This window comes from Haemaphysalis longicornis, unplaced genomic scaffold (assembly GCF_048455015.1).
Source record: "Haemaphysalis longicornis isolate Haplotype H1 unplaced genomic scaffold, Haemaphysalis longicornis Haplotype H1 scaffold_43, whole genome shotgun sequence".
NCBI lineage: Eukaryota > Metazoa > Arthropoda > Arachnida > Ixodida > Ixodidae > Haemaphysalis > Haemaphysalis longicornis.
Genome location: NW_027526371.1, coordinates 1062480 through 1134568, shown reverse-complemented (window position 1 = coordinate 1134568; position 72089 = coordinate 1062480). Strand labels below are relative to the sequence as shown.

At 47.2% G+C, this 72089-nt stretch overlaps 1 protein-coding gene across 1 annotated transcript; it reads left to right on the top strand.

The window, feature by feature from the left end:
• The first annotated feature begins 35285 nt into the window (after positions 1-35285).
• Positions 35286-42677, top strand: LOC144137627 (uncharacterized). The gene is made up of 4 exons (XM_077669569.1): positions 35286-35469; positions 35557-35631; positions 36059-36870; positions 42561-42677. Exons 1-4 carry the CDS (start codon positions 35286-35288, stop codon positions 42675-42677), a joined length of 1188 nt encoding a protein of 395 aa, XP_077525695.1.
• Positions 42678-72089: the final 29412 nt, after the last annotated feature.

Here is a 72089-nt window from a genome sequence, read left to right as displayed (position 1 = left end):
AATCCCGAACAATTCCCGGTGACGTGGTGGTCCTGCAACCCAAGTGACCCTTCGAATGACCTCACAGCGACAGACACTTTCACGACAACGCACCCGCCCTCGCGCGCACTAATGCGGTATTACCTGTGACAATATACGGTGGTTTGACAAGGTACCTGCATCGCCACTCATACTTAGAAACCTTTCCTCAGCAGGGAACAATTCTATCGGCCAGGCGCGCATCCTGGCCTCCGCATACAAACGATGAAAGGTGAACAGATTTCTCACGGCTTCGCTATTCAGCCGTCAACGCCGCGTAAACTCAACAGGCATAAAAGCAATCACAAGCAACAGCCCACTGCATTGTTATTAACGCGATAGCATTATTAGGCTCGTTTTGCTATTTCCCCTGGCTGCAGCCGTCCGCTATAGGGACCGGGCGGCCGTTGTATGGCACCACCGTCGCTTCAGCGAACAGCGCCACCCGTGGCGAACCGCTCGTCAGTGGAATGCCGGTGGCGGTCAGCGCAGCGTAACTGTGCATGGCTTTTTGTCGTTTTTCTTCGGTGCGGCTTGCAAAGCGTACGTAACCCCACGTGAATTTTGCAGATCGGTAAATCTTGAGCGTGGATGTGACGTTTACGAGGTATGCCATGTGTGTGATTTACGCCCATACTCAGTATTTACAAATAGCAAACGACGCTCAATGCGACAAGATGGAAGTCAAGCTGGAAGTGAAAGTTCGTTGCTTCATGCAATTTTTTGATGCCTGCATGCAGTTTCGCGTATCGAGGAGTATACTGCAGCTAAATGCTCCCACAAAGCTCGGGTGTGCAAACCAATCTAGGAATGCTGCGGTACTGGCCTTGGGCAGTAAATGACGAGACGGCGTCGACGTCGTGCACAAGCGAAAGACAAAGTTGGGGGGGGGGGGGGGGTGTCTTCTAAGATTTACCTCAAAACAGAAATTGTGATGGACGACGCTTCCGTAGCTTCATTACCAACGGCTGAAACGTGCTTAATTTCACAGAAATGATCTTACTACAGTCATCGGCAATCGTTGATAGAATAAATGCCGCATGATAGTAGAACCTTATTGCTTGTCGTGGAGAAGCATTGCTTTAAACGAATTCAATGGTTACTGGCTAGTTGGTAAATTGTTTTTAAAAAACAAATTCCTGCGTCGCTGAAGGACGCAAGACAGGAGGGTGCCCGAAATCTCTACTCAGCTTCACAACTGGATGCTGCGGTCAGTTTACAAGCTGCCACCTACGCTTGAAAAATCATGTACACCTTCGTCTAACGACGATGAGGGTTTATCGCAAAGCTCTATCGTATGGGTTTCCTTGGTTGCCTTCTGGATTTAAACTTCGACTAGTTGAGCGTCGAATTTGACCAGCACGCAGTTAGGTCTTTTGATCGCAGCGTTATTGACTTTGACCATTTTCCATTCGATTTCGCAGGAAGAAAGCTTTACGTTCAACCATCATAATCATTAGACGGAGGGCTAGATGATTTTGCTGTTTAATTTTGAACTTACATGTCCCCTCTCCAAATCTAAACTTTGTCCAGCGTGTCGGACATGTGTCTGTGCTAGAAAACTCGGGCTGATGCACCCATATTTGAGGCAACTAATAGCGCGTTTTTGGTGTCTTCACCAGCTATTACACGATTTTTTAGGTACTCTGTAAAGAATACATCAGCATTAAAAACACCGGCTGACGTTAACGCTTCCACATTTTTTAACTATCGATGCGAGCCTTTACTCTACGCAGGTGGTAAGACAGGAGGTGCGGGAGGGATGGTGGATGGTTTGTATAGCTTGGGCTGTTGAGTTGGTGAATAACTTTGGCTCTTGATGAAATGACCACCACAAATGTGGGATTTCCGCTTCGGCTTTCAGGCTCCCATGCTGTCACAGTATCGCTCACCAAAACCTAAGGCACAAAGCTCATGGTTAGAGAAAGTGTAAACTACCGCAACATTTCTACGGCTACACTGTAATCCATCTCGTATGCAGGTGCCTTTCTATTTAAAGCACACGTATCGAGGTATCCCAGCGCTAAGGCTGGCGTGGAAACCGTAGTCATTGAAACAAGTGAAGATAATTTAAAGTGGTAGAAAAAAATGATAATATTGCTAATAGTTTTATTTCTTCTTAGATCACGCGGAGCCAGTCGCAGAGCGCTGCAAAAAGCGCTCGTGTCAATGTCGCCCATTCCCAACCTTACAAGCATCCAATAAGTTTGCGTAGCCGTTAGTGCATTTAAGAAGAAAATATTACTACTAATAGTACTTTTATTCGTACTCAGAATGGTGCAGCCAAGCGCAGATCGCCGCAAAAAGCGCTCATATGCCATCGCAGCCGATACCCAACTTTAGAAGCGTCCGACAAGTTTATGTAGTCATTACTGCATCAAAGAACACAACACATCTGTCTAGACTTTGTTTCACCGCCCATATACGTTCCCAACACCACCAAAACACTCAAAGCACCGAAGCAAACACGACAAAAACAACGGGAGGCTGTGTAGTCCAATGCACCGGCTCGTTCCACTGACGAGGGGAGCGCCGAGTGGTGGCGCCACCCGTCCAGCTGCCCGGTCCCTATAGGCCGTGCTCATCAAGCGTCCACGGAAATACGTCCCCGCTTGAATCCGGAAGCTAGGACTGAGGCAGCAAGATTCGGGGGCTGGCCAGAATCTGTAATAGAGCGCAAGCTCAACTGAAGTGTGTAAAGAAGGACAAATATACTACGGTGGAGCAGAAAGAAAGGACACGCATTTACAGCAGGTGCCACGCCTGCTCAGTGAATTTCGTCCACCGCTTAGCCGGTGATAGCGTACTCGGCAGAGATGTCCCGCAGCTGTGCCCGCAACTGGCGCCATTACACGAAGTGTCTTTCAACCTGAAGATGAAAAATACAAATTTCCGGTAATGCGTGCGCCGAAGCTACACATGGGCTATGAGGCGCGGCGCAGTGGAAGGCTGCAGAATAATTTAGACTACCTGAAGATGATTAAGGTGCGACGAAATCTCGACACACCGGCGTTTAAGTTTTCAGCGTTCATCAGGAAAACGGCCGCCGCTGGCGGGAATTGAACGCTCGTCTTTGGGCACAGTAGCGCAATGCCTTAACCACTAAGCCACCCCGGCGTGTTTCCTGCCGTACTGAGGCCGGCACCAACATTGGGTCTCCCAACTAAAACAGGAGCAAAGGAAAAACTCCAGTCTCTTACAAATCAAGGAAGTTGATGATCACGACCAGAAACAAAGTAACTGAGAATAGGTGGACCCCGAGGGGAACAAAATGGACAACCAGAGATGGATCTAGAACAAGCGGAAGCCCATTAACCATTAACTCAATAGAGTGATGAAATACCAACATTCGGAGACTAAGAATTGACTCGGGCAGTGCAGCACAAGAGCGGTGAAGGTCAATCGGAAAAGCCTTCGTCTTGCTGTCGACCAAAATAGGACTTTGGTGATGGGTAGGACCTTAAACTGTGTCTTCAATACGCGCTTGAAGAAATGAGAGAAACCACCCTCCGAGTACCAAGAGAGGGGCTGGGAAAACAAAATCTGGGTGGGCCATCGTAAGGAAGGCAGGCTACCCCTCTCAATAGAAACGACTTCGTGCCATTACAGACATGTCACCGATTCAGGGACTCTATATAATAACTCTCCTGTATCAAAAACCCGGATTCAGATCTACACAAGAACAGGTTATAGGACAGGACTAGGTTCATTTGAGGAAAGTTAAAAAATTATGAGACCACAATAGACACCGACTCCGGCATCTACGAAAGTACTACGAGGCAAAAATTGTCGTTGTTGACTCCTTAGGCCTTTTATGGACATTGCCCTTCTACGTACAGGAACAAAGAAAAGGAAGTTGGAAACATCTTCGAAATGATGCGACAAGAGGAAGTATTGAATAGAAGCCTAAACATCCTTGTAGGCTGTCAAAGGGCATTAGTGTGTTTTCTGCATGCAGAATATACTTAAACGCTCCTGTGCGATACTCCCTTCCACAATTCAGAAAGTTAACGTCTCCTGGAAACCCAGAAACAAGGGAATGGAAGAGAACGACGCACCGGCCAACAGGCACGCGAACCCGCCTACCGTGCTCCTTGCATCCACAACCATCGCACTCTCCTCCAAGAAAAACGCCAAGAACGTATCCTCCTCCTACGGCTATGAACACGACTTTTCCCCTCGCTTTAAGGGGGTGTCGATTCCCAAGAATCGTAAACTCTGCGGAGGATAAACCAACATAGGTATCTACAAATCTATGTGGGAGAAGATTTTCGGTAGGAACATCACGCATTGCTAAAATCGGAGAAACATCCACCGTCTTCCACGCAACCTTTCCATGCAGAAGGGTGTACTCAAGGGACAACCACACAAACATCCCATATTCCACATCCATCAAGACTTGAAGACCGATTTTACCAGCTCGGTACCTGAAAATCAGCGCGAACTGATGAGAGGGCAAGGGAAGGAGCTGCTGCATACGGCCCCCTAGACTTCAGGCTCCACCATTGAGCTCCCTACCATAGCTTTACCCCCTTGTCCTTAACGCCAACTGTTTGTTCTGTAGCAGAGATCTTCTCTACCCCTCTCTGCCTTCCTCTTTTCCTCCCCTCTTCCCCCCGCTCTCTCCATCCCACTGTCCCTCCCTCTCTCTCTTCGCACAAACCGAGAAGGTTCAGTCCGGCATACACATGACGCCACAAACCATTTCAGACACAGACACTTACACCTTCAAGCTCAAACTGACCAACACCCCGGAGCCACAACCTTTGACGCTCACGCCTGAACCCACAGAAACGCTGAGGGCGTTTGTCTATCCCGGGACGCTGCGATTAAAATCCCCTGCTGCTACTACTTCTCTCTTCTCTGACCTTCAGTGATCGTGAAGCATAGATCACAAATAGAGAAACGTCGTTAGAAAAGCCTTCATGGGAGTCGAAGTAACGCTATCGCGACTTACATCTTAGGACCCGTACGTAGATGTCAACTGAACTTTTTCTCCTGTTTTTGACCTTCGAGGAAGCACGGTTCGCTGAAGGGCGGGGAAAATGGCATGCTTATAGGAAGAAAAATAAGGTAGCGACATGTGTAATTTGTACTCGAACCTTGGCATAAAAACAGCCAATTCCTAGCGATGTAACGTTTGCAGACGGAATACCGTTACTGACGTTCCTTCAAAAACATAACAAGTTACCGTTACAGTTCCACCGACCCTTAACGGAACGGTGGCGTTCCTCCGTTTCTCCAAAAAAAAAAACTAGTTCCAGGAACACCGTTCCATGCAACACTGAGATCTACTGAAGAGAAGTACTTCGCATGGCACAGGTGGTGGAGGACGTCATCGAGTCGTGGCAGCGGGTACAGGTCCTTTTTTAAGATTTTGTTTAGTCGGCGATAGTCAACGCGGAACCATAACGTGCCATCTTTTTTCTTCACAAGTACGACGGTCGCAGACCCTGGGTTTTTCGATTGCTGAATAATGTCGTCACCGAGCCTATCTTCGACTAGGTCTGAATGGCTTCCCGCTCGTGGGAAGAAACGCTGTACGGTGACTGTCAAGTAGGTCGGGCTCTATTCTTGGTTATAATTGGTTGCTTCTCTATACGTGTGTGTCATAATTTTGAGTTCTAAAAAACACTCCCTGTAGCGTTGCAGCAAAGCCAATAGTTTTTCTCTTATTTGTTTTGGTAGTGCCGTGTTCACCTCCAAAAGATGCGGGAGATTGAAGGCGTCTTCGGGTGCGAGTTCAAAGTCAACGACAACGGTCATGTAACTTTCTTCGTGTATTTCTTCGAGGAGTGCAATTGCAGCGATCTTGTTTAAATCTGTTACTCCTGGGTAAAGTTAGTCACCACAACGTGGCATTTTTTTTTACTCCAGGCACACAACGTCTATTGCGACAGAGACACTGCGGTCAAGAAGAAAACTTTGTTTACTCTCCACGATAGCATAGACGTCATGAACAGCACCTTCGCAGTAGACGGTGATCATCATGCGTGCGGGGGGGAGCGGGGTGACGCGATCATCGGCGATGCTCACAGCAGCACGGTGTTCAGAACTTGGCTTTAGCGTCATGGCGTAATTAGCAGAGAAACGTATAAATTTTTCCTGCAAGTAAGTACATAGTCGCACCATTGTCTGTGAAAAGGTTCATTCCCAAAATAATGTCGTGAGAGCACTTATGCGTAAGACAAACGCTGCAGGGTATATGGTGCCATTTTAGATGACGCATGACATGGAGGTTCCACTTGGTATGCCGAGAAGGTGTATGTCAGGTCGTCTCAACTTCTCGTCACTGTTTCAGTTTCCATTCGAAAAATGCGGTCATCACTGAAAAAAAGGCGCCCTTTGCACTAGAAGTGCGATTCTGGTGACACAGCAAAACTAATGGTCGACCTAGCTTAAACTCGCTGTGAGAGCTGACCCCCGCAGAGCAAAGCTGCTTTGAATGGCACGGTAAAGCAAATAACAGAAAAATATGTATATTCTTTTATTCTGTAGCAATCGTCGTCATTCATTTTGTCGTATTCTTCCGACGGCACAGCCGCGTAGGCCAAATCCTCTTGTAGCGCGTCGTAGCTTCGGTATACCTCCACTTCTCCGTCAGCTGGTCCGGTCCCTTCACGTTGACGAGGACGTCCTCAAAGATTTTGGCACGTACCCACAAAGGGGGATTGGCCAGGGCTAAATAGGTTTATGAAATACGAGGAGACTTCAAAATCCCAAATTATTTCCGGGATGTCGCTGTAAAAAGAAATTTAGTGATGAATAAAACCCGAATGACCCATTAATAGCTCCCTTCAGCAATTCAAATAACCTGAAGCACAAAGAAAATTTTGAATGCAAATATATATATATATATATATATATATATACAAGAGAAGAAAAACTTCGAACAAGGTAAAAGCACGATTGTGGCCTACGTTTCAGCAAAGAGAACTTGCTTTCCTCAGGGCAATCTCTCGCCTGGCAGGCAGGGTTTATATAGGGGTAGGACCCCAGGTGAAAGGAGAGGGAAAGATGGAAGGAAAATTGAGCAAGCTGATTGGTTTCGGAGTGTGTCGGGGGAGAGATTGAGGGGCCAAGAAGGTTGTCTAGTTTAAGCCGCAAAGTAGGTCACACGGAAGTGAGCTGGTGGCTGATATTCGTGAAATTTTTGGACAGAAAGGATGAGAGGGTGCTTATTGACCCGCCGCGGGGTATAGGGAAAGGATCTCAGAACCGCCGGAAGCAGACCAGGCGGTGAGGGTGGGGTCCTTATCAGAAACTATCTGCAAATCTCAGGTCAAAAGAAAAGAATGAGATGGGGAAAACTAACTAGGTCAAGAAAAAAGAAAAAAGGAGAAAAAAACAGGGAGGGAAACCACATAAACCCACACACAAAAGAAAAAGCAATGACCGGGCAACTGAAATGGCACGTGTCACCCACGGCAACATTCCAGGAATAGGCCTGTCCTGAAACTCAAAAACAAAAAGATAAAGTTAGAGTGACGTACGGGGCCCAAGTCCACGCGGAGCAAAAAAAATAAAAAAAAAATAAAAAAATGAGAAATTAAATAAATAAAATTGAATTCCAAAAGCAAGGTTGGAGGCATGAGGGCGAGTATTAGGCTAGACGCTAAGGAATGAAAAAAAAAGAAAGAAATTAGGTGACCAGGTAGAAAGCAGAGTGAACGGTCATAGCCTTTGGATGAGGTATATGCACGAAAATGCCTAATGCTGTATTCCCGGTGAATATCGCAAGGATTCCAAGTTGCCCTTAGACGCATTAATTCCAGCAGGTTCCATGGAGTTGAATTTGTGAATTAAGTAGGATTCTCGGTATTTCCTGTCCCTTGGAGACTTAAAATTTGACTGAAGTATATATAACTTAAGGTCATCAAAATTGTGGCCTGGTTGGTTGAAATGCTGCGCTACAGCTATGGAGGATTTGCTAAGAGTATCTGCCCGGTGACCATTAAGCCGTAGGCTCATAGGTTGGCTCGTTTCGCCTATATACTGTTTGTGGCACATTGAGCATTCCAACATATACACAATGTTGGATGAAGTGCACATAAAACTTGAATTAATCTTGTGGACATAATTACTGGCTGTGCTTTTTACAACGCAGTCTGTTTGCAGGTGCCTACAAGTCTTGCATCTGGGGCGGGAGCAGCTGGCTATGACTGGTTGCTTTGAACGCCCTGTTTTAGCATGCACTAAAATATCTTTTAGATTCCTGTTTCTCCGGTAGGTAACCCTTGGTGCTTCCGGGAAAGTCATTTTAAGTCGGTCGTTACTGGCTAAAATGGGGTAGTACTTCCGCAGTATATTGTTTACGTTTGGGAGGGCGTTTGAAAATTTAGTTATTAGGGCAGGTGGCCTGGCGCTTTCGTTTTGCCGCTGTTTCTTGAGAACGTCATCCCTTTTGAGATTAGACACACGTTGGTACGCCTGATCGAGCGAGCTTTTGGGGTGGTTCCTGTTCATAAGGGTGGCCTTGAGTTCGTCTAGGTGCTCTACGTAGTCACTGTCATCACTGCATACTCTTCTAAGCCTGGTGGCTTGTCCTACAAAGATCCCTTGTTTGCAGTGTCTGGGGTGATGGCTTTTATAATCTAGGTACTGCTGCCTGCCTGTTGGCTTTCTAAAAAGCGTGGTTTTAAGTTTACCATTGTCTAGAATCACGGTAGTATCTAGGAAGTTCACTTCTTTTTCAGAATACTGGCAGGAGAATTTAATAGTCGGATGCGAAGAATTGAGATGGGATATAAACGTTTCTAGAGTCGCGCGACCGTGTTCCCAAATCATAAAGATGTCGTCTATGTAGCGGAGGTAAACCTGAGGTTTATGCGGAAAAGAGCTTAATAGGGTAGCTTCAAGTTGCCCCATGAAAATGTTGGCATAGGTCGGTGCGAATGGAGTACCCATGCTAGTTCCAAAAACTTGCAAAAAGTAAGAAGAGTCAAATTCAAAATAATTGAGAGTTAGAACTAGTTTTAACAAAGTTATGTACACTTCTGGTGCGTGTTGGTGCGGGTTCACTGATAGAGATTTTGAAATCGCTTCAATTCCTTCGGCGAACGGAATGTTTGTATACAATGCAGCAACGTCAAGAGTAACAAGGAGGGTTCCGCTGGGTAGGCGCCCGCCCATATTTATCTCTTCTATTATGCGGAGGAAGTGGGGGGTGTCCTGAACGAATGAAGGAAGAAGAGCCGGAATGTCGGATAGGTGATGATTCAGAAACAGAGATAGTGCTTCGGTTGGGGTATTGTTATTCGAAACTATGGGTCTGCCAGGAATGTCGGCACTGAACAATAATTGTACGGGGATTTTATGGACTTTTGGGAGGAGGTAAAAACGTCCTGCATGCTTATTATTCGTTTCATGAAATTTAAGTCAGTAGTCGTTATTAATTCTCTAGATCGTAGATCTGTGAGGGTCTGAAGGATTTTTAGGCTGTATTCCTGGCTCGGATCGTTATCTAAGGGCTTGTAGTGGCAAGGGTTATTGAGCTGCCTATAAGCTTCATCTTTGTATTTTCCCATAGGTAAAACAACTACACTACCACCTTTGTCGGCTGGCTTTATGACTATGTCGGTTCTGGCTGACAGGCAATTCAGGGTAACTTCTTCCGACGGAGTTAGGTTCTTGCGCTTGTTTGATCGCTTAGTTGTTGCCAAAATTTCTCTTGATACTGATTTTAAGTACAGATCCAATTCTGGAGATTGATCTACATCTGGAGTCCAAGTGCTAGGAGGGTGGAGGGTGCGTTCGTTAATGTCAGGTTGGTCCTGCTTCTCCGAAAAAAACTCGCTTAGTCTCATTCTCCGAAAAAATTCAGTGAGATCTTTGTGTAACTCGTATTCATTCACACTGTTATTTGTGGGACAGAAAGTTAGACCTCGTTCTAGGATACCTTTTTCGTCGGCCGTTAGTGTTTTGGAAATGTCAATAACGTTGCTAGGGCAGGTAGCGAGAGAGCTCGTTTTTTCTGTAGGATTATTGGCTGGGGGAGGAGGTTCTATTAAAGCGATCTCTGTATCGAGGGAAGACATTACATGACCTAGTACTTCATAGTCGCGGCTATTGAGAGGCTGATCTCCTACAGTACATGCTGCATTTTGCGAGGGAAGTTGGTCACGCTGAAACTTAACCGCTTGCTTATTGCTAAGATCATTTTCCTTACGATTTATGAAAATATTGAGATCTAGTTTCTCCTGATCGGTTAGTGGAAGAGCTTCAATCTGGTCGTTGAAGAGGCTGAGTTGGCTAGTACAGTGTTCTCTAAGAATTTCTAGGAGGGAAAGAGAAGCATTGTTCAGAATATCTTGCCACCTGGCAGCAAGTTCAGGAGGGAGCTCACCAAGGGCACATCTAACTTTTAGGCGAAGGCCTTTGGGAATCTTCTTGCTTTGGAGATACGACGAGTACGTTTTTAGATGAAATCTGTAGTTGGTTTGTTTGCCGGCTAGTTTTCGAGCTTTCAGGAAAGAGCGGGATTTAGGGGTTGAAGCATCCGGCCTACTCGGTGGTAGTCATTTGTGTTTGTTCCGAGCAGACCTCCGGGGTGACACTTTTTTGCTTGGAGTCAGTAGTTTAGGGGGGCTGCTAGGGATGAGGTCCACATCGATGCCTGTTTGCGTTATACTGCGTGTTGGGGTCTGCGTGAACCATGAGCGTGTTGTCTTTGGTGGGTCGGGTTGTTGTTCGCTCACGTGCTGTACAGCTGGTGTTGCGGCCACGTCCACGGTTTGTGTGCTGGTGTCACATGTGCTGTTCTTAGGTGGACATGGCATTTCGCTACCGTTGGGGGTGTTGGGTTGGTTCTGTTGTTCTGTGCTGGCCGGAGACGGGAGGTTGATGCGTGAAGTTGGGAGCGTCACCTTAAATGTGTTCCTCAGCCTGTGCTTGATGTTTTCGGAAATCAGTTGGACGCCTCGAAAGTTAGGGTGTAGTCCGTCCTTGGCCAGGTGTCCTAGGGGGTCATGGTGAATTTTTGCGTGGTGGATGATGTCAACGTTTCCTGTGTTGTGTCCAAGGTACATGAGGAAGTCGTTAAGCTTAGCTGACCTTTGTGAGTGAGCTAGAAGTCTGTGTGTCTGGGGTATGTCTGGCTTGTGTTTGTTTTCGATCCTGGGAAGTACTGTTGTCAGGGTTATCTTTGCTTTGGGCATGTTGGTATGAACATCGTGAACGAGAGTTTTCATGGCCTCGATGGTGCTTTCAGCGGTGTTGTTCTTTAAGTCGTTAGTGCCAAAGTGCAAAACGAAGTGAGTGATGTTGCGTGGGGCGGCGTCAATCAGTTTTCTGATGTCATGGGTTGTGGCGCCGCTTTGAAAGCTGATGCATGGTGAATGTTGACCGGAAGGGAAGTGGTCGTGAATGTACTTAAAGTGGCTATCACCGATGAGAGCTATGTGTGCCAGGGAGAGGAGAGGGGGCTTACCTTGCTCCGTCATCTTCGTACACGAAATCCAGGGAGTAGTAGAACTTTGAAGATGGTAGAGAACACAAGAGAAGAAAAACTTCGAACAAGGTAAAAGCACGATTGTGGCCTACGTTTCAGCAAAGAGAACTTGCTTTCCTCAGGGCAATCTCTCGCCTGGCAGGCAGGGTTTATATAGGGGTAGGACCCCAGGTGAAAGGAGAGGGAAAGATGGAAGGGAAATTGAGCAAGCTGATTGGTTTCGGAGTGTGTCGGGGGAGAGATTGAGGGGCCAAGAAGGTTGTCTAGTTTAAGCCGCAAAGTAGGTCACACGGAAGTGAGCTGGTGGCTGATATTCGTGGAATTTTTGGACAGAAAGAATGAGAGGGTGCTTATTGAGCCGCCGCGGGGTATAGGGAAAGGATCTCAGAACCGCCGGAAGCAGACCAGGCGGTGAGGGTGGGGTCCTTATCAGAAACTATCTGCAAACCTCAGGTCAAAAGAAAAGAATGAGATGGGGAAAACTAACTAGGTCAAGAAAAAAGAAAAAAGGAGAAAAAAACAGGGAGGGAAACCACATAAACCCACACACAAAAGAAAAAGCAATGACCGGGCAACTGAAATGGCACGTGTCACCCACGGCAACATTCCAGGAACAGTCCTGTCCTGAAACTCAAAAACGAAAAGATAAAGTTAGAGTGACGTACGGGGCCCAAGTCCACGCGGAGCAAAAAAATAAAAAAAAATAAAAAAGGAGAAATTAAATAAATAAAATTGAATTCCAAAAGCAAGGTTGGAGGCATGAGGGCGAGTATTAGGCTAGACGCTAAGGAATGAAAAAAAAAGAAAGAAATTAGGTGACCAGGTAGAAAGCAGAGTGAACGGTCATAGCCTTTGGATGAGGTATATGCACGAAAATGCCTAATGCTGTATTCCCGGTGAATATATATATATATATATATATATACCCCTTTTTGCAAACCCCAAATTGGATGCGCCAATGGATAATATAAGTGGAATCGAAAAGTCAACCCCAAACGCTCAATTGGGTCCTTCAAAAGCAGTTATCTAGCTGTTGAGAAACGGCGGCCGTCGATAAAAAAATTGGGCCCATCTTGCCGCGAGGGGGACTCGAATACATGCGTCGCATAGGGGGTGGGTGTATTGCGTTAACGTTTAGTGTTTGGGGAGTTGGTGGTAGTGAATGCGTTGTATCAGCAGCTTCTTGACGTAGTTTGAATGAGTCAAGGATATAAGGCGCGTTCGTAGCCTTTCATTCTGTGTCGGTTTTGTGTCGCAGTGGGAAGAGCACCATGTACCTCGCGTTCCGCCCACAGGTAGTGAATGCGTTGTATCAGCAGCTTCTTGATGTAGTTTGAATGAGTCAAGAATATAAGGCGCGTTCGTAGCCCTCCATTCTGTGTCGGCTTTGTGGCGCAGTGGGTAGAGCACCATGTACCTTGCGTTCCGCCCGCAGGGTCGTGGGATCGAAACCAGGCGCCGGTAAGTATTATTTTTTTATATAGTGTAGGGGGAGAGGTGCGGACTACTACGGACTACTAGAACGGGTGACATCGTGAGTTAAAGAAATGCTCTGCATTCAAAGAATGTTTGATTGTTTCGCGGACCTGGCACCGCACCCATAGTTCCTTCACGTGTGGATTGTGAAGTGACGGTTTGACTGATTCTTTCTCATCGTCTTCGGCGAGGCAGACTCGTGGCGCGGCTGTCGCTTCAGGAAGACGACGACAAAACCAGGAGTGCCTAATGTGGCGTAAGCACATGCGCAAGCCTGGACGACACCGGGATGTCACCGCGACGCACGCGCTCACCTGCGCACGGTTTTTTTATTAAAGCTATTGACGAAGGTTGTTACCGCCGCGTCGCGCTGGTCGCGCCGGGCGGTCGCCGCGGGGCACGTGCTCACGCGCCCCGCGGTGTTTTCTGTCTTAACCGGATGTATTTGTGGGGGCCTAACAGCTCTACTGTGAATAGTCGGGTCCCGTGTCTATTAATGCGACTACGTCAAGGCCGTCGATTGATAGCTGTATGTCAGACGCAGTCGTCTTCAAGTTTCTTCTTCGTCGGGCGTCGTATCACGGCTGGTTCGCATTGATGGTCGCTGGCTGCGCGTCATCGTGGCCGCGCCACGACAATTTCGGGCTTGATTATGCCGGGTAGGTGTCGCGCCGTGCTTCTCACATCGTGTTGTGGAGTCATGTCAGGGTTAGGTCTGGGCGTCAAGTTGTAGCCGCGTCGTAAGTCTTGGTACTCGATGCGTCATTGCGCCGTTGCAGGATTTTCGACTTTTAGCCATATTGCAAGTTTACCTCCTGACGTTGCTGCTTTTATTTTCCCCTTCCCTGGCTAGGGGACCTTCCACGTGAGAAGACGGCGTTTATGCAGTCGCTCGGCGATACGTGTAGGTATGGTGACAGCGAACTGTTGTAACATGCTGGACCTCGGCTACTGCAATTCGCGTAGTCGTCTCTCTTTTTGGGGCGCTGTCCCGGCAACACACGACGTGCGCCCGCAATCGAACTCGCTTGTACCGGTAGCGTCTGTGAATGGGACCCGCTTTCCGCAGTTGGAGCAAAGCGGACAATTCTCGGAGGTTCCCCACACGTAGGTCTTTCTGGGGGTGCAGGGTTGCACCGCAGGAGGTCCAGCTGGTGACAGTAGGTGGCGGTAAGACGGCTCCTCTTGACGAGTAGCAAACGACGGGCGTGGGCGCCGAAGAGAAGCAGCCTACTCCATAGCTTAGATATTGGAGTGTGGTTTCGGCCATATAGAAGCCCTTAGTGCCTTCTGGGCAATTTCGTAAGCGGCGTTTTAGATGCGACTGCATCTCATTCACTCGCCTTGTCGCTCCAGACGGCGTTGTCAGTCCGCACTCCTCCACCTACACTATAAAAAAAAATAATAGTTAGCGGCGCCCGGTTTCGATCCCACGACCATGTGGGCGGAACGCGAGGTACATCGTGCTCTTCCCACTGCGCCACAAAACCGAGACAGAATCAAATGCTACGAACGCGCCTTGTACCTTGACTCATTCAAACTACGTCAAGATGCTACGGATACAACGCATGATGGGGCAATGATTAACACTTGCAATAAAAGAAAAGAAGCTCCTACTTACAGCACCAATGATAGAGTAAAGGTCGTTGTGACAGCGAAGCCCCAAGCATACCACTTAGAGAGATTGACCAAGATTGGCCAATAAAACATAATAATAATCATAAAACATTATATTCATACGCGTTCCCGACACGTTTCACGCGATTTCAGAATCAATCCAACGGAAACAACAAGTGAACCCCACGATGCGTCGCATCTACACAGGGTTCCCCTCGCGGGAAGGTGGGCGCAATTTTTTTTTCGTTTTCGTCGGTCACTTATTTTTCGCTTACTATAGTAAAACCCAACCCAATGAGCATTCTGGACTGAATGAACACGGGGACTGTCTCTTAATTATATATATTTTGCTCCAATATACGTGCAGTTTTCTTTGCTCTCTATAATGGGGACACGCATGCCAATAGCCAGCTGTTCGAGAGTTTCCAATGGTTATGACTATATAAAGCGCTTTTTAAAAGTTTGCTGTTACATCTTGGACCGTAGGATAATCTGTGGACAAGCGGGTATCTTTTCAACGCCTCTTTTTGGGTGCGAGACTCCGGGATGTTCTGTTTGGGTAATAACCGAACGTTCCAATGGTGACTAGATAGCTGTGACGAAAAGTGAGGCCTCTAAAGTTTTCTGCCCTTTAACGTTTCCGCAGCTCCTTCTGAACTCTGCACGGATAATCTCGCGGGATGTATCGGCGCTGATATTTCTGGCACCGGAGGTCTCCGAGAGCAGCGCGTTGACTGGGCGATCATACTGTCTCATTAAAATTTCAAGCGTCTTATCCAACGCGGCAGACTCAATGGCGAAGTCGACACCCGTCGTGGGGGCTACGGACGAGGCTAGAGAAAACCTCTTGTGTACGCTAGAGCTGTTTTACGAAGGTGGTATTAAAAGGTTTAGGTATTTGATTATGTTTCCTGAAAACAATTATGTCATCACTAACATCTTTTATGATGGGCTTGTAGTGCGACTGACTTTCAACTCCTTCATGCCTTTCGAGTTCCTTTAGTATTGATGCAATTTTTATCTATCGGATCTGAATGGTGCTTTTTTTGTTTCTTTTATGAGGACGGTGGAATTACATGATTATTTGAGTTACGTTTTTACCAATTCAAGAGAGAGAAATTGAGTGGTTTGCGCGGAACTATCCATCGTACGTTAGCCTACTTAGATATGGAGTGTAAAATCTCATTTTTAAGCTTCAGTATCTATAATCATAAATGCTTTTCTTAGCAGCTAAAAAATGGTGCATATATAAAAGTACCATTTACTTTTGAAACAGGCTATTCGAGGCAGTAGTTGGATCATTGCTTACAAAAACGTGTCTCCAGCCGCAACATTGCGTTTAAAAATATACTTTAAAATATAGTTTGCTTGTCCACTATTTCGGAATATTTTCATTTGCACTTTTTTGAGCAGAAATGTGGCACAGTGATCGGTTATGTGATATTTTAGAATTCTGGTGGAGGACACTCAGGAGATGATATGATATAGTACGTTTGTATGGTATCGTTGTATGATGGAGAAAACGAGTTGGCAAGTTAATAACGACTGAAAACCATAATCTACACCGCAGTAGATATAATCAGAGCAGAAACTGTTAGTACGGTCAACAGTGTTAATGTCAACATCGGCAGTATTATTCCCGTTGTTTTTTCTTTGTGTTTAACACCGTTCGAAATGGCTTCAAGTTCAATATAAAATTAAGCTTGAATTCAGAGTTGAGCAAACGACTGCGTCTATTTGCAAAAAAGACTGATTATTTCAAACCAGACAATATCGCACACTTTTTATTATGATGTATTTATGCTTTTATTGTTCGGATTACGACATATCCTGCGTCAGGTGATCCATCCCCTATTTTGATGTCTTTATTATTCTTTTGGAAAAAGTCTTGCGTCTTTTTTCCTTCCTCACAAAGCCCGTTCAACAGGTTTGAGGCTGTTCCGCATTCGTGCGCGAGTTAATTCTAAAGTTCCTCATTCTGCACATATAATTCAGCCGGTTTAGGCATTTTAACAATTCAACTTCAGGAACATGGTCGGTAATACCACGGACAAAAGAAGACACAGCAGTAGACAATAGCTGTGTGCTAATAAGAACTAACCTGAAGGAAATAGATCGGAATACATATTTACGGAGAAGTCGTGCTGCCGGGACCACCACTGTCAAGTTGTGGCCAGGTTTGCAAATTTGTTGTATCATATATTATTGTTTCTGTTACATATTTCGAATAAATAAATAATTTAAAGTAGTTCCACTTGACGTGACAGCTGTGAAGTGCGTAGCAGTGATTCGGCAGAGGGGCTGTGGTGCAATTCTCTGCTCGTTTCTACCCCTTCTCATGCTCTTCCGTTCCATGTCTCACTTTTCTCTTGATGACTTGAATACAGGTTTGTTCAATGCAATTCAATTCTCCTGCATACGAAGCACTCGCGCGCCTTTTCCTCTGACAGCTAGCATCTTTTGTTTCATCTTTTGTTTCTTATTATTCCTGGAAACACACGACCGATAATTCTGTTTCTTGTCTGTTTGCTTTCACGTCGCACTTCCCGGAGCCTTTCTGGGCCGTTTTGAACGCGTCCCCTTGGTTTTTCTTTCTACTTACTTACTCTTGTTACTTTTTTTTATTACTATTGTAAACCAACCCAACGAGCGTTCCAAACTGAATGGAAGCGGGGATGGCTGTAATTACATATATTTTGCCCCAAATGTTACTGCAGTTTTCTTTGCGCTAAATAATGGAGACGTGTATGACTAGAGCCAGCGATTACAGGAGTTTCAAACGGTTATGCCTATATACACCTCTTGTTCAAGTATCATCTTAACATTTGCTGGAAGGTTGAATCGAGGGACAAACGAGTATGTTTTGCGGGTAGCGTCTGTTGGGGTGCGGGACGCCACGCGATTCTGTTTGGTTGAGTCACGCCCCATGACTGCGGTGGTTAGATACTGTGACCGCGGACGCGGCGACGACAAGCTGAACCCATGAAGTGCTCTGCATTGAAAATTTCACTGTCGGTAGCAAAAACTTTTGGAAGCACACATATGATTGCATAAGCCATAAATGGGCTTACAGGTCCCCACTTTGGGACCATTTATACTATTTTTTATCGCTTTCTGAAAAGAGCAGGCTGGAGAAGAGCACCACATGACGGAGTTTACAAAGTGCATGTGTAGAGCTACCTGAGAGTAATAATAGCAGCCCCTGCACTGGTGGTAACGTTGACACAGGGCGAGAAAATTGTTATGTCCAAATCGGAAAAAAAATATTAGTGTTGTTACAGTGTTGTATGTAGCATTTTTAAACCTTCAGAAAGCGCAACTGTGAAAAAACGCTATACAGAAAAAGGGAACACAGGACGGGCGCTCGTCCTGTATTCCCTTTGTCTCGCGTTTTTTCAGTGTTGCGCTTTCTGAAGCTTTAAAAATGCAATTTCACAAACTATCCAAACTCGCCATTCTGTTGTTTGTAGTATACAGAACGATGATACAAAATTAAATAGCGTTAGAACCACCTAGCAATATGGACATAAACTAAAGTCATATAACACGTCCGTGAAGCACTGTGAAATGAGGAACAAAAGAGTTCAAGCGTACGCATGTGGTGAGGTAATTGTAATTTATCAGTAATGCAAACATTGATGAACTCGAATATTACCTATTAAAACGAGAAACCGTATTGAAAAATATGCAATGAAACGAGCACTGAATGATATCAGGCACATCGCAATACCAATTGTAGACTAAGGAAACGTTCTTAAAAGAGGTACATAAATTGGCAGTTAGTACAATTATGTAAAATACAAGTGGCCAAACAAAGTTTCAGCTTCATACAGCAGGGTATTTGAGCGAGCACTTGAAACAACTTTAAATATGCAAGGTATTTACTGGGGTATTGTACTTGCGCAAGGGGTTTCGAATAGTAGTTAAAATGCGTACACTGTCCTTCCGTTTGTAGATTTGGTTTTCCACAAAATGGCGTTTTGATTAACTGACAGTTTCGTATTATTTTTGGCAATAGAGCAATACAGAATTACTTAAGTGATGCCATTATTAAACAACTAAAAGCTTTAAAGTGCGAATAATAGAATCCATAAAACAATCGAAATTCAGAAAATGTGGGTCTACACCCATTGCTGGCGGCAAAAAATATAAATAAATGCCATGACGGTAACAGAATGCCGGTACTACTGGCCAACAAGAGGAGCGAGGTTGAGCCAATGCCGGTGTTAAACGAGAAAATATCACTGCTAAGACAGTTGGTCCATTAACCACGGTTAGCTTGGTGTACGAGGGTCTTGCAAGAAACTATGCACTGCTGACTTCTGAATAGGGAGTAGATAATGCGGATCTGGCCGAGCCTCAAGATCGCGAGGCAGAGGAACGAGATGTGCATGCATACTTAAGATCCACCAGCTGATCATCAGATATCTTTCGCAGTCACCGCTTAGTAATATGCACTGAAAAACGGAATTTTTAGCGTGAGTACTGAAGCTGTAATTGTGGTTGTGAGGCGTACTGCCCCAGAAAATTCCGCAATTTTGACTATGTAGCGCCTGGAGAAAATATGCGCTGGCAAAATATCGCATTTGACGTTATTGCCTTAGTTGTAGGTTTTCTGGGGCATGTGGACAGTGTGCAGACCTGAATTTTTTAAGTGACTAAATCCAGTAATAAAACTTTCTTTTTCAGCATCACATAGGTAAAGGAAAATATGAAAACAAAACGTGCAAGTTTGTGGACAAATTCTACCTACGTTGCACAGATGAGGGAGAGTTCGTCGGATGTTAAATGAGCTTCCCGATTTTTAACATTTACTAGTACTTCAACTATAAAACAGGTGGCTTTTAATAAAGGCACCCAAAACTGGTAACCTTCTTCTTGTAAGCTGTTTTTTTACGGGGACAATAAAAAAATTCGTGAACAAGATAATAGTGATTTTTGGCCATTCAAAATTATCAAGGTTGCTAAAATGCTTATGCGAAGACAAATAATCAAGTACATTGTCCACACGGACTTCCCACTCCTTCGTTTTGTGACGTACCCGCCGTAATGGATAAGTGGCTAAGGCGTTGCGCTGCTAAACACGAGGTCGCGGGTTTGATTCCCGGCCGTGGCGGCCGCTTTTCCGATGGAGGCGGAAAGCAAAAACCCCGCGTGCGCGCGATTTTGGCGCACGTTAAAGATCCCCAAGTGCTCAAAATTAATCCGGAGACCTTCACTACTGTACGTCTCATCGCCTGCGTTGCGTCGGCATGTTAAGCCCTACAAACAATCAATCTTTTCGGGAATTAAACAAAGCAATAAACTGGTTCTTGTTACTTAAATAATAGAATGGAGTGCTATTGTGGTTGCGGCATCACTGATCGGACCGAATATGCGCCTAGACGGACCGAATATGCGCCTAGACGTACCGGCGGACCGAATATGAAAACGGCCTAATATGCCTAATATGCCTAGAATGCTTTTCACCCTTCGGAAAGACATTACAAGCGCAAACATATGTGTGGAGTGTTTTCCACTTGTTTATGTTTTCCTGTAAACTTAATTATTTTGTATCCAGTCATAAAGGCGCCTCGTCGGCAAAGCATACATTCGGCACGCACACCCATCAGCATTTTATAGTTAATTGGCTCGTTTTAAATTCTATAAATAAATAACGGAATATTTTCCCAATTTTTAAAGTCTTCCTCAAATCGCGGTAGATATAGAGTTGCTGCTATTCTTTTAAAATAAGAACACAGGTCACACCACTAAAATTCCCTGGCAGGATGAATAAAGTGCCACACTGCAGCAGAAATGGTTACGAGAGTACGTGGACATTGTAGGAACAACATCACCAATGCACAGCGAGTATTCTGAAAGGTGCACAAATTTGTTTAGCTTAACACCGACCGGTGATCGTATATTGTAACGGAGTAATTCTTTCTCGATAGAAAAGGAGGTGATCGACCATGTCCAGCGAGTGGAGGGGGAATAAAACAAAATCAATCAGTTATTGATGGTTTCACGGTTTTCTTTATTAACATTTCCAGACACACATATTTGCACTGCGCATTATCGTTTGTGGACGTGCCGCCTCGTCGCCAACCTAGATCTCGATATTTACTGTTTACTACCCTCAACCCTGGGGTCCAGAGTCAGCGCGACGTTGTCACTGCAACCACGGATCTCGACGGAGTTCAAGACCGGCTATACCACTCCTTATTGCCCCCTTTCCGCGTGACCCCGACGTTTTCTGCAATACGGATGTTCGCTTAGCGGCTATATCAGCATCTACGAGTGAGGGAGGACTAGCAAAAAGTAAAACACGACCTAGATATTAGCCAACGTGCTCTTCTACCTTAAAGACCAACTTTGCTCAAATTGTTTTGCTCAGTATAAGTCTAAATATGTTGCATGTACTCCAAAAATCATAATGCGAAGTTGTAAACCGAGTAGTCACATTGCCCACATATTCACATGAGGTTCACAATGGTGCGGCAGCAATGCAGCCGCATCAGTTTGTTTTGTTTTCTTGTTCAGTAGCTGGCTGGTCTTGGAACATGCGTTGTCGTACCTCAGGAGCATGCTTCGCTGTAGGCCCCTTGGGTACACCTGCACCCGCCTCTTCGCAGCTTCTGCCCAGGCTGAATTCTTCGGAGGTAATACCTGGCTCGGCGACAACAGGCACAAGAATAGGATCACCCACACAGTGCCCCACTGGTGTTCCACCATCATTTAGCACGCCAGTTTTGGCTGCTGCTTTCATTCCGTCTTAACCACCGACAGTGCCATCATTGACACCACAATGCTTAACCACATGGTTTGACATCACCTCCCCCAGATGGCACAGTACAGCGGCAGCAATGCAGCGGTCTCAAAAATCACTTTGTTTTTTTTGTTGAAGTTCTACCCGTGCTGCCATAATAAAAAGCAGACCGGTGCTTTCCTGCTGCTTTTCCCGTGACCAAGTGGTGTTTTAACAAGACTTGCAAATATTTGTATGTTGTGAAAATGTTGTTGCTGCGTGGCACTGTGGAGTTTAACCCTGGCCCGGATGATGTCACCAATGATCTACCTGATGAGTTATTGCACGCTGCCGCAGCAATTACTGCTCATGTAGACTCGCGCCAGGACAAACTTCTAAGGGCTATTAGTAACGCTTGGTTGAGCCAAGAAGCGCTCGAGCACACTGCGTCCGACATAACACAATGCTAGTTGCTGCTCAAGCCCTTGCTAATTCTCTGATCAAAGCAGTAACACTGAGTAAGACGCCGTAGCTAATGCAGTTCGCTCAGGTAATGCCCAACTTCCTTGCTGCCTTGACGATTTTGAAGGTAGAACTCGCCAAGACGATTTAGCATTTTATGGTGTGGTTTACAACCCAAAGGAATCACGGTCACAGTCAGAGGAGCTAATACGCAGTGTTGTACGTAACGGCGTTACAAGGAACGGCGTTCCTGGAACTAGTTCCTTTTTGGAGGAACGGAGGAACGCCACCGTTCTATTAAGGGTCCGTGGAACTGTAACGGTAACTCGTTACGTTTTTGATGGAATGGCAGGAACGGCGTTCCTGCCGTTACATAGCTAGGATTTGGCTGTTTTTGATGCCAAGGCTCGAGTACAAAAATCCACAAAGCGCTACTGCGTTTCTCTTCCTATAAGATAGTCAGTTTGCCCGCCCTTCAGCCGTGCGTGCTTCGTCGAATGTCATAGGCAGAAGAATAACCACGCAGCAGGCCGCAGCTTGTGTTTGCTTTCATGCTGGTTGCTTGCGCGGCGTTCGACGGGTGAATAGCGTAGCCGCGAGAATGCTTTTTACCCTTCATCGCTTGTCTGGGGAGGCCAGGAGGCACGTCTGGCCGATAGAATTGTTCCCTGGCGGGGAAAGAATAGAGAGTTTTAGCAGTCCGTCCGTTCTGTCGTATGCGTTGTTACTGGGTTGACCATGGACCCGGCTGGGCACATGGGCATTCGTCGCGGTAGGTGGATTAGTTCCCCGGGCCTGCCTTCGCCATGTCCGTGCCTCCGCACCCTTCCTACTCGCCCTTCTCCGCGCTCAGGAGCAGGCCGGTCCCGGACAACCCGGTAACAACGTAGCCAACGAAACGGACGGACTGTTAAACGGGATCCGGACATTTCGGTGTCGGACATTTTGGTACAGGACGTTTCGGTATGGATATTTCTGTGGCTGTGCACGGACATTTTGGTGCACGACGACTTGTCCCAGACATTTTGAGTGACGGGATGTCCCAGGCATTCTTTGAACATTTTAGCTTTAATATTGTAATTTTGTGACTTGATATGATTTTACGTTCGAGACTTGTGCTTGCGCCGCTGTTCGTGGAAACGAACGCTAAACCCTGGCGGAGCATTGCCACGTGAAACCCAATTTCTGTAGCAGATGGTTAAAATTAACGTTGTTAATTTGGATCCCTTCAACCATCTCTGTTATTTTAACATTCATGTGAAGAACCCTAATACTTTAAGTGTTACCAAAGCGCTTTCCTTTCACTTCACCCAACGGTGCAAGACGCTGCTGCTTTTAGTCTATTTCCCCCCTCCATCAAAACTTCCGCGAAAAAACAACAGAAAAACGAGGCGATTAGGCGCGTGTGCATTTCGTTTTAATTATTCTCTCAATCAATCTCGCCTTCGTTGCATTAGGTGTCAGTTCTACTTAAAACTAACAAACCAATGATCGCACTTACGGTGGCGTTACTTAGGGGAGGGGAAAGCTGAGCCCCGCCGGCAATCATCCCCCTAAGTAGAGAGAGAGGCGTGTCATTTGTGCTTCACATTGCGTCGACTGGACTTCGAAAACTTGAAGACGACTGTTGCCGCTCTCGTCACACTAGCCTATTCATTTTTCTTGCTCCTTTTAATGGGAGGAAGCGACGTATACCTGGGGTGTCCATGATATGCGCGTCTTGATGAGTTAATTCCCAAGGGGGCGAATGAAGGCACAGAAAGAGCTAATCCTGGAGTGGGGGCGCCGTCCATATGAGCGCGACGCGCGGAAGGGCGTAGCCAGCAAACGATAGTGGCCATTGTGTTCTCAGCGGCTTTTTGGCTGGCTTTTTGTGTCACATTATAAAGGTTTCGTGCACCCATGGTGAATGTGAAGCTTTTTCTCTGTTGTAAACGCGTAGTGTGCTATGTTATTGTTCTGAATGTATCGCCCAATTGCTGCACAAGCCTCCACTAAGAGGCTACTAGTATGTTTCAAATAAAAAATAAAAAATCACTGCGGTGACGCTTCGGAGACAGTGAACTCCACCACGACAGTAGGATTTTTAAGGGAAACCGAATATAATATGGCTGAAAAAGAAATCTGGTCGAGATTCGAGCGTACAGGCCGGAGGTGGGAGGGGGGGGGGCGCTAGAACAAAGAATTAAAATGTGGTAAATGTAGGCTTGTAAACATTAAACGAAGGTTGGTTGTCCCGAACACAATGGGTGGAATTTGTATGCACAACCGGCACGCGCTTAATCAGCATTTAGGACATTAGAACCTGCGGAAGTTTTCCAAAAGGCCCATTTTTCCTCCCCGACAATATCCTGGACCAGTGTTCGCGAATTCATTTTAGCAAGGCAGCCCAGCCTACGTAATACTCTTCATAAGATTTTCTTCATTCTGGGGGGCTAGCTAATGTTTGTTACTTTTTGGATACTAAGAGTGGGCATGCAATTTATGTAATTTGAGGGTGAGTAATTTAAAAAAAAATACAAAAGAGGCCGTACACCAGCGTAAACACGGGTAATTGTCTTAGCTAAAAAAGAGCTAATATAAATTAACAACCTGATATAAATGATAAAAAATGTGTGCTAAAGAATTCAATCGGCTGCATAACAGGTGTCCCCAGGAAGAGGTATTATACAAAAATATATAAATGTAGAATTTCTAAAAATACCTGGCAAAGATCGAACATGGCATCAATCAAAAAAATAAGTTCACTGCTCCAGATTGTTGTCCATAACCCATGTTAAGCGGAAATAAAATATAACGGCTGTTGCAAACAGGCAAGTACCAGATAATTTGCTCGCCGAAATGTCTGTACACCGAAATGTGCGTGCACCGAAACCCCCGTACACCGATACGTCCGTACACCGATATGTCCGTACACCGAAATTTCCTCACCAAAATATTGCCACGAATCATGTATTGTTTATTTATTGTTTGTTTTTACTGCCGGGCCGCGCCCGGCTGTGTTATCTGCGTTCCAAGCTAAGCGCGGCTTCCATTCTTTATTTTTATGCCGCACGGGCTTATCACATTCGGATAAGCAGACTGTTTCGCCCTAAGGTCGCTAGCCCAGAATAATCTTCTGTGATCTACAATGTTCTGGATGTGAATCGATGGTTCCAGAAACACTCGCGCCGAAAGATAAAAGCCTGCAGAACAGACGGCGCGGCATTCGAGTCGCCGGAGCTCGTCTGCACGCGTCACTTTGTTGACTGCCACTTCGCCGCCTCTTTATTCTTTGAGTTGTTAGGAGAGCACAAGTTCGCTCCAATAAACTTGTTTTCCTTGAAGACAACTGCGTCGTCTCTGGCTTCGTGACATCTGGTAGGGTGAGGGGTACGCACCCTTTATGAGCTCTACAACTTCTGCAAGCCGCCAAGCCAGTCCAACAAGAGCCAACCCCCGACTGCAGGCCTCCGGCCCGAGTTTGGTCTCCTGCCAGACGGACCCAAAAGAACGACTGCTGCAACCACCACCATGGTGCAAGAAGCAACATCACCAATTGTCCTGCAGCAGCCACGGGAACCGCCATCCTTCCGAGGAACCCCCGCAGAAGATCCAGAAGAATGGCTGGAGAAACTGGAGCGCGTCCGGTTCTTCAACAGGTGGGACGACGCAGAAACGTTCCGGCATGTTTTCTTTTACTTGGAAGATTCAGCTCGCACTTGGTTCGAGAACCAGGAGAGCTCCTTGACCAACTGGGCTGGCTTCAAAAGCGAGTTCCTGAAGACCTTTACTACCGTGGTCAGAAAAGAACGCGCGGCACTATTGCTGGAAACTGGAACGCAGCACCCCAACGAAGGGGTCATGATCTTCGTCGAGGAGATGAAGCGACTTTTTCGCCGTGCGGACCCAGAAATGACGGAAGAAAAGAAACTACGGTTTCAGATGCGAGGTGTGAAGCAAGAGCTCCTCGCGTGCCTTGTTCGCAACCCCCCCAAGACCGTGTCCGAATCCGCGTCTGAGGCCGCCGCGATGGAGAAGACGCTCGAAATCCGAACGAGGCAGTGCGACCACCAAATCAATTCGCTGGTTTCGGAGATGATTGGTGCCGGCGCTATTAACTCCGACTTACTCCGACACCATCCGTGCAGTGGTGAGGGAGGAGCTGCGGAAACTTTTCCCGACGACGACGCCACACCCTCAAGTCGCTTCCCAGACTGACGTGATCCGGGAAGAAGTACAGCAGGCTTTGGGAACTTCTATGCCGTCCGAAGCACCCCGCGAGCCAGAGGCTATGACCTACGCCGCGGCTGTTCGTCGACACCGCCCTGTTCCAACACCTCGTCAAGAGACCCCGCCCTACCGCCGCCCACTGTCGCCCGCCCGACCCCCTGTAGTACGAAACCAGACGCCGAGGAAGACTGACGTATGGCGAACACTGGATAATCGTCCTCTGTGCTACCACTGCGGAGAGGCCGACCACATCTACCGTCGCTGCCCATACAAGAGACTCGGACTTCGTGGTTTCTCCGTCGACGCACCACGCTCCCGACCCGGCCAGCGACCATCTGAGATTGAAGAATACCTGTCCAACACCAGTCGTGGACCAGCCCGTTTCAACCGCTCGCCGTCGCCCTACCCGTACGAGTGGCCGGACCGCCGTAGCAGTGCTGACTTCGCACGTGGAAAGTCCCCCAGCTCACGCGGGGGAAACTAAAGGCAGCAACTTCTGGAGCTGAAGTTGCACAACGGCGGAAAAACGAAAACCCTCCAACGGCGCAACGATTCGCCGAAGACTGTGACTCTCGACATGCCCTCATCCCGACGACCCAACCTAACCCTGACGAGACTCCCGAACACGACGACAGCTACACGGCGCGACGCGTACCCGACCTGACCGAGACGTCCGTTGAGAAGACAACGACGACGACGCGCAGTACCCGACCGTCAACACGCACAAGCCGAGATGCGACGCCCCGACGCACCCGGAACTCGAGGAAGGCAGCGTCCGACGTACAGGTGTCCATCCACGGCTTTGATGTAGTTGCCCTGGTAGACATGGGAGCCGACTACTCAGTAATGAGCGGAGTCATTTGCGTCTAAGCTGAAGAAAGTTATGACCAGATGGGACGGTCCACACACACGCACAGCAGGAGGCCACCTCGTGACGCCGACTGGAACGTGCACATCTCGCGTCACCATAGACGGCACGACGTACCCTGCCGCGTTCGTTGTCTTGCCTCACTGCTCCCGCGACGTGATTCACGGAATGGACTTTTTGACGGACAACGGCGCAATAATTGATCTGCAGACCAAGTCTATAACTTTTTCCTCCGTGACGCCGCAACCGAACACCGAACACCCTACAGCTGTGAGGATCGCCGATGATCATGTCACCCTGCCACCCCGCGCAAGCTTGATGATCACCGTCTACTGTGAAGGTGCTGCTCCTGACTTCGACGCTATCGTGGAGAGTGACCAAAGGTTGCTTCTCGACCGCGGTGTGTCTGTCGCAAGAGGCATTGTGCGGTTTAAGCAACGCCAGTCCCATGTTTTGGTCACCAATTTTACTGAGGAGTACCAGTATTTAAACAAGGGCGCTGCAATTGCGTTCCTCGAAGAAACGCAACAGGAAAGTGACGTGATCGCAGTCGCCGACTTTGAACGCGTACCCGAAGATACCTTCAAGCTCCAGCATCCTTTCGACGTGAATCCGGATCTACCGCAAGAAGAAAGGAACCAGTTATTGGCTTTGCTTCATCGCTAGAGCGAGTGTTTTTCGTCGAACTCAAAGTTACGTCAAACACCTCTGGCGAAGCACCGGATAATAACCGAAGATGGATCCCGACCTTCCCGACAGTCACCGTACCGCGTGTCTTCACACTAGCGCGAAGCCATCCGGACTCGAGTAGACGACATGCGCAGCGACGATATAATACAGCCATCTAAAAGTCCATGGGCTACGCCGGTCGTACTCGTGAAGAAAAAAGACGGCACTTTAAGGTTCTGCGTTGACTACCGGAGACTGAACAAAATCACCAAAAAGGACGTGTACCCCTGCCACGAATCGACGACGCCCTCGACCACCTCTGCCAGGCGAAGTACTTCTCATCGATGGATCTGAAGACCGGCTTCTGGCAAATTGAAGTGGACGAGAGAGACCGAGCGAAGACTGCATTTATTATCCTGGACGGTCTATACGAGTTCAAGGTGATGCCGTTTGGGATGTGCACGGCACCAGCCACATTTCAAAGGGTCATAGACACTGTGCTAGCTGGCCTGAAGTGGCACCCCTGCCTCGTATACCTTGACGACGTTGTGGTATTCGCCCGGACTTTCGATGAACACCTTGCAAGATTGGAGACTGTAATCGAGGCTATTCGCTCGTCGGGGTTAAGGCTGAAGCCCGAAAAGTGCCGCTTCGCTTACGAGGAACTCAAGTTTTTCGGACACGTCGTCAACGCCGCGGGAGTCCTGCCTGACCCGGCGAAAACATCAGCCATAGCGAATTTCCCAAGACCGAAAGACAAGAAGGGCGTGCGAAGATTTCTCGGGCTATGCGCATACTACCGGCGCTTCGTGGCAAGCTTCGCACGCATTGCAGAGCCACTCACGCGCCTGACAAAAGATAGCACCCCTTTCGCCTGGAAAAACGCCCAAGAAAAAGCATTCTGCGAGCTACAACAGCGCCTGCAAAACCCACCCGTGCTCGCTCATTTCGACGAAAATGCCAAAACGGAAATGCACACGGATGCCAGCGATATAGGTTTGGGCGCCGTCCTCGTCCAAAAGCAAAGCGGTTGCGATAAGGTAATCGCCTACGCCAGCCGTGGTCTCTCGAAGGAGGAAAAAATCTACTCCACCTCCGAAAAAGAGGGTCTGGCTATCATATGGGCCATTTCAAAATTTCGCCCATATGTGTATGGCAGACCGTTCAAGGTTGTGACAGACCACCATGCGCTGTGTTGGCTCGCCAATTTGAAGGACCCCTCTGGCCGTCTTGGGTGGTGGAGCTTGCGCCTGCAAGATTTCGACGTTACAATAGTCTACAAATCCGGCAGGAAACACTCCGACGCCGACTGCCTGTCCCGCGCCCCCGTCGACCCACCCCCACGAGACACCGATGAAGACAGCGCGTTCTTCGGAGTCGTGACAGAGAGCGACCTAATGTTCTCGTCGTTCCAAGTAAAAGAAAGGCAAACTAAAGTAGATGGGAATCATTATTTCTCAGCAGCTCTTTAGAGCCCCTCACAACACAAGAAAACAGCTTTGGGCAACAAGCTAGTCAGCAACAGCACTCTTTACGTCATAACAAGTTACAAATAGGAAAGAACTGCTTTTTATTACACTCGAACTGACACTGTCTGTGAAATAAAGCCGAGAGCTGAATCTGTATCGCCAATCAAAAACCTTGCTAATCAATCGAACTTCAGCACAGCGACGCAATAGCAATCCCGCAGTAGCAATCACAGTTCGGTGGAACATGAGGTTTCTTTCCTTTTTATGAACATACTCAGCGTAATAACGAAATTAAGTGAACCGTCTTCAGTAATCGAAGACTGCGACGCTAAAATTGGTGTGCTCACAGAAACGTGGTTGACAAGCTACATTCATGATAGTGAAGTGTTCCAAACTTGATGCGAATATAAGTGTTACAGGTCTGGCTGTTGCACTAGACTTGGAGGAGGTGTAATGATTGATGTGTCCGTTGATTTATACTTGTATATTATTCCCATAAGCTCCTCTTTAGTAATTGTTTGCGCTTGCGTACGTTTCGGTCTCAATGACGCTATTTTGTGTGCCTGCTACCGTTCACCGAACTTGTCATCTGATTTTTCTGATATGTTCTATCATGTACCACAATACAGTTGTACCACAATATAGTTGTTCATTCCACAGTATAGTTCATTACACCGGTTCCCCACTTTCCAGTTACTTAATTAGACGATCCTAAATTCCCCAATATCTTCTGGCTCCGTGATGATAACCAAGCACCTCTCCCACACATGAAAGAAATTTGTTTTTTATTCTTTGTAATGACTTTCACTTAAAGGGACACTGAAGTTAATTTGTCAAGCTCCCGTTTTTGCTTGCACTGCGTAGACTGGCTCAAATTAGCACACTTTTCATCGTTTATCCGGTTGACTAATCGGTAATTATTTTACAAAGCGCAAAAGAAGAAAAACTACCATGCGCGGTTTGCGGCGGCCGCACCAACTAAGCTGTGACGTTAGGAGGAGGGGGCACCGTGATTGGACGATGCCCAAGGTTAGCAATCAACAAGTTTCGGTTTTGGTTTCGGTTCTGTAAAACAACATGTTTGACATCCGATGGCATCGTTGGATGGGCATTCTCAATATCACAGTAATCGTACTACCGCGCTTCTGCCATGTTGTCGACTGTAAAATGCATAAGATAAGCCTCCCAGGACGGCTTGGAATCGTAGCATTCATTAGCTGAGCCCTACGCAGTGCATGAACGCCCTCCGCGTCCCCGCAGACGCTCAAAGGCATGCGCTTTTCCCCCATATTTGGAGCTTGCCTCACTCATGCCTGTATCGTAAAAAGCGTCTTCGCACCAGTCCAAGGGTCTGTTGATTCTGGCCTGGGCCCACTGCCTGCATGCAGTCGGTGCATATTGCAACAGCATGCCAACGAGAACTCGCCAGCGCGCCAGTGCCAGCCTGCGCGAGTTCTGTGGACTAGTTCGTGGAGCAATGAACGTTGCGGCCCCAAAAAAAGGTGAACCCAGTATAGAAAACATCGGCGAAAAAAGAAAAAGTGAACTTATAAAAAAAAGCGTACCCGCGGGGATTCGAACTTGTGACTGGCAAAACAGCTTTGGTTACATACCCAGCGCTTCAGATCACTAGGCTACGGGCGGGCGATGCCGATTATTGAAAAATAAGCTATATAATGTATAACCAGTTTACACTTTTATTTAGTTTTAGTATTTCAAGCAGTTTAGGTGACTATTTGTTGTATTGCGCTCGTGCAGTAAGCGTCCCCCGAGTTTCCACAATACCTCACGTCTAGCAATTGCATTTCGTAAACAGAAAAGCATTCGAAGATGCGTAGTCGTGCTGCTGACCGCTGTGCTTGTTCGCCCAGCGCAAAAAAGTGCTTCCCGCACCCTAGTTTTACGCTGTACGATAAAAATATCAGTTGATTTTATTTCCTTAGTACCTATATTGACTTCGCTGACTCTTCTCCCCCTTCAAGAGGCCTTATATTTTCCTACTGGCGTACCAGTCAGCGAAGCGTCGCATGTGCGCTGGTGCAGCGCTTGTGTGAAGCGACCTTGACTTGGAGCTAGATACAGTGTACAAACTAACGAAGTAAAGAAAGGCACATTCTTCCATTCCCAAACGTGTTGTGGCTTAGTTTCAACTGATCGAGCGAATTGCGACGACCCGCCGGCGGCCGGCGGACTAAACGCTGGACCGACTGACTCGGTCGCGAAAGCTCGGCGAGCCGTGCAGTAGCGCAGCCAATTGCCAGCTCCTCTCCTGCTGACGTCACACAAAAACGCCACAGAAAATGGGCGACCGTAAAGAGAGGAGGACAGAATTTTCGAATTGATTTTTCTACTAAATAATTTCGCGTAAACGCGCTCAGAGTGGTCGAAACAGGGCCTAGGGACTGCGGACTACAATTTGCGCTCGTAATCCCGCATTGTTTACAAATCACTTCAGTGTCCCTTTAAATCAATTAGTAAAGGCCCCTAAACGCGGCACTCTTACTTCCTCCAGTTTGGTAGATCTGATCCTTACCGCAACTTCCGATAGAATGTCTTAATTATTCGCCTGGGTTAAGAGATAACAGCATTTTTCCTATTACTTCTATGTCACCGCCCCAAAATAAGCAGCCTCTGATAAAATCATCGATTATAAAAGCGCAGAATCCATCTTAATCAATGCGGCAGTGTAAAAATTCACTTATTCGTGTCTGTATCGCTTTTCTTAGTGCAACGTGGATGATAACTGGAGAGCATTACACAATAATGTAGAGTCTATCAATATTTGATTTATTCCCCTGCGCACAATGCGATCATCTCCCCGTTCTGATCGAGGCCTGATTCAGTCTACGTGTACTGTCTGCAGTGTCCCACTGTACCGGACCAAGGGAGTTATTGGGACCCTGTCTAGCTACCTTGACAGAAATCTTGATATCATCTCTTTACTCCTTTACTTCTTGGGACACCTGCTTCCAGTAAATGATCTTTTTACACGCTCCAGAATTTTCCGCTCTCCTAAATGAACCACTTATTGTTAATCGTCAGCCATTTTCAATAATTTGTGCCTGTGCAAAGGCAGCCCTAGCTGCTTCGACATGCGAACCCCGATGTGCTCCTGGTGATGCATTAACCCGTCCTGAACAACCTTACCATGCGTTCCGGCTTCTGCCTGCGCCCAAGAATCTCGTAATGCTGTTTCTGCTTCTTGAGATCCCACGAAACGTCTGTAGTTCGCTTTGACTGGCTCAGAGCCTTCGGTGTTGCGTGAGGTTATTACAACACAGGTAGTAGCCTGTTTCTGGTGGCATGTTGCGCTTGACGCCTCTGCTACCACTTCGGCCTCTTGCAGTGCTGACCCCTCATCTCACGCTACACAAGGGGACCCTTTATTTCTCGAAACGTTGAACGTAATGGTTGGGCCTCATCAGCACCTCAAAACCCTCGAAACCCTATAAATGACTGCACAAAGCACAGCCGACTGAACAGCTTCATGCGCCACGTAAGGCCTTCCTTACAAAAACGAAATCTGCGCATATAACGAGGACACAGGGAAAAGTAGCAGACACAGGGCGCCGACTAGCAACTGATATTTTATTTGAGTGAAACACACATCATAAATGAACCTGCGACCTACGCATGTGCGCTAGGGCGCAGAACGAAGATAAACAACTAAAAAACAAGAAAAACCACAACCAAAATAGTGAGCGCAACATAGGGGGTGGGGGCGAAGGGCAAATAACACACATGGCATGCGCAATCGCTTTGTCATAAACAAAACAAGGCGAGGGCCCCGGCAGTCCAAGGACACTAAAAAGCCCCTCATTCGGCCCCTCGTCCCTCCTCCCTTGCTAGAGTCCTCTCAAGATAGGCGATCTCGGTGCTTAGTAGAGACACCGACGGTGAACTGACGCAATCCTTGCCTTTTTTGAGGATCGGGTACGTTTCCAAAATCTCCCTCGTGCGCGCTCCCCTTTAACGCCTTATCACTTCGCCTGCTTCGAGGCGTGGCGCAAAGCCTTTGCAATATTTTCAGTGGGTGGCCAGGTTGCTGCCGGTAAAAAAGCGTAGGCTGTTGGCGTGTTCTCTGAGTCGATCATTAATGCATCGGCCCGTTTGGGCAATGTACGATCACCCACAGGACAAGCAGATTACCTAGACGACGCCTGTTTCACAGTTAACAAAGCACTTCTAGTGGCTTTTCCGTGACTCCGAATGTCTATTTTCTTCGGAGTTCACACGGTTACACAAATTGCTTAGCTGGCTAGGTGCTGAAAAAACCCCACGGACTTTATAATTGCGTCAACACCTTGCCCATTAAAACCAGCGTCAGATCCGCCCCTCCGGTTAACCAGGTGGTTGAGTCTCTTAGATCTGCAGATCTCGGGCTACTGCTGTTTGTTAAGGAAGGAGGCTTCGCCAGTTATCTCGTCTGACTTGTATGAGAGAAAAGCTGATAAAGCAGTTGCTGGAAATTTTGTTCCATTAAAAGCTGCAAAATTGGCACGCATCAAAAGTGAGGCGATTGATTTGTGCGAGCAAGTAGGCTTGAAGAAGGTAGCGACTTCTGTCAGGAAAAGTGATGCCCTCATCATACAAATTTTCTTTTCTGCGAAAACCCATACGCTGGAGTGTCCCTTCAGAGCAATCGTTTCTGAGCGCGGAACTTGGCAGCGGCTTCTGGTACGCTACCTTCAGTGGCCGCTCTTAGAACTCGTGGTAGACGACACATTTCTCGTGAGCAGCCCGCAGATGGTGTCCGAATATCTCTCTGACGAACCCTCGGGTAGCTTAGGTATGTTCTCGGTCGAAATAAATAACATATTTTTCTCTGCCACAGAACCGGTTATGCGAGGCAGGGAGGGAAGCCATCAACACGCATGGTGAAATTCATGTTCAGTATGCCTGCGGGATAACCACCAGCAATTTCATGGAGGCCCTCACGTGTTACCTGAGCTCCACAATTATCGTCTACAAGGACGCCTTATACGTCCAGACGGATGGCGTATGTATAGGGTCGTGTACTGCCCCAACGACACTTTTTTCGGCCCGCACTCACGCTATATCATGTACCAGGTGCTGATTGGCTTCGTTGCTGCTGCGGCGAGCTGCGTCGGGACGCCTGCCGTTCCTGCGTTCGAGCCGTGGCCAGCGATAGCGCCGATTCTACTGGAGCGCAGCGGTCATCTTCATAAGCCACCGGACTTCCCGCAAGCATCCCTGCTTCACCTTCGAGACCGACAGATGGCCAACCATCATGGAACACTTCCGGATCCGGTTCAAGACCATACAAAGGAGCTGCCTAGCGAACGTCGACTGGGGCACGACACTTTTTTCGGCCCGCACTCACGCTATATCATGTACCAGGTGCTGATTGGCTTCGTTGCTGCTGCGGTGAGCTGCGTCGGGACGCCTGCCGTTCCTGCGTTCGAGCCGTGGCCAGCGATAACGCCGATTCTACTGGAGCGCAGCGGTCATCTTCATAAGCCACCGGACTTCCCGCAAGCATCCCTGCTTCACCTTCGAGACCGACAGATGGCCAACCATCGTGGAACACTTCCGGATCCGGTTCAAGACCATAAAAAGGAGCTGCCTAGCGAACGTCGACTGGGACACGACACTTTTTTCGGCCCGCACTCACGCTATATCATGTACCAGGTGAGTTATTTAACTCAAGTAAAATGCTATCGTTCTAACAATGTGATGCTTGTCCAAGTGTTGTGCCCCATCGACAGACGCGAGGTTCATGCTTGTTTCATGCGTTTTGTTGTACAAATGTTAGTAGGAGCTCTGCCATTTTGCAATTACTTCTCTCTGCTTGTCATGGAATGTTTGCTACTCTTGTCAGGAGATGTTGAGTTAAACCCAGGTCCTATGAATAAGGCTGAACAAGAACAAATATCAAGAATAGAAAAGATGCTTCAAGATGTACACGCTGGACAGGCACAAATACTGGCTAAGCTGGAGAGTATAGAATTGAAACAAAAATAACTAGAAAATCAACTTCATGGCATTAATTCGAGGGTTGAGGTCACTGAAGATCGAATTACACGCACTGAACAAAGAGAAAAGGCGATGATGGCCAAGTTAGACGACCTTGAAAACCGAGGTCGCCGGTCAAACTTGGTGTTTTTTGGAGTGCCGGATGTAACTGTAAAGGAAACATGGGAAACGTCCGAAAAATTGGTTAGCAATGTTTGTAGAGATGTACTCGGTCTGAAAGATATATCCATAGAGCGGGCGCACCATATAGGGGCATATAAAAACGGAAAGACTCGGCCTATTGTGGCATGCTTTTCTAGCTGGAAAATGCGAGAAAGCGTGATGCACAATGCCACCAAGTTTAAAGGCACCGATTACAGTGTTTACGAGGACTTTAGCCAAGCAGTACAAGAAAAACGGCGGAAGCTCTGGAACTACGCGAAGGAAATGAAGCAGAATAAAGATAGCCGCGTCTACCTCAACTACGACAAGGTGGTCATTGACGGCGAAAGCTTTATCTGGGACAGTGAAAAAAATGAACCGGTGCCTGTCCGAAAACCTAAGTCGGCCACGCTATCAACAGGAAGCGAATGACGGGCTGTGTGCTCAAAAGATAAGACGCGGAGCGGTAAGACTTGCGTTTTGCCGGGTGTTCTATCTATTCTTCTCGTAAACTGCCGTAGTATTAAAAAATTCCCCCGCATTTCCCCGAGGGGGAGAATGTGAAAGTGCGAATGCACGGTTGTCGGCCCGCTTGCGGCGCTTGCGCTCGGCCCCCGCAGCCCACCACCTCGCCGCCTTCTCTTCCATCTCTTCCATCGGGTTTGTAGTATCACGTGTACACCACGCAGTTATCAAGCCGCTATAACGCCGCTGAGTCGCCAACGCACGCCGCTGACGACGTAGTTTGAGTGCGTTAAAGATATAAGGCGCGTTCTGACACCTCAGCGTCGCGTCCGTAGCTTATTCGGTAGAGCGTCGGGCTGCGGCCCGCAAAGTCCTCGGATCGAAACCTGGCGCCGGATGCTGTTTCTTTCTTAAATATAGAGGAGCACTGCGGACGCCGCCGTCGGCGGTGGATGGTTTGGGGTCGCTTATAAAGAGCATTCGCTCTTAAAATAAAGTAGACGAATTCGCGTCTTTGGTTGCTACTGTTGAACCGCAAATTTTTATGGGCACGGAGTCGTGGTTGGACGAAAGCGTGCGAAGTGCAGAAATTTTTCCTTCCGGATATACTGTCTATCGTAAAGACAGGCATCGACATGGCGGGGGAGTGTTTCTTTTAATATCAAGTAGACTAAACAGTCAGCCACTTTTTTTTGACGACGATACGGAATCCGTATGGTGTCGAGTTTTTTTTCCTAAAGGAAAAACTTTAGTAATTGGTACATTTTACCGCCCACCAAATAGTAGTGAAGAACCAATTGGCAAACTTACTGACGCGCTATCAGTGATACCTGACGGGTCAATTTTAGGGGGCGATTTCAATCTGCCCGACTTTGATTGGATTGCAGGAAACTCGACAAATAATACTTCTCAGCTTTATCGTCAGTTTAAAGAATTGGTGTCTACGTTTGGCTTCAACCAGTACGTTTTAGAACCTACCAGGCAGAACGCAATCTTGGATTTGATGTTATGTAACGACACGAATATTATATCTAAAGTATCTGTTATTCCTGGCATAAGCGACCACAAAGCAGTTGTAGCAGAATTGTCCTTACTTAGTGCTTCGAATCAAATGCAACATCCTCGCCAAGTTTTCATGTTTCATAAAGGAAACTATGAGGCTATCTCTGCAGAATTAGAATCATACCTCGAAATTTTTATTCGGCTGTCTGAATCCCTAGGGTTGGAAGAACTTTGGTGTATCTTTCGCGATAAAGTAAAACATTTAACAGAAACGTTTATACCATCGAAGTACCTAACGGCAAAAAAACAACAAAAACCTTGGTTCAGCGCGGAAATTCGCAAAATAATAAGGAAAACCCGGCGAGCCTATAGGCGTTTCTGCAGAAATAGTAGCGAATTTATTGAACAGGCTTTGAAAGACTCTAATAATAAAGTTAAGATTGCAATAAAAAATGCGAAAAGGCAATTTTTTGGCCGGTTGAACATTGACCTTAAGCAAAACCCGAAACAGTTTTGGAAATACGTAAAGAAAACCAGGAAAGATGACATTTCTATACAGTCATTGTCAGTGGATGGAATCACTGTGCAAGGTAATGCTGAAATGGCGGAAGCATTCAATGCATTTTTCCAGTCTGTTTTTTCAAAGAAAACGTCAACTGCTCCTTTACCATCATGCGTTAGTGATGTAACCCACTCTATGGATGATATCATTATAGATGTTTATGGTATAGATCGCCTCTTACGCGAACTGGACACTTCTAAGGCATGTGGTCCAGATGGGCTATCGCCATTTCTACTGAAGGAGTGCCATGACGTTATTGCATGGTACTTAGCTATTATTTACAAAGTGTCACTGGAGTCAGGCGTTGTTCCCAAAGACTGGAAATTTGCAAATGTAACGCCTTTTTTTAAGTCCGGGGATAGAAAAAATGTGAAGAATTATAGACCGATTTCTTTGACTTCAATTTGCTGTAAAATTTTAGAACATATTATATATAGTGCAATATTTCAGTATCTCAACTCCATCAACTACCTTACACCTTCTCAGCATGGCTTTCGCAGTGGATTTTCCTGCAATACTCAACTAGTAGAATTTCAGCATTACATATCACAGGCCCTCGATAATAATACGCCAGTAGATGCAATCTTTCTAGATTTCAGGAAGGCTTTTGATACCGTTCCTCATAACCTTCTGGACAATAAACTTGCATCCCTGAATATTAACTACAAAATTCATTCTTGGATACGAAACTACCTGCACGGCCGCGAGCAATGCGTGGTTTTAAATAGTCACAAATCTAGCTCTATTGCGGTGAGTTCTGGCGTACCACAAGGTAGCGTACTAGGACCATTATTGTTCTTAATTTATATAAATGATATAACAGAAAACATTAAGTCCGAAATTAAATTATTTGCTGACGACTGTGTTATTTATAGGCAGATAAATTCACTAAGCGACACATACGCGCTACAAAAAGACCTAGAAGCAGTAGCTCGGTGGTGTGACGGATGGGGCATGAACCTAAATATCGAGAAATGTAATCACCTCCGGTTTACACGAAAATCAGCTATAACCCAAGAAAGTTATAAAATAAAAGATACAATAATCACTAGCGTTACAGAGTATAAATACTTAGGTGTATACTTAACTCAGTCACTCAAGTGGATTAAACATGTAGAGTACATAATTACAAAGGCCAGTAGAATGTTATATTTTATCCGTAGAAACTTTAAGGATGCATCCACAGAAGTGAAAGAAACGCTGTATTTTATGCATGTTCGATCTATACTTGATTATGCGTGTGTAGTGTGGGACCCACACCCGGAGTACCTTATAGAAAGATTAGAAAAGCTGCAAAACCAGGCAGCGCGTTTTGTTACCAACAAGTACGACCCTTTTGCTAGCATCTCGGCGATTAAAGCTACCCTGAACTGGGAACCGCTGCAGTTTAGACGTAAAAAGTTAAGGTTAAAATTTTTCCACTGCATTTACTACAATCGTACAGGTATCGACAAAAAACGGTATCTCCTCGAGCCAAACTACATATCACTTCGTCATGATAATCCAAAAAAAAGTGCGAGAGTATTCCCACAGCACAAATATTCTTGCAAATTCTTTTTTCCCTAGAACAATAAGTGACTGGAATATGTTGTCAGAGGAATTGGTTAGCCTTCAAAATAACGATCTTTTTTTCTCCCGCTTATGATCAGTTTGGTGTTCGTTTTTTTTTAATCACTACGAATAAGTGCTTTTGAAAAAGTGTATGGATGTATAAATGTATTTGTATACTCTGTTCTGTACATGTTGCATGTCCCCCCTACAAAAATGCCCTCATGGCGATGTAGGTATCTTGTAAATAAATAAATAAATAAATAATACTCAGTGACCGCTTGTTCGCAATTTCGACCAAAAAATTCGTCAGTTGCTTCCATCGCTCCGCACTCACGTCACAAATAATTTCGGCTTTGTTGATGACTTCCTTTCAGCTCAAATCAGACGGCACTATACATCAAATTGAACACGTATTTGAACTCTTTCGTTCCACCATTACGTCTTTTCGCTAACAATGTAAGCACCGGTTGGCGTCTTGATTTGGTTTCTGAATATGGAGCTCAAGTTCAGCAGTGATGAGGTGTGTTGGATCTATTCCCCTCGATCCTAATGACGACAGCTTCCGTTCACGTCAGCACATACCAAGCTGGTAAAATGGAATAGCTAAGTCAGCTCTGAGGAATGCGTTGCGGAGCTCGTGCAGAAACTGTTGCGAGCCAGGGTAGCGTGGTCGAAGTGGACCGTGGTTGGTGTCGCGCCGGGGTAGTCATCATGACGAACTTGAAGGAAGAGAAAACTTTATGTACAAGTATTTACATCCCGGTATCAGAGAACAGGCAGTGCGTTCCTGCGCGAGAGAGATTAAATAGGCGCGTTGGGTCCATTCCCATTCACCCTTTTTCTCGGCTGACGTCCGGACGCACCAATCACAACATTCATGACGCTGATAGTAGTGCCCCCACGCACAAACACATGAACACACACACATACGAGAAACCCGCTCGTCTCCTGCGCAGGTGAGTATTAGGTTGCCACCATCGTGGCAATCCACCGTCGGAGCCCCGTTTTGTCCTGGCGATGTTGTACCACGCACCGAATGGCGTCTTGCATTCCTCTGTCGTAATATTCGTCCAGTGGCTCGTTGAAGACGTCTCCAGCGTCGTCAAACATGCAACAAAAAGGGCATGAGAATGATGCGCAGGCACGCCGCCGAAGCTTACAGTACGGGGCGCCAATCAATGCTATTGTAAGCACCGCCAATGACCGGTTGGCGCTTGAGGGCCCATGAGGTCGCTGAAAGAGCTATTGCCAAATAGCAGCATAGTACGCCACAATCGAAACGCCGGGTCATAGAACGTCAATTAGGGAAGACCGACAGCAGGTTTTTGGTGGTTCACCGGAGCGCGGAAGACGGGTTGCGTAACAGCATCGCAACGGCACCCCGTCCCCAGACAATGCATCAGTATGGTGAGCGGCTCATCGCGGCTCGGCTGGAATGATGCGGGTAGTCAGCAAGTCCATCCATGGCCTGAGACGGAGTTCCCCGATGTGCTGATTTCTTTCTTTGGCCTCCTCCGTGAACCCATAAACGGCACGAACACAACGCTCCTGTAGATATGACGAACTCGACAGGACAACCATTGTCGAACCACACTTTATGCGGAAAATGCACCCTGAACACCCCTCTGGCTGCCAGACCTTGACAGCAGAACCAAACAAAATGAACCTGATTTTTAAAATATTACACCCCTTTAAAACGACCCGAAGCGCTCATTTCGTGGCACAACTTCAAAATCAGGCCTCAATTGCTGGTGTTATTAAAACAACAACTACAGCAGTGAAAAATAATCGTGAATGGGCTATAGGACCTCTGTGGGGCAGATGACGCAAACGAGAGCGGAAAAGCCAACAGGAAGTCAAAAGGCATTCACATTTTGCCCAGTGCTATTTGTCAAAGCTACGCAGCTGCCACTGCCGTATGGCGCAACCGAGGCAACGCATGCCTTGCGCCACAGTCTACAGCACAAAAGTCAAAACTACCAGACCAATACGACGGTGCAGGAAAACAATGTATGACTTTACACGACTCCTTGAAAAAGCATATCATTTCGTTCTCACATATTCTTATGAAAATAAGACTTGTGATAACACGAAAACCCACATATATACCAACACGTATCTGAAAGATGACCTACAGGTAGCTAGCTCACAGAGCTCAGCTACGTCAATCAACAATAATCTGTAGCTGCCCTTCTTTACACTGAACCATGAAATTGCGTTGAGGTTACCATTACGAAAGACAACCAAACTGGCACATACAAATGCCTCAAAGTACGAAGTGACCATGAACACGCTGTACTAAACGCACCTACTTTCTGTCTTTATATACAACAACTTCGCACACTCTATATGAGACGAAACGAACACTAACACGCAGATTCCGCCGACCTTATGCGGCGTTAAATCAAGAACAATAAACAACCACTTCTCCAAGGAACAACAAAAATATTACGATTACCTCACGCTGTGTTCGATCACGAACAGTAACTACTTTTGTAACGCCTAATAAAAAGTCTAACTACGCGGTGTTCAATCTCGACTATTGACACACTGCTAACCAAAGCAAACTGACGCTTATCTTCTCTTCGTCTCACGAAAACTCGGTAAAAACTTGAATAAAAAACAGAATGAGTAAATTACGCATTTACGCACGTGCACGCGGATTCGTGTGAAGCCTTGGAAACATCCTAAGCGCTCGTCAAAACAAACATTGCGGGTGAAGCCTGCCGAAACGCAGCTGCCACTTAGGCCGACCGGCCCTGCTCATCTGTTGCAAACAGAGTGCGGGGGAGGTCAGACACTCAAGGGGAAAACACGCGCGTCGCGTGCGTAGAGTACTGAACTGAAGGGAACCCAGAAAAGAATAGGACGCCCGACCATGACGAACGCGTCGGCGGATAAAACTCTCTTCCCGAAACGCCTTCCCCCTAGCTCTCCAAGAGCTAGGTGCGCTGCTGCGCTGCTGCGCTGGCTACCCGGGCCTACAAACTCTTCTAATCTGGCCTAGCCAAGTGCCATATGCTGGCCCGCTGCTCGCGCTGAACACTCTTCTCTGTACGCATCATGAGGGTCCGCATCTTTCCCGAGTCTCTCTGCCGAAAACAACGTGCCCGGGAATAGCCCCGCTTGGTGACAAGAGTCATTCCTAGCTTCTGCTATCTCCAAAGCCTGGCCTAGCGTCACTAAATGGAGACTTCTAGAATATCGGCACTCTTTTCTTTCATTGCTGTGCTGCCAGGATTTTCACTGGTCGGTCTGCACCACGTGATATTTGTTTACGTATGGGCGCAGCCATTTTGTTTCTTGGCGCCTCTCCCTCTCTTTTTCTCCGCTGCGCGGACGCTAGAGCGGCCGGTCGCACTCTTCCCGTCACAACGGGCGGCGATTTCGTTGGAAGAGATGGCTCCTGCGCAGGTGAGGCTGGTGAGCGTTAGGTTGTCTGCGCCGTGGATTTCCGCCGTGGGTAGAAGCCCCCATTTATCCTGGCGAAGGTGCACCACCGAGGAGGCATCTTGCATTCCTCTGTCGTAATATTCATCCAGTGGCACCTTGAAGACATCTCCATCGTCGTAAAATATGCCACAGAAAGGCAATGACAATGATGCGCAGGCACGCCGCCGAAGCTTGCAGCGCGGTGCGCCAAGCAGTGCTACTCTCAGCACAGCCGTTGACCGGTTGGCGCTTGAGGACCCACGAGATCCCTGAAAGAGCTATTGTCAAGTAGCAGCACAGTTCGCCACTATGGATGCGCCGGGTCGTCGAACGTCTATTAGGGAAAACCGACAGCAGGTTCTTGGTGGTTCACCGGAGCACAGAAGACGGGTTGCGTAACAGCATCGCAACAGCACCAAGCTGAGGCGAGTTTCTGCTCTCAGGGGGAGCGGCTGATGGATGAACGGTTTCCTGGCGACCTTAACTTGGCAGAGGGCGAGAAGGTTCTCATCGAGCCACGCACCAAAAAGAAGGCATGCGAACGGGGCAAGGGTGGCTAAATGGCCGTTGTACCTTACGGCGACAATGTTGTGCATATGATCAGGAAAGCTAGTGAAATAGCGCGGATTCGTGTTGTTTTTCGGCGCCTGACAAGCTACACAAGTTGTGTAAGCATGTAAACGCCGAAGAAAATAGACATGCGGGATGACGGAAAAGACACCCGAAGCACTTGTTTAACTGTCGATCATGCGTCGTCTACGAAATCCCCTTGTCCTGGGGTGATCGTACGTTGGCCAAACGGGCCGATGCATTAATGATCGACTGAGAGAACATGCCAACAGCCTCCGTACTTTTACCGGCATCAACCTGGCCACCAAATGTAAAGACTGAAAAGGCCTGGCGCAACGTCTCTAAGCATGCAAAGTGTTTAGGTGTTGCAGGGGTGCGCGCACGAGTGTGATTTTGAAGCGTGCACGATCCTCAAAAAGGCGAGGATTGCGTCAGTTCACCGTCGGTGTCTATACCAAGTGTGAAGGTCTCGTATATTGACAGGACGCTTGTGAGGTAGGGGGGCGGGGGTTATTTAGTGCCCTTGGACTGACCCGGCCCTCATCTTGTTTTCTTTATGTACGAAGCAAATGCGCGTGCCTAGTGTGTACTGTTTCCTCCCCCCGTGTTGCGCTCAGCCTTTTGGCTGTGGTTTTGCTTGTCTTTTTGCTTGTTTATCTTCCTTCTGTGACCTAGGTTAGCGCACATGTGTATATCGTAGTTTCCTTACTAATGTGTTTTTCACTGAAATAAAAAAAAAGCAGTTGCTAGTCTGTGCCGTGTGTGCCTTGCATTTGAAACATCGTTGTTTCCAGCTTACGTCTATGGGTTCCTCTCCGGGCGTTTTAGGTTCCTTTTGCCCGTGCTCCGCACCAGCCCTTTTTGTGAAGGCCTGAACTTGGGGGCTCGATGTGCCCGAGCGGGCTCAAGTGGGATATAGGGTGATTCCCCACGCCAGAAAATACCTACCCAAAATGCCCCAGAGGGGTTCGTGGCGTCCGCGAGGGAGCCGCCGTGACGGTTCGACTCACCGACAAAGGCGAAGAGAGGCACCGAAGGGCCAGGACAAAGCAGAGGGTTTATTGGCCGAGTGGTACAGCGCATAATAAACTCCAAGACAGGATAAGGGGCCCTGAGATGGATTTCAAAGTGCTTTTGTTTGTGTCAGAAATCTACTCTATAGTCCTTCTAGAAGGAAGTCCAAAAATAGTAGGCATATTCGCTCACGCTAGCAAAAGGTATTACCCGAAGAGACATCTATTTTTTGGCTCGGCGGCTTCCGATGACTTCACTGTCCGGCCTCGTCCGAGGCGAAGCACTGATTTCATGGTTGGCCACCGGAATTCTCTGCTATGTCCGCAGTTTTTGACGGCGGCGGTTCTACCCGCGTCGGTTTACAGCGTCCTCGTTATCATGGGTTCTTTGGCGAGTGGGTAGCACATGAGGCGGCGACACCCGTTTTTTAAAGCTACCTTTTCAGTCCTGATGGACTTTGAGCAGGAAATACTGGTGATTGTGAAAGTCGGCCTTTCATGCGCGAGAGGTTTCGTGAACGGTAACCTACTTTTCCCGTGGCTACATAGCGATACAGTGGCTAGAATTTCTAGCGACTGTAGTAGCGAGCCCCCTTCGCCGGCGAATGGTACGCTCGCGTCTTGATTAGATTACCGTAAAGTTCCTAGAGAACGCCTTCCCCCGGAACATCGCCCGCCTCCTTTTACGGGTGAAATATTCAACTTACTGAAAGACGCGCCCACCCCGTAAAATCGATGGCTTCAGCGCCGATGGGTGAACAACAAACCAGAATCATTTCTTTATGTGTAGATGCGGTCACTTATTCGTCCTTTCCGCACTTGACCGGAAAGTTCGCCCGTCTCGAATTTTTTCTTGGTATCTCCGGAGTTTTGTTTGGTGGTGCGGCCACATTTTCGTAGTTTTTCGCACCTGGCCCGAAAGTTAGCCAATTTCGTATGTTTTACTTGATATCACTGTACATTGGGTGGCGTTCTTTCGGAACTTTACGGCACAGCAAATGCCCTGCGCTCGGTCTTCATACAAGCAACCTTAGTTGATGTTTATTACATTCTTTCTAAATGATGATCAAGAGTAGGATAAATAACAATTTTTTTCAGAAGAGCGAGCAAATTCCCCGCCCCTACTGCAGTCTCCACGCTTCCAATGGTTCAGATGGGTTTATGAACTAGCAAAGCTCTTTTATGCTTTTAAAATCGTGTTGGGCAAGGCTATATAGGTAACTGCGGAATCATTACAATATATCTTACTCATTTTATATCAAAATATTTAGCGGAGGCGTGAATTCTGGTTAACGCAATACTTGGTGCTAATTTCTTCCACTAGATGGCGGCGTCAACGTCATGTTTTCTGTTTTTTAAGCTCTACAGAAGAAGTATAGAGCTCTTATGAAAGAAAATTATTGTATTTTGAGAGTTTAATCTCAAACTTCCTAGATTCAAGCTATTTCAAGCGTAAGCAAACAGTTATGGGCAACAAACTTTTGTGTCATTTGCTTTGAGACGAATTCGCCAGATGTCGCTACTTGGCCGCCGGTAAGCCGGAATGAATAAACCCCAGAGCGCAATCCTCTCGTTTTCAGCGGTAAACGGCTACGAAACGGTAAAGCTTGCATGGACACTAGGCAACATGATTCATTCAGAAGGCCTGGCGCACCAAACCACACCTTCCTGGGATCATGACTTGATGGGAAGTAATGAAATGAAACTCGTTAGGGGATGCGCATGCTCTTTCCATTGCCGCGATCGGCTCAGAGAATCAGCTGCGACATCGCTTGGGCTTGAACTAATATATTCAGGCCGCGTGAGCGCACTGGAGCGTGCGCCTCGTGATCACGAACAGTGCCCGGCGTCGCCCAAGCGCTGCCTGAGGAGCTCCCGCCTTCGTTGTCGGCGCGGCGCTCCCTCGGCGCGCCGTTCGTTACAATCTCATAACTGAAACACTGTCGAGGCTACGCTCGAAACACAGATGGCGCAAAGAATACTCTCGGGTATAGCATCCAAGAAACAAATGCAAAGAAAACTGATGAAAATCTTACACCAAACACGGAGCGCTGAGCGGTCACGCTGCGAGCGTCATTGCTCGTGCGGTCACTGTATCCTTCCACCGAGAACGGTGTAGCATCAAACCCGGTTTGGCGCGGTGTGTGTTTACACTCCGGCATAAAACAAATATGTGCGACTGTGTAAACGCACACACACACACACACACAAGATGTTTTGTGTATCTTTCTGGTGTTTTTACGCTCGTAAAAAATTAAATAAATGATGAGCGCACTACTACGTCACGATTAGTTCAAGAAATAGCCGTTGAACTGCGATACCAGCGACCCCCCAAAAACCCATCTATGGAGTCTTTTGAGAACTACATTGTAGCGACGCGCGTCCTAAGGCCCCGCCTGACCGGGCGGCCGTTGCCGAGGTTGCACGTCGGCCACTCGCAAGGTAGGGAGAGGCCCACCCTGCGCGTCCGAGCAGGGCCAAAAGCAAGCCCAGGCCGAACGGCGCGGCGGCGATAAGACGATCCAACCTTGGGACAAACAGCGCCCCGGCTATCTGCCTCCGTTATCCTCCATTCCCCCATCTCCCCTATCCGTGGGGAAAGAGCAAGAGAGCCCGCTAAACGCACCAACACCACATAGACTATAAAGCCTTAATTCTCTTTGCGCGACGCGGCCTACGTCATCGGGCTGGGGCGGGCGGGGGCTGATTGAAAAAGTCGGCTTCTTGGCAGAGCACAGGGTCGTCTTCCCTGCAAAGCCGAAATACTTTTCTTCTGGCGTCGCCGGCAAGCTTTCCCGGAGGCCCTGCCACCCCTTTCACTGTCCCCTGTCGCGGCACAGGTAGCTACGTGCAGGAGAAGAAATACGAGCATTGTCGCGAGACACAATTGCCTCCCGATGGGGCCCAAAAACGCCCAACGAGAAGGGGACGAAAAGAATGTAACGCTATTGTAACGCCCACTCAGCATAACTTCCCGGCTTATCCTTTGTAGTGGCTGGGCGGCGGGGTTTACTAACCACAACTTACCACAAGTTTCAAAGCCACCTCTTACAACAAGTTTCCCTCAGGGTAAAGATGTTCAAGTAGTGCCACACAGCATGCCCGTGCTTGTGTCAGTTCGCGCAGTGACAACAAATATCCATGTATTTTTTGCGGTACAATGAGCACAGATTGTTCGGTAAATTGTGGACAAATATAACGTAAAATTATATTTTTAAATGCAGAGCATTTCTTTAACTTACGATGTCACCCGGCGTTGTCGGCGTGCCTCGGCGTCCGCAACAGCCGTTCCAGGGGCGCCTTCTCCCCCACTCCTCGTCTCCGCATAACGCTACCCTCCCCGCTCTCAACAACAGGTCCGCACCCCTCCTTCTACACTATATAAAAAAATAACACGTACCGGAGCCTAGTTTCAACCCCACGACCCTGCGGGAGGAACGCAAGGTACATGGTGCTCTACCCACTGCGCCACAAAGCCGACACAGAATGGAAGGCTACGAACGCGCCTTATATCTTTGACTCATTCAAACTACGTCAAGAAGCTGCTGATACAACGCGTTCACTACCTGTGGGCGGAACGCGAGGTACATGGTGCTCTTCCCACTGCGCCACAAAACCGACACAGAATGAAAGGCGAACGCGCCTTATATCCTTGACTCATCCAAACTACGTCAAGAAGCTGCTGATACAACGCATTCACTACCACCAACTCCCCTAACACTAAACGTTAACTCAATACACCCACCCCCTATGCGACGAGTCGATTCCCCCTCGCGGGGAGATGGGCCCTTTTTATAAGTTGCCGCCTTTATTTGCAAGCACGTTCGACGGAGGTGGAATGATACCTAACCCGCACTACTTTCGACAGCGCCTGTATGCTGAAACTGCCGTGTTCGCAGTCAGCCTTTTTTTCCTCACTGCGCCCACGTGCACCGTACTGCGCGCATGATTGTGACCACGCTTCCTTTCGTGCCTGTCAATTGTCATTCTGCCGGGATGGTTCTGCTCTAAATTTCTGATGCCGAGCTAGTGTTCAGTTCTGCGGTGTCGCGGAAATTACACACCGGAGTGTAAAGTACCTGTGTTTCGTTTTCCGCAAGAGGACGAGTTTCGACGCAAATGGATTCGTGTGATACGCCGAGATTTTCAGCCTACACAGACCTCCAGGGTGAGTAACTCCTTACCGTCTAGAATATTTTCTTTCGCGCGATTGCAAAGGAGTAGCATTCCATACATTATCGCACAACGAAAGAGGTAAATACAGTCTACCTAACGCATAATGTAACCTTATTGAAAGAGTTGTTAGTGATTCGAAGGTAATATTCATTCTCAGGTATGTGTGCACCACTTCGCACCCGACGACATTCTGTACAGCACTTCTTACGTCGATGGTGGCACAGGGCGCACAGTGACCGCGCCGCTTTCAAAGCCGCGCCTTCGCCCGGAGGCAGTTCCGACCCGGTTACCAGACTGTCCGGCCTACCTGTCGTTCGAGCACGTACGCTACTCGGGAGAGCCCAGATAGTAAGCGAATACGGCTGGAATCGGCGGCAGTGCAGAAGGCTATAGCAGAGTCGGTTGAGACTTTTCACAGCGAAGAGGACGCTGACAGAGTTCTCCATCTGAAAGACCTGGCGGATTACGTTCGGTGCGAAAGGAGTACGTTCTGGGACGTCATTGAAAAAATGACCACCTAATTTTGCTGCACATCGATGAAGGGGGAGCCCCGTGAATTGAATTTTCGGTGACTGTATAAGGCGACCTTGGAATAGCGTTCCATTTTATGAAGAGGAATGTGACAAAATTGGGCACCATATTGTGGGTTCCCCCTGTCGCAGACAGCAAGCGGGCTCTAAAAGAATTTTTGGACGGCGTGGAGAAGTGGAATAGCAGCCTTGATTCCCCTTCAGAAAAGTCAGACAAAGAAGTGCTTGAAACTATTTCTTCCCTGCTGAACACTCTGTCGGAACACAACCAGAGGAAAAGCCCATGCCATCTAGTTCCTGAGTTAATTTCAAACTGCTGTTGGCGAATAAGATGAGGCGGCGTTATTCAGCTGAATTTATGGTCTTTTGCTGCCTTCTCTTTACCACATCACCCCACGCCTATAAATACATCCGCAGCTATGGAAATGTCACTCTGCCGCACCCTGGCACTATTAGGTCCATATGTTCGTCGTATGGAATGAATCCCCAGTTACAGCACCAAGATGCCACATTCCTCAGGTACATGACAACAAAAGTATCTGATCTGGATGATTTCCAACGCACTGCAGTACTGATGGTGGACGAGATTCACATTAAGCCTTTTTTTTACTATAAAGGTGGTAACATCACCGGTGCGGCCCACAATTCCAAGGAACCAGCAAACACTGCGCTTGTCTTTATGGTTCAAAGCCTTGCTGGCAAATTCAAGGAGGTTGCCCACATCGTACCCGTACGTGGAGCTGATGGAGAGTTTTTGCACACTTTGGTGAGGGACGTCATCTGTGGCCTTGAGAAAATTGGTTACAAGATAATATGCGTTGTAACTGACAACAACAAAGTGAACGGAAAGGCAATGGCAAAGTTCGAGCCATCCGCATCGTGTGCACCCGCTGATACATCGGACTTTGTTTATCCCCACCCATGTGATCCTCAAAGGCCACTTTTCTACGTGCTAGACACATTGGACCTGCTCAAATGTATCCGGAATAACTGGATAAACCAGAAAAACCACCAGCGATGTGTTTCGTTTCCGGAATTCGACACAGAAGGAGGAGGCCGCATGTTGTCAGCATCGTTTGAGACCTTAAGAGAGGCTTGTGATCTTGAACTCGGACAACTGCTGAGGTTTGCGTACACTTTGTCTCGAAAAAACCTTTTTCCTTCGGCCAGCGAAAGACAAAACGTGAAGCTCGCACTGCAGATATTCAACGACCTACGGTCCCCAGCTCTTCGAGCCATAGCAGAAAAGCACAGCCTTGGCCATGTTGAAGGCACCTCTACCTTTATTGACATCGTGGCGAAATGGTGGAAGATTGTAAACGTCAAGACGCCACACAAAGGACAGACAGAGGCTTAGGGACAACTTCCAAGAACCATTGTTCTCAATGGATGATCCCAAAGTTCACTTCCTCTACAAGGTTTTGGACTGGCTGGACGAGTGGAAAGCTAGGACCAAGAGCTACGACAGCGGCAAGCTAACAGCGGAGACACATGGTGCTCTTCACCAAACAACCAGTGGACTCATAGAGGTCGCCCGATACTGCTTCAGTGAACTCAACTTGTCCTACGTTCTCCTGGGAAAAATTCAGACGATGGCCTCGAAGACCGCTTCGGCAAGTACAGGCAGCTTGCTGGAGGACAGTACCACGTCTCTATAAGGCAAGTGTACGAATGCAAAACAAACTGCGCCTTCAAAGTACGCTTCCGTCGGCTAGCCGATCGTCCGGAAGTATTGTTGACAAAGATGAGAAGTGGGACGACTTGGATAAGGACACAAGCAGACCGGTCCCTCTCTGCAACGTAGTGGTGACTGAAGAAACGTTGCAGAAAATCAAAGACGTCAACCCCGTCCTGGTGTATGTGGCAGGATACGCCGTATATGCCACATTGAAGAAGCTCAAGTGCGAAAAATGTAGGGCCCTCCTGACGCTTAATAAGGAGATAAGAGTTTCTGTGAACGAGAAGCACTACGAGCTTGTGAGAGAAATGGACCGCGGAGGGCTTGTGCACCCTACCATGTTCGCAGTGAATGCTGTAACCTACAACTACGCTGTCATCGAGCAACTCTCGAAGATGCAGGAGCAGTTTTTGAGCATGCCCAACCAGCGCCAGGTAGCTACTGACCTCACTGCGGAGTTGCTAGCCGACGAAGAGTGCTCCGACTTCGATGCTTGCGACGATGGCCACACGAGTGAGCTCCTGCTGCAGCATGTGTGTTGGTGCAGTACAAACATTCTGCTTAAGAACTTCTGTTGCCGACTGAATGACAAGATCGCGGAGGCTAGCGGAAAAACAAAAGAAAGAAAGCTTCAAACGCTCAGCAAGAGAGTCACTGTGTTCACAGCAGCACTGATGTTTATTTAGGGGAATAAATCCGTTTAAAGCCATCATAAATGCATTTGTAGTGATCGATCTGCATGCTTTTAAAAGAGAGCTGGCATTATTAGGATGTTCCGCCGCAAAAAAAAAGGTTGCTTGCCGAGAACTCGCAAAGACAATCCAAATAACACGTTTCACTAATCTAGACGTATTAATTTCCCATTAAATACTTTACTTTACGCGCGGTAACAAAAAGTAAACTGCTCAGGATTGACGTGAACTGGTTCTTAAAAAAATTCAAGTAATTTTGTGGTGATACTTTTATCTGAATGCGGAGCAACATGCCCCCAAATTTAGAATAAGCGCAATAGTTAAACATGGTCGCATCGTTTCCTGCGAAGTGAAATAAATAGTCTCGACCCCTTCGGATTTCAGCGTAGTGTGTGAAGGACTGCTTTTAAAATGGATTTAGAAAAATTAAAAGTCGTTATAGAGGTGAAAGTTTTTCTTACAAGCTCATTATTTTTACATGCATCGGCTGCAGACACCTCCGTGAACCATAGAACCTTTTTCATTATCCTTATAGTGGCGTCCAAGAATGATCAGCCAGTTAGTCATACATTAATCCTATTTTTCGGTCTTGCGTTGCATTGCGCTCTCACAGCACGTTTTGGCACATGAAAGTGAACTTGAATGTGGTGTGCATGTTACAACAAAATATCCGTAATGATGCTCTTCGTACGTGATAAAAAGAACGTATTTAAATTAGGAAAAGGTAAAATTCAAATTTTGCTTTGCGTTGAGTCTTTTAGCATGTATTGCATTGTACAGCCAATCCAAACCGAGCTCGTGTTCTTCGTGTGTTAATGTTTTGTGCTTATAACTTCACATCAAAACTATCTAATTACTCCTCGTTTGCTGTTGTAGCTGAAAGACGCTGCAGTTAGTTGCAAGTGCAGCACATTTAAATCCCATGTATACACTACAATGTAATCAATGAGGTCTGCAATTATCTGATGGATTTAGAGTTAGTGCGCGAAAGGTTAGGCAAGGAAGAATTCGCGAGCAACAATGCAAACGATTTTGTTAACCACCGATATGTTTACTCAAACAACACAGCTTGGCGTTACACGGTCGGCAAACCACGGGGTGATGTCCAAGCACACGCACAGAAACAAAATACTACGACCGCACAAGTTTTGAAGTGACACGGCACTAAACCTGTTCAGTGCCTCCAGCTCCGTGCTCTGCAGGCGGCGCGCGGCCGCCCCTGCCGTGTGTCGTCATGGCGGCACTCCGCAAGCTTTGAAAGACGCAGGGGAGAGGAGGCAGGTTCCCGGGTGAGGAGGAGCGACAGCGGAGGCGGGGCAGATGGTGCCCGCCGGCCCGCCGGCTCGCGAAGTCATTTCACATGAGCGGAAAAGCGCGCTCGTTCGAAGGTCGCACTCGCGGGAAGAGGAACAGGGGATCAAGCGGATCCCCACAAACTTTCCCTAACCCTAAAGCTTTCCGCTCGCTTAACCGTGCAATCGGGCGACGAAAACGCATCTTCTTCATTACGAAGAACATTTGCTCTTGACTCGTGGGCTCAAACCTTTTTTCAGTAAATCCACGAAAACTACGTTCTTGAGTTCCTTTAAGGTGATTGCTTTCTAACACTGAAAATCTAGTCAAAACAATTCGCAATACACACAGCAAACTGATGCCAGTAACATCCTCGTTGTCTCCCTTTTATGACCCCGGAAACGTGCATTTTTTACTCCGATGCCGAAAGCTTCGGCCCTTCCAAAATTTTCAACTTAGCCTGAAGTAAAATTATCTCCTACGTCACCACCATGTGGATCAGACCTCGTGCCTTTCAGCCCAATTTTGGCAAAACAAGTCCTGCCCACAACTCGCTCCGAACACCATAAGGTTCGAGCGTTGTTGCCTCATCCTCGAACCACATTGGCACGAGGGCCTCTTAATTCTCATTTAACAAACCGTTTAACTGGATAGGGAATTTCAGCCACCATTCTTTTTCTGCCCATCCGCCAAAAGATACGCTGTCACCCCCCTCATTGGACTAGCACCCTCACGAATTCGCAGCCGCTGGCTTTCCAGCCTCAATCGCTGCTCCTGCGTTACTGCCTCATCAACTTTCTGTAGAATCTGGAGCAGCGGAAGCTACTGTTCTAACACCGTATCTTACGTGCCACTACCGCGGCCTTCCGCGCCGGTGTCGGCGAGCCGCAGAGACTGGAAGTTTACTTGTTCGCTCATGTTCATTTTCAATTTGTCCCTTTCTCTGTCTCTTAAGTTTTAATGATTCATCGCTGCCTCCGCCCGACAGAAAATCAGAAGGTACCCACCTGATGTAGCCTCGCGGTGCGTTCTCCTTCCGTTAAATCCGGTGTACTAGCCTTGCACCATTGGCCCGGTGCTGTGGTAGGGAGTTGAAGGTGGATGTGGTGAGTCTGAGTCAACGTCGCCCCGGGTCCGTGCTTACTTCAGCCATGAAGATCTTCTGTATGGCGCCATTTGGGTTCTCTATTGGCGGATTGGTTCGCCTCGCTGGTAGCGTTAAAGTCGACTGCTGCGAACACGGCAAACTGTTTCATCTGCGGCACCATGAACAAACGATAGCTGCGGGGTCATGGGGCTAGAGTACTTTCATGCATGTCTTTCTCTTTTTTTACAACCTATTTACAGGAGATTGTATAAGCCTCTATCACACAAAGATGCTGTTTGCACTTAAACTGGAAGCGTTGTTAGTTTATTAAAGGAATGGAAGGAGATAACGGTACTGCTACCTCCTCTGCCTTCACTTCTCGAACTAGCCAATTTACCCTCAGCGGTGGTTCAGTGGCGAAGGCCTTGTGCTGCTGAGCACGAGTACGCGGGTTCGACTCTCGGCCGCGGTGGCCGGTTTTTTGATTGAGGCTAAAAGGAAAAACGCCCGTGTTCACGAGATTTTGGCACATGTTAAAGATACCCATGTTGTCAAAATTAATCCGGAGCGGTCCACTACGGTTCGCCCAGTCGCCTGCCACTCGCCTTCACCTGAGTGCAGCCAGTCGAGTTTGCTCCACCCCCTCCACGTGTGCAAGCCTTCCGCATGTCGCATTTATCCTGTCCCAATTCCTCTGCGCCCCCTCCCTGTTGTCTGAAAATGCCACTGTTTGAAATCACCGTCTTCGTTCCCCCATGTTCCCAGTCCCCCTGACGTGAAAGCACCCTTGTTGAGCTGGAGAGAGAAGTGGCCCTTTTCGTGGTAACGTGGAGGGAGCAAGGCCTGCCACTGTGCGAGCTCGGTCTCCCTGTGAGGTGAAGACAGCCTTGCACCTACCCGCCTCGCTACCTCCACTTGAAGAAAAAATTCGGTAGGAGATGACTAAAGTGTGTGCGCCTTTTTAGCCAAATTTAAATACTTCGGGAAAGCGATGCTCCGGTTCAGCCCGGTAAAGTGAAGTGATATTTACAATTCATCTCAGATGCTGCGTGCAGCATTCTGGATGTTATATGGTTGTCCAGAGTCCGCTTACTCGGGGCGCCTAACTCAATGTGAATGGAGGGGAGACTGAAATGGCATTTCCATCTCCTCTCCTGGCGACTATTGTCGCTTTCTTTCGCTATGAGTTAGGCGCCCTCAATGGGCGAACTGTTGGCAACAATGTTGCCCCCACAGGGCTGCGCACACCTTCTTACATGAGCTACAAGTTTTCTTTAATAGCACTAATCTTCACGTTGGCGAAATGGCCTAAATACGGACGCGAATTGTTTATATTCCGCGGGGCTTATTTTTGGGTTCTGGAAATTCGTGGCCTCTTGGCAGGCCGGAAATTCTTCAGCACGCATAGAAAAAAGCTATGCTGAGAGCCATCAGCAACTACATTTCTTGGGACGAACTCCGGAGCCTTTGGAAGTGAGCAACACAGCGCCTCGGGAGGTATATAATTCGTTTCAGAAGCTGCGTGCAGTACTGTGGAGGCTACATTGTTGTCCAGAGTCCGCCCACTGATGGCACCGAACACACCCTGAAGGAAAACGACATTAGTCACCGGGGCCTTAGGTTCCACCTGCCGAGCAGAGAGACGGGAATGGCCTTCCAGGGCCCCCTTTACGTTGCATGAGGTACCCTTAGTGGCCGATTATGGACAACAATGTAGCCTCTGTACTTCTGCGCGCTGCTCAGCAGCGCGCAGAAATACACAGGCTACAGCGTGCAGTCTAAAATCAAATATAGAACGAACGCCACAAATTGTGACTTGTTTCCGGCTTTATTTAGGATAACGCAAAAAACTTTCGCGAGATGGACTTGCCGAAAGCCATGAACAATGTCCTTCACAACAATTTTTAAACACTTTCTGTGCGTAGTCCACCTGCTAGCACACTTGTGCAAAAAAGTTAGAGTATTTATTCCGCAGTTAATAGATTTTTACTCCATTCTTTCTCCCGACAACTTCCAGATAATTGCTGTACACATTGAGTCCGCCGATAATGGTTAAATAAGTGTCTTTTACGGGCGAAAAAAATATTTTGTTGTTGTAATATTTATTTTATTGGAATGGCCGGAACGGGGCAATTAGGTTATGGTCTCGGGCCGGGCCGACCAGTCCACCTGGTATTCTATGTCGGACCAGGTGGGGCCACTGCAATATGCACCAGTACATGGCTGAAATTATAGGCTTGTGCACAGATCTCATTGTGTCTCCGGAAAAAGAAATGTCGTGGCTCCGGAAATCTTTGGCTCCGGACAAATTGTGCTCCGCACAAATTTTGGATCCGGACAAATGTGCTGGTAATAAGATACACGTAATCAATGTCTTAATCAGTGAAAAAAGACGAAAAGCCTTAATGCAGGAAAATTACGCGGATGGGATTGAGAGTGCGGAAAAAAAAAACGTGGCGCGTTCCTTTGTTATCAGCGTTCTTCCTGTATTAAAGGCATGGAATTGCACATAGCAAGCACAGAGCTAATTAATGCGAACGCCGGGACGCGTATTTTACAACCCTGGTTATGTATCATCTTGACGAAACAGCGTAAAAAACGGGGACACTAGGAGAGAAAGACGACACGACGACGCTGTTTTTCACAGCGACTGCACATCACTCGAGCAGAACCCATACCTAGCATGCCATGGTAGGACCCTGCTCTTGCAAACACAGACCGCCATCATCGATGCGAGTGCACTTGGGTTACATAGGTCATAGTGGTTAGGACGGAGAACAGAGCCCGTTGTAATAGAAATATACTGCAGAAGGATCAACATTTGGGCGAGTTGGTACTGGTTATGTATCATCTTGACGAAACAGCGTAAAAAACGGGGACACTAGGAGAGAAAGACGACAGGACGACGCCTGTCGTCCTGTCGTCCTGTCGTCAGGCGTCGTCCTGTCGTCTTTCTCTCCTAGTGTTCCCGTTTTTTACGCTGTTTCGTCAAGATGATACATAACCAGTACCAACTCACCCAAATGTTGATCCTTCTGCAGTATATTTCTATGACAACGGGCTCTGTTCTCCGTCCTAACCACTATTACCTATGTAACCCAAGTGCACTCGCATCGATGATGGCGGTCTGTGTTTGCAAGAGCAGGGTCCTAGCATGGCATGCTAGGTATGGGTTGTGCCCGAGTGATGTGCAGTCGCTTTGAAAAAACAGCGTCGTCCTGTCGTCTTTCTCTCCTAGTGTCCCCGTTTTTTACGCTGTTTCGTCAAGATGATACATAACCAGTACCAACTCGCCCAAATGTTGATCCTTTGACAACCCTGGCCGCATAGGCGCATTTTTGCCTCGTTTTTCGCGTCGTTTTGGAATATTGAAGTAATAAACGTCTTCGTAAGCTAAACCAACCAAAATGAAACCAAACGATGATTAGTTTTGTCACCAATGCGTATAAGTGACTTAAGTGAAGGTATTGCAGCAAAAACTATTGCCGGAAATAAATCAGAATTTTCAGCAAATCAGCGAAAATTGCAGATTTTCAGAGAATTGTATATAACGTGTGCATTCTTACGTCGCCAGATTTGGCTATGAGTAGCCAAATAGTTCGCGTTATTTAACGTATTTTGAGCTGTATGTTTTTCTTTTTTGCTAATGATCGAAATGTAAACCTTCATAGCAGTTAAGGGCATTTACATTGTAAATAATGTACTTTTCTGAGAGGGAAAACGTTGTACAGGGTTCGTCCGTTTCGTCATTTTAATTCGTATTTTTGAAGGCTTAGTGTTTTTAGTGTATTTAGTGTATTTAGAAGGCTTAGCTGCCCATTTCCTATTGTGTAAGTTCTTTTTTTATCCCCACCAATTATTTCTACTTATGCTATTGTAGCGATGAAATATGTCATTTCCACGAATTATGCATTTTCGTGGAAAGGAAGGGCGTTGCACGGCGTCTTGATTTTTGCTATTTTTGACAGGGAATTTGCTAAGCAAATCGTAATTTTTTGTACACGAATTTAAATATACCAAGAAATTGCCGAGCGAGCGCACGTGAGCGCGGGCATCGCGGCGACAGACAGGCAGTTAACAAAACCAAGAATATGCCTAAAGCTCTCGTTCGCCTACCTCTCGACATCCGGAAAGCGTCCTCTGCGCACATTTGTCAAGCTAAGCATACCCAAATAGAGACATTGGTCAGAACTGCGGCGGCCGCCCGGCAGTTAATAAAACCTAGAAAATGCATAGACCTGAAGTGTGCGTGCCTCCTGACGACAACCCAGCGTCCCCCATTGCACGTTTGTAAATCCAAGCATACCCACTTAGGGCTGATGGCAGGATTGCGGTGAGCACCCGGCAGTTAAAAAACCAAGCAAATGTCGAGCGATCGAGTGTGCATGCCTCGCTGCGTCCACTTGCTGTCCCCAGAGCACATTTGTCAAGCCAAAGCCTGCCCACTTAGAGATATTGGAGAAGACTATGGAGACTGCTCGGCAGTTCAAAAGGCAAGAAAAGCCGAGCGCTGGAGTGTGCGTGCCTCGCGGCGACCATCCAGCGTTCCTGGAGCACGTTTGTCAAGCCAAGTATTCGGACTTAAGGCCATTGGCTGGAATTGCGGCGACCCCTGAAGTTAACAGAACCGAGAGAACGCTAAGAGCTCATAATTGCGTGCCTCCCGACGACCGCATATAGTTCCCGGCGCATGTTTGTCAAGCGAAGCATACCCACCTAGAAGATTTGCCAGGGTTGAGGCGATCTCCGGGAAGTTTAAAAAGTCTTAAAAATTTCCGAGCGCTCGAGCGTGCGTGCCTCGTGTTGAGCACCCAGCCTCCCCGGAGCACGTTTGCCAAGTTAAAGCATACCCACTTCGGATATTGGCCAAAAAAAAACGGCGACCACCGAACAGTTAAAAAAACTGCCATGCACTGCAGTGTGCATGCCTCGCGGCGACCGTCCATATTCCCCGGAGTACTTTTGTGAAGCTAAACATACCCACATAAAGGGATTGGCCAAGATTCGCAAACAAAAATACTCCAGCGTTCGCCGTAATCGTGGCAACACTTGCTTGGAACGACAAAGGCTCTAGCGTTTGCCATAATAGTGGCAACACTCTTCTTAACAAGAAAGACAAGTCAGAGCGTAAGCCCGTCCAAGAGCTATGTTAAAAAAATTCACAGCATATCCACGGGGTGAATGATGATGAGTGGGCGAAGCTCCTGAGGGGAAATCATCGGTAAAACCGTGACTCTTCAGTGAAAGTTCGCCCACTACATCTGTGTCCGAACGTAACGTCTAGAAAGTCTCGCTTAAACCGCGCGTCGGCACCTTGGGGCTGAGTTCGCCTGATGCGTTTTGCAGACGCCTCACGAGCTCTCACTGCATCGGGGTCTGCCTGTCGATACGCGCGCTTTCTCGCCGCTTCCCGTTCTCTGACGTTTTGGAGATCCTCTTCGCGCCGCAGCCGTGCCGCTTCGCGTACGGCAGGGTCCTCGCGCCGTTGCCGTGACGCTTGGGCCTCTCGTTCTCGAACGCTGGGATTTTGGCGGCGTCGTCGCGCACCAAGACGAAACGCTTCGGCCTCCCGCTCTCGTACGGCAGGATCTTGGCGGCGGCGTCGCGCAGCTTCACGGAGCGCTTCTGCCTCGCGGGCTCGCACATCTGCAGCGTTATCCATCGGGCGACTCCGAGCGCGCGCCAACAGCGAACGGATTTTATTACAACGCTCCCCGCCATCTAGTAAACAATCCAAGAACCAAACTAGAGGTAGCCACGCCATCTAGTAAACAATCCAAGAACTAAACTAGAGGTGGCTACATACATACGTCGAGGATGGACAGACCCACGCCTTAAGGAGCTTCGCACCTAAAAGAGGCGATAAGACAGCCTCTTTGGATGTGCGGCGGGATGGCATAGCGAAAGGGGGGCGGTTGCCCAGGCGTATCATTGCCGTATGGGGGCAGAGAAAGTTCCGGATGTAGGCGTAGGTGTTGGGACCGAGGCCGAGTGAAGCGAATTGACATATTATGGTGGTTTGGGAAATGTTATCAAATGCTTTGTGTTGACCTAAAGAGAAAATGGCCGCATTGTCATGCATAGGGCGGTGGTGTGAATGTCGTGGTGGACCTGTATAAGGGCATCCTGGGTTAAGACATGCGGCCTAAATACTAGCATATTTGGGGTGAAAATGTTGTTGTATTCACGGTAGTGGGTGATTCGGGTGTGTATCACATGGTCCAATAATTTGCCGAGACAAGAGGTCAGAGAGATTGGGAGGAGGTGCAGGATGCCCAGAGGTTTCTTAGGTTTGGAGATAAGTGTTATACAGGAGTTGGTCCAGCTACTGGGGGGAGTATGGTTGTGCCAGTGTGTTTGAGTCCGGTAGTGAGGTGGGCAATGGTAAGGTCGACAAGGTGGCGGAGTTTATTTATGATCCCACATGCTCCCAGAGCGGTATAGCAGCGGAGTGTGAGCAACGCGGCTTTCACTTCGACAGTGATGTAAGGATCGAGTTAGTCATTAATTGGACCAGAATATTCAGTCTGCTCAGGTGCGTCGGGAGCCGGGGGGATATAGAGTTGTGCTAGGTGCGTCTGGGTCCTGATTGAGGTAGTGTATCATTTGTTGTACCGAACCATTGGTGTGGTGTTTGGAGTTTTCCGGATTTAGGAAGTGGCGTATAATGGCCCAAGTGTGTTTAGTAGAAACCGTTTCGTTCAGGGAGTCACACAGCTGGTTCTAGTCGGTGCGGGCGAGAGTTTTTCGGGCGTGGTGCTTCATGTCCAGTTGAAGACGAGCTAGTTTACATTTTAGCGTACGATCGTGCTTCAGCTGACCCCAGCGTTTTCCTATGCCACAGTAAGCTTCCCATAGGTGTTGCATGCGGGAGTCAACATATCGGGATGGGATAAAGTTATCTACACGGTGTTCCTGTTTGGTGCATGTGGTAAGTAGTGCTCCAAGCTATTCTTCCAGGGCGTCGGGATCTGCGGAGGTGGGGGCTGGGATTTTGCGGCTGTCCTGGCGGAACGCATCCCAGTTCGTAATTGAGGGTTGTTTCAATTTAGGAGGCGGGTTGGTTAGAGAGAGAAGCGCGAGTTTCCTAATGTAGTGGTCGCTGTCCAGTTTATGTGGTAGTATTTGCTACTCTGCAGAGTGCACGTTATATGAAAAGGTGAGGTCTGGGTGGGTGTCTTTCTGTATGCTATTGCCTATGCGGGTAGGGGCAGAAGGGTTAGTGTATGTGGTGAATTGTAGTTGCGTTAGTTCCCAGATAAACGGGCCTTTGCGTGTGGTCATCATTTAGCCCCAAGCAAGGTGGGGGCGTTAAAAGCTGAAACCTTGCAGCCTATCCCACACCTCCAGAGCACTCTCTATGCAGACGACATAACTCTCTGGGTTCCCTCAGAAAGCGGCGCACACATCGAGGAAACCTTACAGGCAGGTCTCACTACCACCATTCAATACATCCAAACCCTCACGCTCAAATGCTCCCCCACCAAGTCAGCCCTACTCGTCCTCCCGCCACACAAACCTGCCCTTACCTTAAATCTGCCTATTTGAACACAACACCCATATCCCCCTAACAACCAATCTCCGTATTCTGGGCCTCCACATCACCTGCACTCGCACCCCTAACAGAACTCAATCACATCAAACAATACGTATCCCGAACCTCTCACCTTATCCGCCGGGTGGCAAACCGCCACCAGGGCTTGGGAGAGACCGACCGCATACGTCTTCTCCAAAGCTTTCCAATCAACCGATTAAACTACCACTTTCCTTTCACCCTCCCTCACACCGACCAAGCAGGCACAGCTCAACGGTCTTATACGCGAAACGCCTACCGCCACGAGTTGCTTTTGCCTCCCCATGCGTCTATCACGCGCCTTACAGGTATGGGACTCTACAACTCTACAGAGGAACTCGTCAAAATGCAGCGCTCCTCCCAAATCCTCCATCTCTCCCGCTCTTCCACTGGACACCACATCCTAACCTCCCTCAATATCAACCCAATTCAAACTGCCCCCCCCCACTGCCTATACCCCCACATATACGACGCCTATTCCTCATCAAACCCATTTCTCATAACATGGACCTTCTCCATCATGGAGGCCGCTATATGGCACGTGAAAAGCGCCACACCGTCTCCCACCCACCCTTCCTCACTACCATCTATGTGGGCGCGCCTCAATACCGGAACAATCAGGCGTATGCCACTTCTATGAACGGCCCACCTCACCCCACAACTATTTCTGTCCGCACCCCGTCGCATACGGTGGTAGAGGAATTTGCCGTTGCCCTCGCCATAGTTCAACACCCCAACCCACCACCATTCTCTCCGACTCCCAGCATGCCTTCTCCAACTACCTTAGTGGACGTATCTCTCTCCACAAGCTCTCCTTATTATCAGCTGACACCCTCCCCAGGATCCTGTGGAGCTACTTTACACTCCGGCTTACACTGGCTTAGGAGGCAATGAGGCATCTCACATGCTCGGGAACTCGATACCCGGGCTCCTCCTTCTTTTGCTCCTAATCACAGCATCCCCAACTCTCTGTACACATATCGGACCTTCCCACCCCCCTCCCTCTACCCCCAGCTACCTATCACCAGAGCAGACCCGCATGTGGTGCGTCATCCACCAAGCGCACGCCTTCCCCCACTGCACAATCCTACAGCACTCCCACACCCACCTGCTTCCATAACCCCGCTGTCCGCAATGTGGCCCACTGGACACGCACTTTCATTCCTTCTGCCAGTGCTGAAAGAATCTCTACCCACCCTTCATCACACCCAGGCCTGGGAGCAGGCCAAGCAGAGCTCCGTGGTTTCAGACAAGGTGCTAGTCACCTCCCGAAGCCTCATTGTCGTGGCGGCCCTGTGGGTAGCCGCCACTGCCCCATAAGGGGAAGTTCTTTACTTAATGTTACTTCTCTTTCTCTCCCTCTCTCTCTCTGTCAAAAATGATGACCTCTGATTACCCCTTCGCAAACAATTAAAGATCCAACTTATAGCAACAATGAAGTAGTCAAGCTCGTTGCGGCAGCGAAAAAGAAACAAATCGGTTGCAATCGTAGACTTAAACCATCGTGATGTTCGTGAAGGTTGCGTATATCTTCGCTACCTAGAAGTCTTACGCGTTTCTGTGACCTTCCTTCATTTTTATTGGTACTTAAGTGTTATTTTCCGGATATTGTGCAGTGTATTCTTTGTTGTTTCAGAGGAGACGAACGACATCCGTCTTTCTTATTCCGTTGGTTCATTGTTTTTGTAGCTCTTCTTCGATATGTTTATTTGTTCCTACCGATTTTGCCCAGTTACGTTATTGTAAAAATTAGAAGTGTTAGTTCCACCCAACATCAATTGTTTTGCAAATGTCGGGCGGTACACGGTCCTGGCTGTGGGCTACTCGTCAAAGATTGTGACCCAATAAAATTAGACGCAGTGGTGGTCCAATCCAGGCCTTAAAGGAGCCATGAACAGAAAATACAACTTTCGTTTAATTTGTAAGAACTAGAATTCAGTATCTCACTCAGCTCCATTACAGCCACAAAAGATATTTTTTACGAAAAAAAAGCAAGAAGTATTTAAAAACTTTCAAATTTTAGGCCACAGTGACTTTTTATGAGCAAGAATGACGTCATACGGGCCAACAATAAAACATAATTTTCAGTGCGTTAACTGCACGTTAGCATTCCAGTGATGCGGTCAAATGGAACCAGAGGACCCATTACACACGTCCAGTCATGTGTCGTCGCGACAGGTCAGTTAGGCGGCCGCCAATCGCACAAAGAAGGTTCCATGACGCCATAGAAAAGTTGCGGGAAATTGGCCAGGGGGTCGCGACTGCTTCACACGTTTTCTTTCATATCTCTGTTATTTTTTCGAGGATGGCGGTGATATTGGTATCATTGTTATCGGGACTAAGCAGTCTTTCTAATAAACCTAACTTGTATTTTGTCTTCATGGCTCCTTTAAGTGTGAAAACCCCTGACGCTACCCCTAGGTACCTGAGACCGAACAGTAAAGCCTCTTTAGCAGTTTCTGCACAGGATAAAGAGAATATTCTAAGCGAACCAATAGATGACACTGGTGCAGGTCATCAAGGAGACCAGGTTTGGCATTTACGGGATCAGAATATTCTACCAACGCGATACGATCGAACGGTTTTAATCCAATGGGGTTTCATTGAGTGCCATTTCATTGAGTGTCGTTTAATCAAAGCGTCTTAATCAGTGCTGATTCACCGAACCCCATTTCATCGACGCCGTTTCCTCAAGCGCCAGAACGAGTACTCAGAGTAACTGGAACGATTTGGTTTCCAAAATATTGGCCAATGGCTATAAAATGCTTGATTATTTTACTTATGGTGCGAACGTTTCCCCGAAGGAGTTTCTGTTTCCCAGAATGCATGACTTTAGATGAAGTACAGCCCTGTTAAGACAAGAGATGCTGAACAACTATTACGAACAACAAAAGCAAATTCGTGTAAGCTATCGCGCCTTTTAGTATAAAAAGTGTAATACCGACTGTTGCACAATCCGATTAAAATATCGGACACTCTCAGAAAGAAATGGAAGAAACTTGAAGCAAAGCGCGACCTCTACAGTTGTGGTCTGTATTAATTAATTAATTTATTGACTTGCTATTGTATAAATACATTCGATAACACAGTAATCAGCAGATTGATGAAAGGGCACTCGATTATATATTGTTGAATGAAGCTCTCACGTTTTATATAAAGGCACTTGATATGCCTAGAGCTCTTTGCATGTAACGTGCCGTTCTCCAGTTCACCTGACATGGGCTGTTTATAGGGAATAAGGAGCAGTTATTGAGAGTCCCAAATGGACATTTTTGGTGTTTCTTTTCTACTGTGTCCCTATTCCATTAGATAAAGTTGTCTTGTTTACGATTTCCAACTCTCTCGAATACTCTCATACATATTTTCATGCATAGGCCTATTACGCGGTAGCAGTGGGTGTAGTTAACTGTTTTCCAATCATTTTTACTCCCATCAGTCCAAAACTACTGCTGCTCTTATTGAACATAGGCTTAAAGACGTAACGGGACGCAGTCACATTATTATTTTATTTATTACTGTCGACACGAAAACACAATAATCACAATTATTACTGACGCCATCAGTAAAAACACTACAGCTTCGCTTAATTCCAATGGGGATTCCAATTGTTATTTCAATCTGTTATTGCTTCGAATTCCAATTATTGCTTCGAATTCTAATTCCAGTCTGTTATTGCTTCGAAGACTGGGCAAACAGCGAAGCTGACGACCCTACCTAACTTACTGTCGGTTCGGCTACATTCACGCATTCTTATGCTTAGACAAGTTGAATAATGTTATTGCTTCATGGCCTCTATTTAGGCAGTAATTCTCCACTTTTCACGGTCATAACCGCACCATTCGTCGTAACAAAGCGACACTGCAAGCTACCCCGCGACACGTTTTCGAAGTCCCGCTTCTACAAGTTGTATCGCGTCTCCGACAGGTGGCGACACAAGGCCCCTGTATTTTTAAAAGGTAGCGCAAACCATTGGACAAAAAGGAGAGGAGAATCTCCTCCCCGCCGTCTGTGTCTCGCCTCACTCCGTTGCTCTTTTCTGCACCTCTATTGAACCAGGCTGGACACGTGACCAATGAACATCGATGACCCCCCTAGAGTTTCCCTTTCACCTGGTAGCGACGTCATTAGGGAGCGTAGGACGACGGGTGCGCATGGTCTCGGCTGCATCGCGATACCGACTTGCTACGTCGTTGGCTGCTCCGTAGCATCGCAAAAGGCGATCAGCTGTTGTTGTTCCAGGAGAGAAAAAGTACATTAAACGGCGAGCGATATGGCTGCACTGCACCGGGAAAAAAGCTTTGATTGTCACCAAGTAAGGATTTTCGAGTTAAGCAATCACTACTAAACTCCTTGATGTATACTTGCCTCTAGGAGTTCTTTAGATGATGGTCAGGCTGATACTAACTTTCGGGTGAAAGGAAACAAAAAAAAAAACAACGTGACGTTCCCATCGACGCTTTCTTACACGATTTAGTAACAATGACAGCACGATCGTGTCTAGCTCGCTCGCATTGCTCCAGGTGTTCGAAAATGCCCATGGTAATTACTGCAAAATCTTTCGCGTTCGCGACTTTTTTTAGTTGCGAAAATTTTAAGCGGAAGAAAATACGTCTCACCAGTGAGCTCCTTTATAATATATTCTATTCGTTTGAACTCTACGCGGTCGGTGTTTGTGTTCCGACATTGCATTTTTTGTACCTCATTTTTGTAGCCTTTCACGACGAATGTGGTGCATACGTGTGTAGTTATTATAAAAGAGTGTAATGTTTCATAGTTGTTTATTTGTGGGATGGTTGTTGGGAACGTACTTGTTAGTAGTAAACACGGGAGTTGGGGGGGGGGGTTCATTCGCGAGTTCACCATAAGACATTATTGCCAAGATAATGTTTCAACCGTTCCTTCGGAACAGGGTCCTCAGTAGACGTCAGCGATGCAGCATGCAAAATAGCTGGGATCCAAAAAATATTTCGGAGGCATTGATAACAGGGAACAGCACCGGCATACGAAAATATTAGCAATTGAACAAGTATAAGGTCACTGTGTATGCTCTGCTGGGAACAAAATATATTATTTTTACAACAAGAATGTCAGCATTAGTTGCCATAAAATAAGGACGATGGATAAGTTCGCCAGTAAAAGCACGATGCAGAATGGGAACGCACGTACGGGAACAAAAACATTTTTTAAACTGAACGGCAAATTTCACCACGTGAGTGCATTTTGTGACTTTAAAAATTACTGGGCGTATGTAGGAAATAAAATTTCCTGCCATTTAGCATGCATAGATTGATGCAGGTTTTTTTTTTCGAAACGCATCCACTGAACATAACACCTTTCTTTTTAATATACACAGGGCAGTAACGGAAACTGTCTAGGAGCGCGTTTGTTCTATATCTGTGCGGCGCCGATTCTGCTCAGAATTGAAAGTTTGCGTATGCAATAAAAATACTTCCCTCTCTCTCAACGGTTTCAGTATTTTTTGAGCAAATTGTACACACACGATCAGGGCCGTACCTAGGAAGTTTTTTTGGAGGGTTTAAGAGTTACTGGAAGCGAAAAGTTTTTGCGACAGGAGAAGTAGGTCTTGTTTACGCGCTGTCTGTAAAAAAAAATGGGAAAAAGTCCTAACCTGCCCCTACCTTCCTCCTGGCTACGACTCGGCACACAATCCATTCTGAAAGTAGGCGTGCATGTTCCAACTTTTAGCACGGTTCTGGGGTTCAAACTCTGCTGGCGCTCATTTTAATTTTTTGACGAGCCCTTCTGCACATATGTGAACTGAACAAAAATGTATAAATACTAGGTTTTCGGTCTCCTAAAACGGTCCTAGATTAAATCTCCCATAAGATACTAGGAAAGGAGATTGAAATAGGCAGTTTGTGCCCCTCAAAACGCGGGTTAATGGCTTAGGGCACTCACCAATCACAAACTGTTTTTCTTACACATTATCTGCGAACACCTTCGTCACTTTACGTCCAGAACTGTCGCGATTTAATCAAGCACTTCAACGCGCCGCGCATACGAAACGAAACGGACCGGCGTTGAGCTCCGCGGGAGTCGCTCACTAATGGCGGCCGAGAAAAACGAGCGAAGAGGAAACGGCATGGGGAGGAGAGTTTGCACTACCCTTGAAAAATAGAGGGACCTTACGCACGAGTAAGGTAGCGCCGAAAGCTCCCCCCTTCTCCTCCACTCTCCTCTTTTTCTTTGCCCTCACCCGCCACGCCACATGCCCTTGAACTCGGCGGCAGTGCCGCCATTTTTGTTGGCTGCTTCAGAGCATACGCTCTCGCAACGCTACAGGCCGCTCGCTGGAGTTTTTCTTGCAGTTTGCCCTCGTTTTTGCGCCAAATCGCTGTTTGGTAGCATTTATAGGATTTCTAGTCTTATTTAACCAACACGAACTAAGTGAGGTTGTTTTGTTTTACATTTTTGTCTGCAAGAGGATATTTGTGCGAGGTGGATGCCGCTCACGCATACGCAGAGCGCGGTGTTTGTTTACGTCTGTGACATGCTTGTAACATCCCAATATAGTTCGTGAATGCGAAAGGATCGAACGTGAACTTTTCGAACTCCCGTGTTACGTTAATTCATTTCATGCATTCGCGTTACTGTGGTCGTGCAATCAGTGCACAGCCGGGTTGCGCACGGATCGTGACAGTATACAGAGCGCTTCATTCGCATATGTCATCGTTCGAGCGCTGCGTTGGTGTCCTCGCATTCGCCTTTCTTACGATGGTTGTGAATCATTAGCGGCGTTCAGTCTGCTCGCGGTTTTACTACCGACATACATTCTACTTTAATTCCGCGCTGTTTAGAGTGCTTTGCAAAAGGGTGAACTTAAGGGCCTGTTGGTACATAATATCGTTTGAAAACAGCGCGGAAGATGGGACTAAGGACGTAACAGACGACACAAGCGCTGTCACGAAAGACACAAGCGCTTTTCCGTTTTTGTATATATGTTTCATCACCTTTATATTGTTATAGGCTGCTGTGATTAGATTTTAAAAATACACTCATGCTCTTGTGCGCGTGTGCACGTACAGCGACATGAAAAATCCCGGCTTCCCCGACTTCGCAGCCGGGTACACTAAACTGCACTTGCGGCCGTACGTTTATGTGCTGACCGAGTGAAACACCTAGGCTTGTATTATGAGAATAGGCGCCAGAGAAGACTGCGATCAATCGGTCGCGTGAACTGAAATTAGATTCGTGGCTTCTTATTTTTCATACGAATCGAGTCCCTAGAACGAGATCGCGTCCCTCTAAGTACAAATAAATCTCGGCTCATGGAACTAAGTACGAGAGTTAATGAATCATGCAATACGTTTTTTCCCGGGTGCGGTCGTTTACAGCCGCTATGAATGGAGGCACCTCGACACAATTGTTTTGTGCTGAGATATATTCTGGAATATTTGTGCATGACACTAATAACACCGAAATACACACGAAAGAAATTTGAAAGAGAACCGATATCATGATGAGTATCAAGAGAAAACAATACGGTAAATCCCAAAAATTAAATTGATGCCACCACATCGATATTTTATTGGAACAAACGTCCGTAATGACGTCGTGCAGGTGGCTTGTGCTGCTGACGTGGCGTCCTGTGAGAACAAATGGTGGGAGTGGCATTTGCGTATAGTTTGTTAACGCCAAGCTTCTGCAATATTCGTTGCTCAAATAGATTGATCAAATAATCCTATTGAGAAGAAAAAAAATGTCCCCACCGAGTCTGAGATGCGCGACAAACAGTCCGCAAATTTAGGCAATAATGCATTGCAGAATCGAGTTACTTACCGTTCTAGCGTCGCATGGTCAAATTCGGTTTCGCGCGTCTGCACAGTGCCGCGTCCAGGCGCAACTCGTTTACACTAATTGCGTTTAAAAAGAGCTTTGCTGGACAAAAATAGGTCTCCTGAGAATAATACATTTATTAAGAGTGTTTTGGTTCACAACGAAATAACTGGATACTCTGCGCCGTTGAGCAGTAAGATGAAATAGGCGCGCAAACGGCAAATGTACGGCCTCACGTTTAAAGCAAACGTTAAGATGTAATTAACGGTCCTCTGTGCACTGTGCATACGCGGACGGCCGTACAGCCTCTCAGCAGCATTCACTCAGCAGCATTCAATATAATTTACTTCACACAAAAAGTACATCCAGTATTTGCCCATTTTTCTTGCAAAGAAATTTTCTACTCGATCAACTTTTCTGATGATCTTTCACAGGGCTGATCCTAGAAGAGATCAAAAAGTAATTTCAAGTTAAATGTATTTTTATGTTGTTTTCATGAGTTACGTGCACACTCCTTAATAGTCGAAAAGAACCTAATTTTCCTCTAAAGCCGTACTACGTTAGGAAAATTATAGACCTTTTGCGAATGACGCCCTACTTAAGATGGCTGCAGTTGTATCCCTCTGTGTTCAGGCAAGGGAAGGCGTAAGACAAGGCTTTCATATTTTCTTTCAAAGAAATAACTCAGCAATTGTAGTATTCATACAGCAAACCTTGCATACTGCAACGAATAAAACAGTAAATGTGTCATTGGTCAAGTTTGAATGCGTAGGGTTCTCAACCCGTCGGAGGCGAAATTGCGGCTCCCCAAGTTTATTTATTTATTTATTTATCTGATACGTGCTTGCCCTTGCATGTATTACAGCAGGGAGATACATAACACTAAGCATCAAATGTGAGACCAAATGACAAACAAATTCTACAAAGCGCGGTGAAAATCGTCATTATAAACAGTGGATAAAACCATACATGGAAAATAATTACACTCTCATCTTGATCTAAAATAAAATGAATCGCGCAAGACGTCACCTTAAAGGAAAGTTAATAATTTGCTTCAAGCTAGCCATTCCTTTTTGGGATATGTACAATGGCGCTTGGATATACTTCTCCCTTTCTATTCCAGTTTTCGAATGATAGGTATTACGAAAAAAATTCAACCTCAGGTTTCGTCTACGATCTTTCCTGTCTTACCATGTAAGTTTACTTTTACTTCCGTTCATCTTAAGTTGACAGTGCCAATACCTAATACGAATCGCACGGCCCTATTCTGTATGTTTTCGAGCGTATCAACCAGCTCTTTGCTGTAGAGATCCCAGAAAACACGTGCGCACTCCTACATTGAGCGCACATGAGTGCAATACGGTTGTTCTTTTAAGTTAGGTGGAGGTTCGCTGAAAATTTATCTCGGAAAGCCAAAAACACGTGCAGCCATGTGAAATAGGCACGTTCACAACTTTTATGTTGTGAACGTGCCTATTTTTCTAACAACTCATTAAGTAAACTCCGCGTTATTCCTGGCCTTTCTTAAAGCAGTGTAAGTTACTGTATACGCATTAAATTGGAATGAAGGATTTCTTGTAAAGTTGACGTTAACACACTTTTTAAGATTCATCGACTTTTCTGAATAAGCACACCAGGATGTTATTAATTTGAATCAGGCTGCAAGTATTCGGAATCACGTTAATTTGCTATAGACCTGTAAATTATACAGTCATTCGCGAACATTTTTAACAAAGATTTGAGGCCACGCAAACAAAAGAGGGCCCGCAACTGAGCCTTGCGGAATGCCTGAGGTCGCGGGAACATATCCGGACGAACAACCATTGAGAGCGACCAACTGCTGTCTTAGATAGATATACTCGGCTATCCATGCAGTAACCTATTCATTCAGTTTATTGCCCGCAATGTACTAACAAGAAGCTAATATGAAACATTATCAAATCCTTTTTTGCCGCACAAGAAAATAGTCATCTGCTTTATGCTTATCTATTGCTAGAGCCAAATCGCGCGTGAAGTCAACAAGCTGTGTTGAGCGAGAAAAACCTGACGAAATCTGTGTTTGCTAGGACGCTGGAGATTATTTTTAACCAAATGAGTCATATCCCAAGTGTAGCTAATCTCCATTTCAAACACCGCAACTAAATTAACATCCTGGCTTCGTCATTCACAAAGCTCTGTTGTTATGGTAAATTCAAAATAACACTTGTTTCTAAATAGGCAGTCATTAAATCACATGAAGTAACATAGTGCAAGGCGCGAAGTTGAGCCTACCAATGCACGAGCTTAGCCTCTTCTAGGTTTATCACAAACAATATAGTGCAGATTGATTTTCGCAATATAATTGTGAGAAGAATAGCCGGAAGCTTTCGCTTTTGCGCGCCCTTGCCTTTCTTTGGTGGAAAGTTCCGACATGGCTCCGGTTGAGCTCCTCCGTGGTGGCCACTTGCTCGACACCCTTTAAGGCCACCTATTTTGGTGAACCACCGCCATCTCCGGTCGGACATTGCTGCCGGGTCGATGTCTCCAATGGTCTCCATTTCTTGAAGGGGCGAATAGCCTCGAGCTGATGTGTCGACGAAGCCGACGGGCGAGGCGTTGTAGCGGCTATGACTGGTGTGGCACAGTCTTCTTGTGGCAATGAATTAACTTTCGATGGCCTAAACGTTTCCCTGGTAATGTCTAGTGAGTCCTGGCACCTTGCCCGTTCACCTAGAACACTCATTATTGTTTGACAAACGTACTTCGTTCATTTAAAACGCAGAAACAACGAGCGGATGAAAAACGTTTCTGCGCCATTCGACTCCCTAACGGCTCTTTCTTCACCCAGGTAAAAACCGGTCCTTCATCGGCGGGTCTTCTTCCAAGCACGTCTGCGCATGAATTCTCTGCGCCCAGACGCGCGCCGTTGTTCGCATAATGACGTATAACCTGATACCTTACGAAGGCCGGTCTCCTCTTGAACACCGGTTGCCGAAAATTCTGCGGCCGTTCGCTTGCCGTAATGCGGCCGAAGACCGCTAACCAAATGAAAAACGTACATTCTGAGGCCGTAAGTCGGCCGGTCTTCTTTATAGCACCGGCTGCCTGAAGAAAACAAATATTCTCCCGCCCACCCAGGCGGCACAGAAAGTGTGTCCCAAGACCGGCCCGTCTATGGCCGCTTTCTGGCATGTCCGGCCAGCATCCAGGTTCTGGCTGTCACTGATCATACGGTGAACGGCCAACATTCGGCAACCAGCGCTTCAGTATATCTCCAGCCGCCCGTGTTCAGATGGACAACGGCAGCTGCCTGGCTGCCAGATATTCAGTTGCCTTTCGGCTTCCGATGTTGAGGAAGAAATCGGCCGGAGTAGGGCTTCAGGGCATCCGTTGTTCCTTCGGGAAGGGGTGTTCAGCCGAAGCACGGCAAGCGACCAGCCAGAGGATATCCGTATTCTTGTGGCAGTTGGTGTTTGAAAGGAGACCGGCCGTAGCACGGCTGCCGCGCATCTGCTCTTTCAACAGTGAACCGCGCGTCCGGCGGCAGAATATACGTTTTCTTCGGGCAGCCGGTGTTATAAAGA

What these genes read in the sequence shown, in the direction of transcription:
- LOC144137627 (XM_077669569.1), top strand. Translation starts at nt 35,286, where the DNA reads ATGCACAATGCCACCAAGTTTAAAGGCACCGATTACAGTGTTTACGAG. An exon ending in CGAAAGCTTTATCTGGGACA is followed by an intron (nt 35,470 to 35,556) that starts GTGAAAAAAATG and finishes TGTGCTCAAAAG; the next exon opens with ATAAGACGCGGAGCGGTAAG. An exon ending in TACCATCGAAGTACCTAACG is followed by an intron (nt 36,871 to 42,560) that starts GCAAAAAAACAA and finishes TTCTGCTCTCAG; the next exon opens with GGGGAGCGGCTGATGGATGA.